Source organism: Columba livia, chromosome 12, assembly GCF_036013475.1.
Source record: "Columba livia isolate bColLiv1 breed racing homer chromosome 12, bColLiv1.pat.W.v2, whole genome shotgun sequence".
NCBI lineage: Eukaryota > Metazoa > Chordata > Aves > Columbiformes > Columbidae > Columba > Columba livia.
The window spans coordinates 20,127,150-20,188,097 of record NC_088613.1 but is presented as its reverse complement, the minus strand read 5'-3'; the positions used below and the strand labels follow the sequence as shown (position 1 = coordinate 20,188,097).

The following is a 60,948-nucleotide window of genomic DNA, read 5'->3' as shown; positions in this document are numbered from 1 at the left end:
TTAGCTCTTTTGTTTTTGTGAACATGTGTGTGTATCTAGAGAAACACTTTTGGAGGAGGGGAAAGAAGGCGTGTAGCTCCTCACCTTTTTTGAGGTGTTTGGGATGTGCAGGGGGAGTGGAAAGAGCAAAGCTGGGAGGAATTGCTGGTGACCTGTGGGGACTGCCAGGGGTGAGGGTCCCCCAAGGCAGAGATCCGCAACAGGCACTGAGAGCTCACTGAGAGGGCTCAGCTGGAGCTGGGAACATGGGGATGCACTGCTGCCATCTCAGTGTCTGCATGTCAGTGCTATCAGCTGTCCTGGGCAGGAGACATGCTGGCAGCATCTAAAATAAGGGCAAAGAATGGGACTCCTGGGAGCTGCCTCTTCCCCTGTCCCTTTGGACAGGACCCCAAGGGGTTAAAAGGTGGTGGATTCAAACTGGGAGGAGGAGTGCGATCAGTGCAAAAGGCCAGTTAAGAGGAGCTGGAATCAGCTGCAGGTAGTGGCTGGGAGGAAGCAGAGGCAGCGGTGGGTGTGTGAGGCACAGTGTGAGCTGTTACAGTGCTGGGGGCATGTGAAATCCCCCTGTCAGGGCAGCTGCTCACTCCCACAGACCCCGCACAGTGAGAGACTGTAATAAATCTGAGAGTCTCACACCTTCACACATGGCACATCATAGCTGTGCACTGTCAGGGGACCATATCCTTCTTCCGACAGTCAAAAAGCCTCTGACAACCTGCCGGAGGTTCTAACCCAGACCCTTTCCTTTGGGAGCAGCTCTGAACTTTTCTGCTTTGCGAACGCGTTTGTGTTCCCAGGACTCCTCTTTGGAGATGCTGCGGTCACTAACTCACCAGGAGGCTGCTATTCTCCCTCTGCTTCCCACCCTCCCACTTGTCTCAAGATCTGCATTCATGCCTTTTTGGCCCTCCCTCGGCAGCGGGCGAGGAATAAAGCAGCGCTGGCTGAGCACGACGCAGGCTGCTGCGCTGGGGATGCTGTGAGCCAGCGGAGGGAAGCCTGAATCACTGGCACCTCAAGGTGGGAGTGATAGATTTGGGCTGGGAGAAAGGGAGGACAGCACATGTGCTTTTAGGAGTCAGGTGCTCACAGTCAGCTGTCGGTCGCTGGGAATTGGGCAATTCAGATCCTTTCTGCGCCTTTAAAGAGGGAGCTGAGAGCGATGGGGAGAAGAGGAGGGGCTCGTGGGAGCACGGAGGGATGCAGCATTAAGGCTCTGAGCCATATCTGAGGCTGAAGAATGCTGTCAGGGACTCATTCCTCTTGGAGAAAGCCCTCTTGGAGGAACATCACTGGTGGGATTCTGTGGAGATGGAGAAACACTCAGCCTAGAAATGCCTAAGAACGAGCCTGGAAAGGCTCAGCTGGGATAGTAGGGTCACTGGCCCCTCCTGGGGAGGACTCCAGTGCTTCTGCTGGCATCAGCTGGGAGGGAGCCAATGAGGTCAGTGGGATCATCCTGGTTTATTCCCATCTGTTAGGGCAACAAGCGGCAGAGCTGGTTTTGTCACTTGTATTCAGGCTTCTTCTCTTCCTTCCCATTCCCCCCTCTGCCTGCTCTCAGACCCAGACCCTGCACTGCCCATTGGCAGAGAACACCGGCACAGCATGGCTGATCTGCAAGGGACTCAGCTGGGATGGTTGAGGGCTTGATCGCTTCAGCTTCACTTCTTCAAGACAGGTTCTTAGCCCTCCATGAGCTGGTAGTGTTGCTTTGCTCATCCAGCGAACACTACCAGAAAGGATGGATGACCAGCCTGGAAATGTTGAGGAATAAAGTGAGAGTGGGAGTTGTGGTGAGATCCATAGCCAATGTCCAGTGTCCCCAAGGAGAGGACTTGTGTCTTTGGGGCTGTAAAACCAGGTCCAGTTTATTTATAAATGAGGCCAAGGGGTATTACAAGGATCCTCAGTGCTCCTGAGAAGCAGTTATTGCCTTAAAGAAAGCAGCACAAGGCAGGAGCACACAGTGACTCAAGGAAATGCCTGGGTCAGAAGATCCAGGTCTTGTTTGGACCTCGAGCCTGAGGTTTTTGTTCTTGGGAAAATGGGATGTGTGTGGACTGGTTCTGTGGATCTCAGTACAGAAAAACCCCTTTCCAGCCTGTCTGCCCTGAGCTTCTTTTACAGGATCTAATTCGGGTATTAGTTTGGACTTTTTTGGTAGTATCAGGGGTGAACGACATCTGGGCTCCTACCAGTGCCTCCTGAGATGCCTGGGAGGCAGGGCAGAAGGTGACTGCATCCACTTCACACTGACTTACAGGTCAAGTGAGGCACCCAAGGTGACAGAGCCCAATAGTCCATATGGGCCCTTTGCAGCCAGACCCAGAACGCTCCTAACACAACCTGCCCACAGTGTCACGCTGAACTGAACCGAACCCATCCTACGAGTGATACAGCACGGACCCTGTGACTGAGGCCGGCAGGATGGCCACCACAGATGTCCCCATGGGGGATGATGGGCTGGGGGGCGGCGGGGCCTCAGGGTGGGCTGTCCCGGTGGGCGCAGGGGGGGAAGCGCAGCCTGAGGCAGACGGAAATGTTTAAGTAGTGCCTGCTGCATCCCGCAGCCCCGGCGCTGCTCTCGGCTCCGTTGCAGTCATTATCTGGGGAGCGGATGCTCAGGGCTCTATGGGGACCGCTAATGGGCCGATTCCATTGCAGCGGGATGACGCCACTGGGGTAAGCGTTAAGAGCTCCAGCTCCGGGAAGGCGAACGGCAGAGAGAGGGAGAGAGAGAGATGCGAATGGGCAGCGATAAATCCCTCCCTCCCTCCCATCCTCCACGCTGCCCCCATTCACAAGGAGCGCCGGGGACCAGCCTGCATTCACAAACCGGAGCCGGGCAGCCCTCCCGGGCTCTCCCTCGCTGCCCCCGCCGGCGGCCCGGCCCGGCCCCGCTCCCGCTCCCCGGGGCGCGGAGCACGGTCCGGCTGCGGGGCCGGGGGGGCGGGCGGTGCCCCGGGTCTATGCCTGCCGCCGGTCGCCTCTGAGCAGCCCCGCTCCGGGCCGCCCGGTGCCCCGGGGCTGGCCCCGGCCGGGCTCGGGGCTCCGCGGGCGGATGGACCGGCGGAGGCGGCGGCGGCGGGGTGAGTCCGCCCGGAGCGGTGGCGGGACGGGAAGGGGACGCGCGTGGGGTGTGCGCGGCGGGGCTGGGCAGGGGGGTCTGCGTGGGCAGCGCGGGGGGGACGGGTATAGACACGCGTGGGCTGTTTGCCGAGAGGACGGGGGTCCCTGGACGGGCTGTGAATGTGCGCTGAAGCTGGGGGTCCATGCTTGTGCGGTGGGGATGGGGTCCGGGACACGCGTCGAGTGGGGCTAGGGGCTGGGTGTGGGTCAGAGTCACGCGTGGGCTGTGTGCACAGCGGGGTTGGGGCGTCCGGAACACGAAGGGGCTGCATGCACGGCGGTGCTCAGAGATCCTGGAAATGCGTGGGCCGTGGGCACAGTGGGGCTGGGGGCTGCGGGCCAGATCCGGATCCGGATCCAAGCCACGCGTGGGCTGTGTTGCAGGGAGGGCTGGAGGAGCCAGCACACGGTGGGGCTGGGCATGGGGGGCTGCAGCCCGGCTCCGCGCCACGCGTGGGCTGCGGGTAGAGGGGCTGGGAATCAGCCTCCTGCCACTGACCCGCTCCACCCCGCAGCACCCGGGGCCAGGTGAGGGGGTCCCTCCAGAGGGAAAAAACCTTTTTCTCCCACCTGGGAGCCCTGTGCAGCTCATCTCCAGCTTGAAGCCACCTCCACACTGTAAATCATTTGCTTTTACGATCCCTCCTCTGGCCCATTATTACACGAACTTTATGTGTTTGGGGCTGCTGGCGGCCATAAAGCTCGCCCAGTTTCCGGGTGGCATGCCTGCCTGGCAGGCAGGATGTGAGGAGGAGGAGGAGGAGGCTGGGGACAGGCTGCCCTGGTCTCCCCCAGATGGGTAGGTAGGCAAGGAGGGTACGGCAGTGCCTTGGGGATGGTCAGACCCTTGGGGATATGCACTGGTTGCAGCCCTGGCATGGGGCTGGAGCAGGGAGGGCTGGGAGGGAATCAGGGACACTGGGCTCCCCCAGAGTCGGGGGAAGAAGCAAGAGCAGGGTCCCAGCTCTGGTCATTCAGTTCCTCATCTTCCCATCCCTCTGGACTGGAGGACCCTCAGATCCTCTAGCTCATGTACCCTTGGATCCCAGAGAGACATTTGCCTCCCCTTAGCCGGCAAATCTGGGTCCGTGTCTAAGCCCTGTGCCTGGGGGTTTCATAGGTCCAGGAGCATTCAGGTCCTGGTTCAGTGCTGGGGGTCCTCCCAGGACCTGTCTTGCCCAGGATGCTGTGTCAAACCAAACCCTGGACACAGATTCTAAGTGTCCAGGTTGCATTGCACTGCATGGCCTGATTGCCAGCTTCTCTCTCTGTCTGCTGTCCCCACGGCTCTGTTCGTCCTCGTGGTGTCCCCTGTGCATCTCCTCCTTCCTAAGCATGGCTCATAGGTCTCCTCGTGTCTTCTGAGCTGTATAGAGGACTGGGTGTAGCTGTACTGGGTCTGCCCTTTGGCTGCTCTTCATCTCCCACTTTCACTGCCTCCATCGCAGTGGGACCCTCTGCTGCCTCGGGTCACCCTCTTCTCCCTTTGGGTCCCGCCTTGGTTCAAGCCCCACATGGGAACATCACCAGAGACTCGCTGGCTAAGTCCTAATGCCCAAACACTGCCAAGTCCCAGCACAGAGGCTAGAGGGGATGGACACCCAGATGTGAGCAGCTCCTCCCTGGGTTTAAATCAGCATCGTCCCCTGAACAATCCCACCCCAAGGTGGGATCTGGGTCATGAGGGATGTGGGAACCTGCTGAGGCTGTTTTCTGCTCCCTCCTGCACGGTCCTAGCTGCAGGCTGAGATGTGTCCTTTCTCTTCAGGGGTCCAGGGGGCTTCAGGTCAACAGCCTGTGCTGTAGTAAGACCTTCCAAGGTGAGGAGCTCAGTGGAAGCAGGTAACAGATCACAAGAGGGTGTTTCGCCTCTGTGGCCCATTCTCATCCTGGCAGCATGCTCACAAAACCTTCCCTGGGTCAGCTGTGCCCTCCTAATTTACCTTGGTAGTTCTGTTAAAAAAATCGGTGTCCAAATCAACTATGGGTGTCCTGGGAGAGCCACTCACTCACCACCGCATCTCCCTGGGTGGGGTGAGCATCTCACTTGAGATCACATGGAAGGGATGGCAAGTGGGCTCCATGCACAGGAAAAACCCAAATCTAAGCAGATCAGTTGCCTTTTCTTTCCGGGGAAGGGGGATGGGAGAGACCAGATCTTGCTTGAACAGTCAAAGTAAGTTGCCTTTGCTTTCCCCTGCCCTTCAAGGTCAGCCTAGCTAATGAAAATCAATCTTCCCTCTGCCTTTCTCTGCTGCATGAGCAGATTCTACCTGTGGCCCCTCACCTACTTGAAAGCTGCTGCTGGCCGCCTGGCCTGCTGACCATGTGCAACGCCGGCGGGGAGCTTCCTATTGAAACAGAGTCTTCCTGCGGGCCCGGGCACCGTGACAATATCTGTGTCACTGAGGGATCACTCATTTGAGCTGCCAGAGGAGAATGGCTTTGTCCTGGGGAAGTTGGCTGCGCACGGAAAGCACGTATCTGATATTGAAAACTGGGCTGGAAGTGCAGGGGGGAAAGCTCTTTGCTGGGGTCTGGCATGCAACGAACGGCTTCTGTGCGCTGTTTTTCTCTCCCGCCCTCCCTCCTAAGGGCCAAGCCCCAGCTCCGTTGCAGACCCACTCCTGCCTGTCCCTTCGCCCAGCGCTGCGGAGGTTTCACCCAGACGCCAGCGGCAAAGTCTGGCAGCCCGAGGGTTTGGTGATGGTGCTAATGCCATGAGGTCAAACCTGCCTGGGGGTGGGGGGAAGCTGTGGGATACAGGGATCCTCCCTGCCCCATCCCACAGCCCTCAGACGGTCCTGACCTTCCCTCTGGACCAAGCAGGCGCCGCTGCCAGCGCCGCAGACTCGGAAGTGCCATTTCCTGAAAACAACAGCAAACAGCGCAGCAGCCTGGGTACGAGGAGCAAGATGGGGCTTGCCTGCTGCAGAGTCTGCTTTCCCTGCTTTGCCCTGTGTTTGTGCTGGGGCTGTAGAGAAACCTGCCCTTCTCAGTATTCGTGATGGGGGTAAACGGGTTCCTGGGCTGCTGCTGGGTTGCACATGGGAAAATGGGACACTGCAGTGGGAATCGCCGGGATTTAGGGAGTCTGTGGGCTTGGCCTGTTCCTGACTGAGCACATGTCTCATTAGTTGAGATTTGTTGCTGATACTGCCTGAAATTATATGTGTTCAGGTGCCCTCCAGCCCTGTGCCCCTGGTATGTACAGGGTAGGGTGCTGGGGTGTACTGGGAAGCCCCAAAACAGAGTCTGCTGCTCCAGAGGAGATGCTGTTCCCATTTCTGTCACTGGCTCTGGATAAGTCACGGCTTCACGTTTCCCCTCCTCTAGAGAGGGCCGTCACTTTCCCCTGGGGAAGGACAGGGAGGACAGATGGAGTGGCAAGGGGTAGGAAATCCTCTGGAAGGACGCAAAAAAGCTCAAAAGCACAGGTGGGTGCTGCGTCTACCTGTTTCAGGTGACAGATCTTACAGCCCTTGCTGTTTGGACATGTCCAGGCTAAGTCTCCCCAGGCACAGAAGTACTTCGAGTCTCATTATTGGAAACAACTTCATTAGGAGCTCTCAAGCCAGTGTTTGCTTCCTGGTTTGTGTGGATGGATCCATTATAAAATGTAACACAAATGTTTTCTGTCTTCCTGCCCCATCCTTTAGGATTTTTAGATGTGCCCTGATGCCGCAGGGTCTCCTCACTCCTGGAAATGCAGCTCTCTTCCAGTGTGGCTGAACTCAGTTGTGACGAGACGATGGACCCACCCGCTGAGGACTTCCAGCAGGTCCTGTCCATTGACCAAATCCGCTCCATCCGTGCCAGCAACAACTACGTGGAGAGACCAGCTGTCTGCTTCCAGCAAGCCCGCTCCAACCCATCCTTGTCCCAGCCACCACACAAGCAAGAGTGGTCCCAGGGCCGCCTGGTGTCTTCCACCTTCCAGGATCTGCACCGCAGCCACAGCCAACAGCACCAGATGCCACCTTTGCAGCAGCACATGAGCCATTCCAGCACAGCCAGCTCCGTCTCCCAAAGCACCACCGCCTCCGACCAGCGCCTCCTGAGCAGCCTCACGCCCTCCCACTCCGGGCACTCCCTCATCCGGACGCAGCCCCGGGCCGGCGAGCTGAAACCGGAGGAGTCACCGCTGAAGGGGGTGGCGGAGAAGCCCACGCTGCACACCGGCCACCTCTTCATCTGCGAGGAGTGCGGGCGATGCAAGTGTGCCCGCTGCACGGCCGCCCGCAGCCTGCCCTCCTGCTGGCTCTGCAACCAGCGCTGCCTCTGCTCCCCCGAGAGCCTCCTCGACTACGGGACTTGCCTCTGCTGTGTCAAGGGTCTCTTCTACCACTGCTCCACCGATGACGAGGACACCTGCGCTGACGACCCCTGCTCCTGCGGGCCGGGGTCCTGCTGTGCCCGCTGGGCTGCCATGAGCTTCCTCTCTCTCCTCATGCCCTGCCTCTGCTGCTACTTTCCTACCCTGGGGTGCCTCAAACTTTGTCAGCGGGGTTATGACAACCTGAAACGACCCGGCTGCCGCTGCCAGAGCCACACCAATACGGTCTGCAGAAAGATCTCCTCCTCCAGCGGCACACCTTTCCCCAAGACGCTGGATAAGCCGGTATGACCCTCCCGGGGAGGAGAAGCAGGCTCTACTCCTCTTCCTCCTCCTCCTCTCCCCTCCATCCCCCTCCTCTCTCAGCTCCCTCTGCTCTGCAGCGCTCTCCCCTAATCACCATCAGCTCCTGGGAATGACATGGGTGAACTGGTGGTCCCTCAGCCTCTGGGAGCAGGAAGGCAGCCGGATGGCCAGGGGAGCTGGCACCAAGCTGGTGGGAAATTATGGTTTTGCACATGTGGGTGGAGGGACCAGGAGAGGCAGAGGGAGCTGCGGGTGCCCTCCCTGGCCGTGGCCCACGGAAAAGGGCCACCCGGCGGGTCCTTGGGGCTCGCTGTCAGAGGGTTTTAGGAGCTGACGCTACCCCATGGTGTGGTCCTTTCCGATGAGGGGAAGAGGCAGGTCAACACATCCCCTCTGCAGGAGCCAGACCTCCTTCTCTCTCTCTTTATCTCTCTCCAGCACTTTTTGTGGGGGGCCTCTCTACTCTCACATGGCTGTAGGTCTGCTTTCCCCAAGGGGTCGGGGTGCGGCAGGGTCCCACTGGTGGCAGTGGCTTCCCTTTGGGCTTGGAAGCTGCTGGGAGAAGCAATCTAGCTTCAAAATGAGGTGGCATTGTATTTTTCTGTCTCAAAGAGGAAGGGAAGGTGTGGGAAGCTTTAGAAACCTTCTGGCAGAGGATGGAGCTATTGGAGGCAGCCTAGCCCACTCGCTTCTGCCCGACTGCAGTGAGGGAAAGGTCCCCTCTGGGATTTAGCTGAGAACAAGAAGCTGGTTTGAAACTGCCGTTCATTTCTCGATGCCTTGAAGGGCTACCTCCAGGCCACAAACCCTGGTGGGTGGGTGATGCCGCCCAGCTCCATCCCACCACAGAGGAGATGCCACGGGCACTGGCTCTGTGCTTGAGCTCCAAGAGCCCCAGTCTGGTACCTTCCACCAGCACTGAATTCACTTTAGAAAAAATACCCCAAACCCAACTGTCAGCATCTGCCTCTCACCCTGCTCTCCCTGTCACCTTGTGCCGGTCCTGGGCAACTCCCCAGCGGGGACTTCTGCAGCACCTGCTTTGGATTGGAGGGAAACAGAGAGCAGAAGGGGGTGTTGAAAGATGGGAGCCCCACCTTCCCTCCCTGCAGAAGTTGCCTGTGAGTCCTCACCTCGCTTTCCTTGGCCCACCTGTGTGTCACACCAACACCAGCGTCATGCCGGCAGGCAAACCTGCTGGCACTGCTGAAGGGTGTTCTGCACTGGTGGCTGCCTGCGGCAAACCGGAGATGGGTCTGAACCAAACCCCAGGGCTGGGCTATCTGCAGACCAGGAGGAAACACCAATCAGGGTCAGGGCTTCATGGTTTACTTGTTGGGATGATAAAAAGCCCAACTCATCGTTGTGGCTGGGGGAAGGTCCAGGACTCAGCCCCATTCCGCTTGCCAACACACGGCACCAGCTCTCAGTTGTGACTCTGCTGACATTGGCCAATTGGTCAGGGAAGCTTGGGGCTGGGATGATGTCTCGGTGCTCAGCTCTGCCTGCCTGTCCCCACTCCGAAGTGTGTGTGTTCAGAGGGAAGCAAATGGTTCCCCTGGAGAAATATATGCAACATGTCCATTGGTGTCCTCCACAGCCCTGCCATCCAGGGCTCATCCATCACCTTCCTTCAGCCACCTCTTTATGTAGAGTTCTGTGGATCTATTTTTGTATATATAAATATAACGTTAGGATGGCTAGGTCTATTACTAATAATATTCATGATACTGCTGTGAATGGTGCCAGATGCAAGGTTTGGCTTCCTGGTACACTTGCACATGCTGGAAGGTGACTTCCCAGTCTGTTAATTGCTAATCCTAGACCTATAGTTCCTGGGTAGTTGGGAGAGGGGTTTACAGGTTGCTCTGGCGGCCTCTGCTTGGCAGAGAGAAGGTCAGGATTGGTGCGGCCTGTGGGGTGAGGCAGGACATAGACTCTCACGATGGGATTCCTCTTTCCATACATTTCCTATCTGAAAATTGCAGCTGATCCAAGCTCCCTCTGTTGCTGAGAAAAGCGGTTCCAGTGGGTGATTCATCCCACCTTGAAAACATTATTCATTAAATTATAGTCTGGTGGTGCCTGTCTCCCCTTGACACAAATGGGGCTCAAACACTGAACTCCCAGTTCCTCATGGAAGGGAAGATGAATCCCATCCCTGGTGCGAAGTTTGTGCCTGGGCCACGTAACAGTCATGACCGAAATCCTCAGCCCGATTTCACCTAGAGCCTGAGCAGGGATGTAGAAAGATGGTTCCTCTGACCAAGGGTGGAGAACCCATTTCTGTAAGCTGTGGGGAATTCAGGACGATGCTCTGGGTTACAGTGAGGATCTCCTGGCATTGAAAAGGGAGAGGACCATGTCTGTGTGGTTTGCACATCCTTTGAGGCCAGCTCTGGACCCTGAAATCGTTTGGGTTTTAAGGCAATGACTTTCTCGGAGGATGCCCTGTAGGTGTGTGTACCCCCATAAGATCAGTCCGTGTCTTTGTGGCAGCAGTTACGAAATACATTGCAAACATATTTATCCACATGCCAATAATTGCTTGGCTCCCTACTTCTGAGTGATATTTGGGGGAGAGACTTCCACCAAGAGGCAACTCTTCCTTTTGGACACTTGGTTCACTTTTCTATTGGTGCTGATTAAACTCCTTCTTCCCAAAAAATAGAAAACTTTTTTTTAGGGAAAAAAGGTCTCATTTTCACTGAAGGTTTGAGGAACTGTCTCACTTGAATGAGAATGTGAAATAGTTCATTGAAACTTTTTAAAGAAAACTAATGAACAGAATTTTCCAACTTGCTCTACTTAGATTTTTTTTTCTCCTCCTTTTTAAATGAATCCTCCTTGTAAATTTAGTTACCACCTCTGTATCTTTGCAACTCATTGCTTCCTCTCCTGATGGTGGAATGACTCAACACGAGGAGCTTCATCATTTTCACAGCCTCCGAAGTCATGCAGGCACGGAGTGACCTCCCCCAGGTGTGGGACCTGTAGGATGAGAAGATGGTTGTCCACATATCAGCTCCCCAGAGCCAGTTTTGCTTGGCGCTAGCAGAGCGAGGCGGAGCCCTGCGCTACTATTGCAGCGTATTTACCTTTGGTAATTGGTAGGAGGCCAGGACGCCTGCCAGTAGCCTTCTACCTAATGGGATTTTTCTGGGTCGGTGCGGAAGTCCCATTTCGACCAGGGAATCTTGCCATAGCCTGGGTGCGGGGCTGAGGAGTCCAGCCAGGTCTCTTGAACGTCTTATCTCCAAGAAATGAAAGACCTGCGAGATATCTTTTATGAAATATGGAACATTTAAAAGGGAACTTGAGAGCAGGGGAGCCCCAGATGGGCACTGAGGGGTGTCAGACCAGCGCAAGGCTTTGGTTTGATTGTGTTAAGGGCAAAAGGCAAAGCCACATCCTTGCAGTTGTGTGGACTAGAGAAGTGTAGAGCTGTTGGCCCCTACACGGCTTGCAGGGGCAGGTGGCTTCACGTTGATCCCCACTCCGTCTGGGGGGGACTCGGTGAGCTCCAATTCCTTGCTCTCCGCAGAAGGGACAGGTTAGGATTTGCCGAAAGCTGTCCAAAGAGGCCAGCTCTGGTTCGCTGATCTCAGGTGTCAGGAAGGCTGTGGCCAGCCTCTGATCATGTTTTTTTCTCACATCTTCAAACCAGATCCATCCTGCTCCTTCCCTGTCTCTGGCTGCCAGATAGTTTGGTTTCCCTGCAGAGAGGACTCCAATTTTGGTTGGGGTTGTGAGCCCCTTTCCTGCCCCACCCTGTAATGAGTCAGATAACATCTGCTCCAGATGTTTGTTTGCAGCTGCTTGTCCTGGCAGTTTGGGTTTCTCTCTGTCCTGACGTGTCTTTTTTGGTTTTCTTTTGGGAGAGTCACGTGTTGAGTCCTCTGTTTTCCCTGTGCCCCTGTGACATGACAAGGATGGAGCCACTTTGCAAGGGAACATTTCTCTGTGTTGTGTCCCTACCGGTTGTGGGCTCCTTTGCCAGGAAATTTGCAGGGCCAAAGGAGGAGGAGGCAGGAGCTACTGAGCAGGACCTGAGCTCCCCCTGCTCTGCTCCCCATGCAGGCACCTCTTCTTCCCACCCAGACCAACAAAGCTCCATCCACACTAGAGCTCCTGCTGGTATTTGCTTTCTCCAAGGCCTCCCTTGGTCCAAATCCTCTCCTTGCTGACTGGCAAACAAGATCAGTCCCAGCACTGGTAAGGAGGGGTCACTGAGGACAAAGGTGGAGTTTCCCTCCCATCCCACCCTCCTTGTGGAAGGGCAGAAGTGGTCCTTGGGCTGCTGTCCACGCATCCCTGAGAAACATCAGTGCCAACCAAGTACCTCAAAGAATAGGGGGGAAACTCTCTGGGTCTCTACTCTCAGATTCCCATAGAATCCCATTCAGTTAACTCTTCCTCATTCCCATGTGTGAACCCAATGGCTGGTGGTCAAGTGTCATCGACCAAAAGCTGTCAAAGCACAGAATAACAGTTTATAAACAGGTGCTTTAGTGCAATAAGGAGGGATGAGCAGGGCGGTGAGAGGAACTGCTGCAAGGTTTGCACAGGGAAAGAACACACCATGCCCTGAACTTGCTGTTTCCACCACCCGCTTTGTTAGTTTTCTATCTCTGGCCCTTGGGTGTTTCAAGGCTGGAGAAAGCTGGGAGGTCTTCAGATATTGGAAGGTCTAATTTTTGTGATCAGCATGTGAGGAAAGTAGATAAGGGATGCGCCTCCACCCCAAAGCCCATTCTTGGTCTTTAATGGGATGCAGTTCAGGCTTGTCCCCTTCAAGGAGGCAGCAGAACCCAGACCTGCGGGATGCTTGCAGCAGCTGGAAGCTGCTGGTTGGCATCTAGTCCATGTGGCCAAACCAGAGATGTGATGTCTTTGGGCTTAGTCTGCTTCAGGGTATTTCTCAGTGAGCATTGGGATCTCTTGCAAATTCTTTCTCCCAGAGTGCAGGTAGGGAGCTTGCGCAGATGAGATCTGTTGTCCTGCTTGGGGTGATGTTGCGGAAGAATCCCCTGGGGACATAAGCCAGGGAGGCTGAATGGTCCTTTTGCAGGGGGACTGCAGGCAAGAGGGATGTTGGATGGGTGGGAAGGGATCACAAGCCTCCGTGGGAGTGCCGGCAAGGGGAAGCCATGCGAGGTCTCTTGCTGGGTCTCTCTCCTGCTGCACCTTCCTGCAGCTCCTGAAAGGGCTTCAGCATGAGCAGAACCAAACCCACCCTGTTGAGCTGGCCTGGGCTTTGGGAGAGAAGGTTTCTCACACCCTCTGTCCCAACAGCACCAGCCGAGAGGTGTGTGGTTGTCCTGGAGCCGTCACAGACCCAACAGAGCCCCTTTCCCCCCTCCCCGTCCCCTCTGCCCATCCTTTCCCAGCGGTTCCCTCAGCCCTTTGCGATGCTCTGCAGACAGGCGGTGGCTCCACAGCCTCCTGCCTCCCCAGGTGTCCTCAGCACAAAGTTCTCCTTAGAAGACGGATCACCCTTGGCTTCGAAGGAGAGTCTCGTACCAAGAACCGAACCCTCTAATTCTCCATTTAATTGGTACAAAGGCATTCTGTACAGTGTATAAAGAGACCCCTCCCCTGGCTGTCTTTATTCGGGTTCCTTTCTATAAGGTATAATATATGTTTGTAACCTGATGGCTGTTTTTTGACAATAGTCTTGTACCTTTTAAGGGAAAAAAATAAAAAACCAAAGTATTTATTTGAAAAGTTTATTTTAAAGATAAGAAAAAAAATAACCTATTTATTTTAATGCACCCTCTTCTGTTCGGTTTTCTTCTCTTGCAAAGCTGATAACTGTTACTGAACCACTGCTGAGGTGAAAGAAGTAATTCTATGAGTGGCTTCACAAGCCCACTTAGAGCAACTATTCAATAAAAATATATATTAATTTTGAATGTGATCTCATTCTTGTCTTTGTGATGGCCAGGGTATGACTCAGAGTCCTGCTTCGGCGGGGCTTTTACCGGCTGCGGGGTGCTGGGCGGCTGGGCTTGCGCTGACATAGGCTGAGTGTTGGGGGGTTGCTCTTCACTCCATGAGATCTCCCCTGGTAGCCGTCTCCTGACGCTGAAAAAAACCTCAAAAATCTCAGCGTGTGCTTCCCCGCTGCGGCTGTCCCAGATTCTTGAGGAAGATTAGGCTCCTGTAGCAAAGGGCAGGAGCAAATAGGGAGGGACCGAGGTGAGAAGTCCCTGAGATGTGGGGGATTTCAGTCACCCTCAGACTTTCCAACACATTCCCCAAGATCCTTCCACGGCCAGAAGAGATGGGGTGATGCCGCAGGGCAATGGACATCTTCCACAGGAGGAGCTGCAGTTTGGACTTGGCTGTCTCTCCCCACCAGCTGCAGAAGGCACCTCAGTGACGTGTTTAGCCCCAAAAGGATCAATCTGGGCCATAGCACCAGCAGTTGCTGAACCAGGCTGGTGCCTCTGATCTCTCTGTACATATTACAAGCCAGTGTTTCATGTGCTTCTGCATGTACAGAAGCCAGTAGCTTCTTGGCTTCTGCTCGTCTAAAGCTCTTCTTTCACAAAGACGGTGGATCTTCGTTCAAGCACTTCCAGAGTGTGAAGATCTTTCACGTAGATTCAATGACTAATGAATCCCATGGTTGTGGCACCCCTCCTATTCCCATTTGAACCTGTTTGCTTCAGCTTCTAGCACTTGACTCTGGCTGAACATGTTTCCTCCAGCTGCAAGAGTCCTTTCCTTTTGTAGGATGGTTTTGCTAGGTTAGACCTGTGCTCAAGAGCCCTCTCAAGCTTTGTGCTTAATTCAAACCATGCATCCTATGTGTCTCTCACCATAAAGCCTTTCCTCAGGCTGTTTTACTGGTTTTGGGGTCCTGTTTGTACCATTGCTGGTATCAGAGCATGCTCTCCAAAAAATGTTCCAATGCCCCAGCCACAGTGTTCAGTATCCGCCTCAGGCCTGTGGAGTACAGATGTGAGTCCAATCCCTGCTGTGACTCACTCTTCACAGAAGATGACTTCAGGCCTTTTGTCACACTTGGATCTTTTTAGTGCCAAAGTCCCGTTTTCTTGGACACAGCCAACCAGTTTCATTCCTAGAAGCACAGCCTTCTTCAACTATGTTAGAGACCTTTTGGTTTGTATAGTACCACCTTCCCAAGCCTTCCCTGTCCTCATCAATTCATGCCAACAAATCTTGCTGTCATCTGTAGATATTTATCAGCTGTGGTCTTGTAGAGGAAGACTAAAGGAGAGCTCAGGAGCTAGATTGTAATGTCAGATTAGCAGACAAGCAGGAGTAGGTGGCCTACAGACCATGATGATCTGAGAAAGATGTTAATTGCTTGCTTAGATATTTTTCTTCTCCTCTGTAAAAAAAGTCATTATGGTCCCAGGAATCACAAAAAGTGACAGTAGCTGGGCTTTCTCCAAAGATTAGAGTGATTCTTAAAATTGCACAATCTTTCCTGGTTTGCATCCTTGTGAAGATCAAGTAGAAATTCCACTGGCTCAAGCGTATCATGGCACAGGGCACAATGGCCCCAGACAAGCTGATGGTAGCACCAGGTCACAGTCACATAGCTGCATCAGCTGGGTAGTTTAGTCACTCTTGCTGGTTTAGCCTAAAATAACAAGCCGCTTTTTCTTGGCTAACACAGCTAGATGTTGTTCAGAGCCTAAATGGCCTATAGCATGCTGTCCTGGGACCAACATGGCCAGAGCAAGCTCAGCTCCATGAAACTCTCCCTTAGAGGCAGACAAGGTTGTCCAGAAGTGGATTTCCATCCTTTTGGTGTCGAAAACTTGCCTTGTTTTCAGACCAAACAAAGTTAGGCCAAGCTCAAATCCCTCTGATGATGTCCAGGTGTGAACCAACCATCCGTCTGTGCTGGAAAGCCACAAGAAGCTGTGTCCCTCACCAGCCTGGGAAGGGTGCCTGGTGTGTTCCAGGAGAGCAAGGGTAGGTGTTTGCAGCCGAGAGGTTGGCTGTCTAGACAGTGGAAAGAAACAAGCTCTCTTAAGCACTCATTCATCTCTTCCTAAGATGGCTAAATAGGTCAGATGACTCATGCCCTAAAAGTGCCTATTTCTCTTAGCTGACTACAAAGGAGGAAGGAGCTCTCGACAGCCCTCCACGCTGAAGACATCTGAAGGTAACGGATCTGAACCCAGCTGCTGTGGAGGTTTTAGCAGGTCAGCAGGGGAATTCAGCCTACCCGGAGCATCCACAGTGTTGCTTCGTCAGTGACTTCATCAGTGATGGTGATGAGCAGATGAAGGAATAATTAAATGCCAGCTGGTTTTTAACTCACACTGAAGGTGCATATAGGAATCTGGGCATAGAGAGCTGGATAGGACCAGACAGAAGATCAAATCTAGTTCCCTGCTGTCACCATAGGTTGTAGGGACCACAGAGCAGGAGTTTAGGCTGGAGGAATTTGGGGAATGGCTTTTCCCCAACCATAAACACTTCTTCCCTTGGCCACAGTCATCCTCCATGTAGTGCTGAGAACAGCTTATTGCTCTGCAGATATCTGACCACTGCTCTGGCCTGAAAAAGCAAATCCTGCCCTGGTCTGGGCAGATTCAAGAACACAGTCTGATGTTGCTCATTGGATCTGCCTTGCCTACCACTGTTCAGAGCTGCTCAGTGATGTTTGGGGTGCTGGAGGGATCATGGGCCTGGGGTTCACCTGGAGCAGTGAAGGGGTAGGTGCGAGGGCCACTGGGAGCTCTTGAAATAGCCCAAATAAGAAATGACACCTGCAAAAGATTCACCCATGCTGTGACTGCAGCCCTGAGGGCGCAGGGGGACAAGAGGGTCTCTGTGACCCCGGTGAGGACAAAGTGCCACAGTCCTTTTGCAAAATAGACAATTTGCTTGCAAGCACCAGAAACACCTGCAATTTATGGAGCTGTCCTGATATGACAGACCCATGCTTTGGCCCTGCAAAACATCACAAGATTGGCTTAAAAATCAAGATGCAGCTCACAGCAGATCCTTGTTTTTCGCTGCTTCTTTTGGAGGCTGACTGAGTCATGCTCACAAGCCTCTTTTGCCAGACACCAGGGCTAGCAGCTTTGCTGAAATAATTAAATGAGCATGGAGATTCTCATGTGAGCCCAGCAGCTAGCAGTTGAACTGGTGCCACAGACGTCGCAGCCTGGGGATCAAGAGTCAGGCTGGACACCCCAGGCACATGTCAAAGAGCACAGAAAACTGCAATGTGAAGGAAGGATCTTAAACTGGGGGTGAGGCACAAAAGGCAGGAGGGACAGGAGGACCATCTTGCAATTCTAGTGGAGTCACTGACATGCTCTTTCCTCTGGACACCCCACCCCTTCCCCAGACTTTGCCCTTGGCAGCTACTGAAAGCTGATGCACCAACCTGTAGAGCTGCTTCCTGGGGTTACTACCAGACCCCTACAAGCACAACCAGCCATGTCTCAGCCCCTGGCTCTGCAACCAACCGCATTTTAAAGGTCTCCACTTGTGTCAGAAGAAGTAATGCTTTCCCCTGGCTGAAGAGCTCCTCACCTTGGTACTCCCGTGCATCCTTCATCTCCGTGTTTCTGGTGCTTGGGATGTGACTGAGGTTGAGGATATTTCTTCCAGGCATTTTCTGAGCAAAATCTTTTCCTGAAATGAAAGTCAAACTCCAAATTCTGCCGTGTAGCTTCTAAAGGATTTGTTTCCTGTATCCACTTCCCCTGTGCCTTGCTGTTATTCGTAAGGACATTTGCATGAAACAGTAGGATCTCAGTCTTTTGGTGTGCAATTATCATCTGCAGAAATGACTAATCAATTAAGGACAGTCACTACCAGGCTTTCTATTTATTTCTTTCTCATTGAAACCAGAGCAAATGTGCCCTTTTTCACAGGAAAATGCTGGTTTTTTTTCCAGCCGTCGCTGCTGAAAACTTCCCGATGGATCCGAAAATTACGTCATGCCCTTCTTGGTCCCTGCTGTTGTCAACATAAGCACCGACCTGGCTGTGCTGCTAACAGTGAGCAGGCAGACAAGCAAGCCTGTGTCACTAGCCCTGCCAGCTCAGTGGTGCCAGCGGGAGTGGGGACATGCCAGGAATGACTCGGATCACACTTGGAGAGCAGCTCAGGCAGGTAAAAAGGTGCCCGGAAGTATAAGCAAGCATGAAGATACATGATCCAAAAGGTGGTGCACCACGAGAGGGTTCATCTAGGGTTCAGCCTAGACTTAAATTGCAGGTCTGGACTTCCCCTAAGCACAGGAGAATTTAGATTTGAAGGGTTCAGCCCATCTTTAATCACAAAGCACTGCAGGGGATTCTCTGGCAAGAGGCAGGAGGGCTGGGTTGTCTCTCCCAGACACATCTGGTGACATGGGTGTCTCCTCCTGTCCGAAGTGTCCCCATTTCTCTGCATGGTGCTGTCTGTCTCAGCAGTTATTCACGCTCTGTTGTAGGGAGCCAGGATCGGGGTGGGCACAGACAGGTGGGCAGGAGCCAGCAGCCAGCTCTGGCTGGGCTGCAGAGGGAGCAGGCGCTGGGCAGTGGGGAGGAGCTGCTGGGGGGGCACAGCTCGGTGCTGGTGTCACTGGAAAGGAGAAAAAGAGCAAAAGCAGAGTGCACAGAGGGAATGAGATGAGCCCTGAGACCGCCAGCACAAACCCCCTACCCTAATGCTCGTCAAGACAGGACTCCTGTGCTCTGATGACTTTAGGGTGTTGCTGTTCTACACCTATGGGTGCACCTCCGCGGGGACAATGCTGTCCCAGATGAAAGGGTGACCATGGGTCTTGACCAGGAGGGGCAGGTTCTGCAGTAGGGGACTGAGGCATCTCTGTGTGTGTATGTGTGCATGTAGCACGGGACAAGTGAAATGAGGGTCCAGGAGGTCCTGAATTCCATCCCGACTGGTCTGCCTGAGAGAGTTCTACACAAAAGGAGAGAAACGTTCCCTCTGGCCAGGAACGCCCCTGGTCTACTTCACTCTATGAACATGGACACCCAAACTGGCCTGTTAGTCAGCAGCTGAGGAGGAAAATGGACTTCATTCAGTGCAATGACCCAAGGGACAGAGGAGGTCCAGGGGCCTTACACTTGCCACCTAGTAAATAATGACAGCAAGATGCACTTGAGAAGGAGGATGCAGGAAACCTTTGCAGCTGTGCACTGCTGCTGCCCAAGCTTATCACTGTCACGAGCATCCTGAGGAGCAGAGGGGAGGCTCCCACCCTAAAGATGGGGTTTCTCTCCCTGCTTACACCATTACTGCTCCCACAACCTCTGTGTGACCCTGGCAGGGGTCACAAAGTTGGGGGTGGCCCGGAAGATGAAAATGAGATGAAACTGAAAGAGAAGCCGAGTTGTTTTGTAACAGCCTGTCCCTGGGGAGGGATCACGCCACACCGGAGAAGTGGCTCCGGAGAGGTGCGGCAGGCACGGAGGTGACCAAATGAATTGACACCAGGCAATTCTCACTGGAGCTAAAGAGACAAAGTAATTGAAAATAAATGAAGGAACATGACACCTGGCTGGCAGATCAGTTATCTATAGCGTACCTTTCCTGAAATAACTGCCTCCTGAACATCATACGCTGAGGCAAAACCAAGGAGATGCACACATAAAATAGGCCACTCCAGCAGGGAACTGAAGGCCCCTTTATTTTTAATCGAAGCTGTCAGAAGGGTTAATTAGATGGTGCAAAGCAGTGCCCTCTGTCTGGGGTATCATCTCCCCTTGCCACCAAGCGGTACTGCGCGCTAAGTATAAGATGCCCCACCGTTCTTGTCCTTGAGCAAACACTTGGGTCATAGACCAATGCAAGTGGGACCTTTCCTGGCTCTCCAGACTCCGAGAGAAACCCAGACACCCTGGGCAGAACCAGGATGGGATGCTCTCACCCCACAGGGCTTTGGATAGTTAGGGTAAGGGGGGAGTCATCAACTCGTCTAAGCCCAAATATGCCCCCAGAAGTCCTCTCAGAGGGTCATATACAAGCCACTGACTCCAAAATGGCAGTCTGCAAGCATCATCCAAAAGTGTTTTCATTCCTGACGGAACAAAGCTTTTGTCCTGCAGATTCTGGCATGGACTGTGCGTCTCTCTGCAGAGGGGTGGAAGCACAGGTGAGGAGAAGGGAAAGTATGGGTGGGACTGGTTTGTGCAGTTGTGCTAAGACTGGGAATTGAAGTCTTCAATCAGCAGCCAAACCCACACCAATCAAATCACCCCACCGGCCCTTTCTAATAGTGGTAGTTGCTTGATGTCAAGGGTGCAGGTTGATCATATCACAGAATCACAGAATCACAGAATCCCAGAATATCAGGGGTTGGAAGGGCCCTGGAAAGCTCATCCAGTGCAATCCCCCCATGGAGCAGGAACACCCAGATGAGGTTACACAGGAAGGTGTCCAGGCGGGTTGCAATGTCTGCAGAGAAGGAGACTCCACAACCTCCCTGGGCAGCCTGGGCCAGTGTTCTCACTGAAAAGAAGTTTCTTCTCAAATTTAAGCAGAACCTCTTGTTGGAATATCTTCCCCCTGCAGACACCTGGGAAACAGGAGATGCTTGGCACCTTGGGGAACCAGGAGGTTTAACAGGATTTGGCTACTGAGATCAGAACTTGGTGGCCCAGGCAATATATGGCTTGCATAGTGGTGGCCAATGGCATGGCCACGGTCTGTCCTGCATCCCTTGGGGTCTGGTGCTTGTGTTGGGGAGTAGCTTTTTCCCAGCTATGGTTGTGGCACTGGGTGTGACCTCTGCCCAAGCGAAACAGCCTCTTCATGTGTCGTATATGGGGTGACAGCACCATCAGCCTGGCCCTGCCACATGGTCCCTGGCAGCCTTGCTCTGCCAGGGCGCAGCACCAAACGCCAAAGGGACAGCGGACACGGCGGCAAATGGAGAAGATCCCACAGGTAGCTGCCCATTCCCAGTTGAACAGTTTTGTCTTAGATTTAACTGCTGGGTTTTCCTCCCTGATGAAGGGAAGCTGGGTTAAACCTCCCTTTGGAAGCAGTGCCATCAAAACCCTCCTGTCCCAAGGAGACACCACGAGCTTTTCCCTTCTCATCTGTTCTTCTCCGTGTTCAAAAAATGAAATAAACCTGGTGCCTGTAAGTTTTGCACAAAGGAGGGAGACTACAAGGGAGACTGAGACTGCACCCACAAAGTACCCGACCTGTCTGAAAGGGACAGGCATGAACAATTCCTTATACTGAGATGTGCTGCTGTTCTTTCTAGTTTACCTTTTCAGGGATCCTGATTTTGAGTGGTTATCTTACTCACTTTCATTAAATGAGACAGAGGACTCGACAGGCAGCCAGGAGCTCTGGTGTCCCAGCTGGACTAAATTTCATGAAAAGAAAGCAAGAAAGAAAGCAGGAAAGAAAGGCTCTCCCTCCCCCTCCAACAAATGCAGCTGAAATCTTGTAATGAAAACATGGCCAACACTCTGCTCTGCCCTCTGCCCTTTACGGTGCGGGTTGCAAGGTCACAGAGATGTGGTCCCCTGGTATTGATCAGGACTCTTTTGGGCTGGCATATGGCACCAGGTTTCAAAGGCCGAGCAGCTAAAAAAGAATTAAGTGGGGGCAAAGAGTGGAACATACCAGATTGAACTCCTGACACTCAAGGGTCAAAGATCACTGGAGATAAAGAGGGTGCTGGAACAGCCTGTGCAATGTCAAAAATAAATAAGCATTAAAAATCTAACACCCCCCCAATGCTTGAGCTAAAAACCCACCGTCTTTCAGAGGGAAAGAAATGGGCTGGATGAGTCTGGCATACTAGAGAATAACTAAGAGGGAAAATGCCCTTGTTTGTACCTAGGGGATGAGTGCAAGTGCACCTTACCTGAAGAGTGCACCTATGGACTTGCTACCTGGTATTCTGTGTGGTTTTGCTGCCCTTTTGAATATTCCTCAGCTCCTCAAGGACAGGAAGACCAAATTCAGAAAGAAATGGAGGGAGGGAGGTATCTAGAAGATAAACAGAACATCCAGCACCTCTGCCTGTGCAGGAGCATCGCTTCTTAGCTGGCAAAGTGACTGGAAGCAGCAGCTTCAGCAGTCCATGCTCCAGAACAGGAAGACATGGAAGAAGTGTAAGAGTCCAAAGAGGACTGGAAATTCACGCTTGTATGTAAGGTTTTTTCCTCTACTATCAGCCACTGTGTTCAAAGGGTCAAGCCAATAGGCAGTGTATATGGCAAGGGGCATGTAGGGAACTCCTGAGGACAAAGAGCCAGATTCTGCTCCCTTCTGTCAGTGGGTCCTTGTGTTTGCAGGCACCAGACATGAAATGTGGTGCAAAAGTGACTATTGTGGCAAGTAAATCAGCAGCTCATGGGACACTGTCTGTGTTATATCCCAGTGAAGACTGTGGCTTTGGTACAACATCGAGGGTCTCTTCCTAGAATCAGCTGGTTGCTTTTCTCCTCACCTTACAATGCATTGCAAATATCAGCTCCCGAGCTACCTTCAAAGCAGAAAACTCCATTGTGGCTCTTTCTTCAGGTCCCCAAAGAGGGACAAACTCCTGAGAGAAGGAGAGGGTGTGAGTCCCAGTCACTTTCCTCTTCTGTAGCAGTGTTTCCTGGTTTTCATGCCCTTACCTCTGCTGACTCCTTGTAGTGTCTGGTAGAACATGAGTCCTCAGCTCTAGACACATGCTAAAGGAGTAATTAGGTGTTTGGTCTCAGAGTAACAGGAGACTGCCAGAAATCCAGCAAAAGTCAAGGGAATCTGTGGAGCATTTCTGTGCTGGGTGGAGGCTGGTTTAGAGTTCATTGGCACCTCTTTCCAAGTGTGTTTCAGACCTTGCACAGGAGCAGGGGGACTTTGTAGGATCTGCCATGCTTCGGGCAGCTCCACTAGCAGTGCAGACCTCATGTGAGGGATCTCATCAGCGTGTAGCTGTATGGCCCGTCAGGAAGGATGAATCTCCTCTCTGAAGCCAAGACTCAGTGAAAGACTAAACAAAGAGAGGATGTGTGAGGTCGTAGGAATTTCTGCAGCTACCACAGGACCTTCCCAGGCACATCCATGCTGCCTATTTTGAGTCTACATTTGTCTTCCAGACCAGGCTCACCACAGCCTTCACTGGAGCCCTCAGCCCCATGCTGGGGGCTCTGGGGAGGGATCGACCCAGAGTGCATTCAGTATGTTATGGGAACCCAAGCTTCCTGCAGTCTAGTAGGCAGGGCTGGGAAGGCAGCAGACAACTCAAGTTTTGTCTTCCTGCATGTGTTGTGGATGCTTTAAGTCCAAGCCACAGCAGGTTGAAGAACTTAAACCTGATTTTCAAGTTCCTTCATCATCTCTGCCTGCAATGCCAACCTCTATGGTCTCCAGAGTTGTACTGAGGATGGAAGGTACACAGCCTGGAGGAAAAAGGCATGAAAAGGAAGAAAACTCTCAGTTAATGGACTTACTCAGGGCATCCCACGGTTGTTGCAGTTCTTCCCGGTGTTGTGATGTGCCATGGGAAGCCGCATGGTAGAGCGGCATCTTTGTCCCTCGCTTCTGTCAGGGCCATCTAAGAGATTAATGAACCACATGGCTCCCTCATCTCCGTCTTTACTAAATCCCCCCCCCAAATCTCTGGTGTTCAGTGCTGAGAGTCTGTGGCTCTTTGAACAAATTAGTGAGCTTGTTTTCCCGTCTGATTTTCATTGCCTCCTTCTCTTCTTTTGTTCTCCTGGAGCCTTTCATATCTAGCCAAGGTGCTCTATCTTCTTCCCCAGCCCTGCCTGCAGGGACACGCTTTGCTCTGTTATTTAATATGTCTCCTCTGTTTGGTTCCTGATAAAATTAATTGCTTGGTGTGGTATGCAGCAGGGCTGGGTGTGCTTCCAAACACAGACTATGCATTCAGAGTCTGGTCGCCATGTAGTTCCACCAAAACACTCCCATCATGGACACTAAAGCACCTGGCCGTGAATATCCGTGAACAATTTCTCAAAATCTCCTCTCTGAGCATTTCTAGTTTTGTACTGAGAACAAAGACCTGCCATGATGCTGATCACCTTACAAATATTTTCATTTCCCTGGCTGTCAGGGTTAAAACCCTTCAAAATTTGAGTGGGCTGAGAAGTAGCTCAGCAGCTGAAGAGAGTAGCTCAGTACTTGGAGGAATGTGAAAGTGCCTGGCTGTGGAGCCCAGTAGCTCATCTAGAAGCTTATGCTATGTCATCTACCCTCTCTACTGACCTCTCAGGTTTACCAGATGGGGTAGGCAGAATGGGATTTTGTGGCCTCAAATATTTCTTCCACATCTGTGTAGGTGGAATACTCTAAATGGCATATTATCCCTTCTACACTGTACTTCCCACTGGATTTGTACTTTTCATGAATGCTAGAAAATGTGTTCTAGAACTGCTGTATGATGAGCAGTCAATCCTTAAAAATGCTGCCTTCTTTTTTTCATTTTTCTTGGTGAATTTAGTACCAGATGGCAGCCTTACAGCCCAGAGAATGAAGTGCTCCATAATTGACAGCATAACATGACTAGCAGCAGTGAAATCTTCCTCCCCTCTCTTCCACCGCCGAGGCTCCGATGGTGCAGAGTGAATAATTTAGCATCCATCTCTCATTCAGCAAACGCTGCCGGTGAGCTGTGTGTGGATAATTTTTATTAACTGGACGGCTGGATGCAATTTTCCAGCAAACCCTGTGTGCAAACAAATTGTAGCTGACTGCTGGGTAAGTGCCAGTGCTTATGACTGTCTACCGGTAGGGAGAGATGAGATGCCCACATCCTGTTACACCATCTCCTCTGCTCGTGAGCTGTTTCCCAAGCCTGCAAGGAACTTCGCTGGTGAACAATCATGGTTTCATATCAGAGAGACTGTTTTCAGCAAGACACATGTTTATGACTTTTTTTTTTTTTAATTCCCTGGGAACACTTGAACAAAATCACACATGCCCAGCCTGGTCTGTAAAAGCCATTGCGGATATTGCTGATTGGACTCATGGGATCTGACCAAGAAAAACATTTATGAACCCTTTTATTTTTGCACCATTTGTCAGTTTCTGCCTCATTCCAGCATCAGGGAGACTGTGTTAGGAGGTGAGAGGGGCATCTGGTCTTGTTGGGACCCTTAAGTTGTCATCTGCCGTCAGCAGAAGTTGTGGCCATGTGGGGACCACACTGGAGTTGCAGTAGTGGTCGAAGCCAACCAGGTGCTGCTAGCCAGAGACAGACTGGTTTGGTTGCAGGTGAATTGCTGGTTTTGACGTTGCCTCCTGCACACCAGTTGTTGCCTTGCAACCTACTGCAGATCCCAGCAGATGACTGCTAGTAGGGATGAAAGGTCCTACTAGCTGCTGTCCCCACTTGCAGACAGATGTAGCAACTAGTCTGAGGTCTTCCTTGCTCTTTTGTGATGGCACATCTAGATGTCTCTTGGGAAGTGTGATGGGTATGAATCCTGCAGTGGGCAGGTAAGAAAATTCTGAGCTTGTTGGACAGGTGCCTGGAACATTAGGCTGTTATTGGAACAAGAGGCTTTTATGGTAAGTAATTGTAATGTTACTGGGCGTTTTCCTTAAATAGTCTGCCACACTCCCATATGCTGGCAGCTGATGCTGAAGGGAGAGAGGTGTGTGTGAGTCCAAAAAAAAAGGAAGGCGAAGTGCTTTTGTTCGGATGTGATGTAAAATGGAGATCTGGGGCAGCCGTGGTGATGAAAGGCTCCTTGGCTCTTTTCCTGAGCAGGGAGTGTGCGTCCATGCTGCCCAGGACCCTGTCCAGCTTGGATAGTTCTTTTCCAACCCTCTACAAGTTCCCATGTGCTCGCAGATGGATGTGGCATTCTCCTCCTCTTCCTGCCCTCTGTCAGACCAGGGCAGCACTTGAAGAGATGCAGGAGATTGCAGTCCCTTCAGCAGTGAAGACGTGTTGAGAGCAGAGAGCTTGTTTTTAGCAGGAGCTGAAGATGCCACAGCATTAAGTCAGGTCTGGAATATGCCATTGCTCATCCTCATGGATGGCTGCACAGATCCAAAAAGCCCATGCTTGAGAAGCCCTCGTGGTGCTCGGAGACCACCAGTGCTTGGTCATTCCTGGCAGCTTTGTAAGTGTGGAGTTTTATATAGATGCAAGACCCCATGTCTCTCACACTTTGAAATGCCTGCTTTACCCTGCTGTATCATCCCAATGATGTGGGGTATGCACCTTCTACAGAGAAAATGGAAACCAACACATCAGATATGCATGCAAGAGCCCTGATTCACCTCTCCTTCTCCATGAAGCAATGTAATCCCAAAATACCCAAATACTGAGTCTTTCTCAGTGCCCCTGGACGTGATGGTCACCATGAAAAGACAAAGCTCTAGAAAGCTCTAGTCTGAAGCCCCTGTTGATTTCTTCCCTCAGCCTGGCCAGACTTCACATCTAGATGGCCAAGTTCAGGAAACCATGCTCTGTCCCTCCACCATGATGTTGGGTCAGAGCTTGCCTGTGGTTGGTAGCCCATCTGGTCACCATCGCAGCTGTTGGCATCTTTGGAAAAGGTCAGCCCAGCTGCACGCCAGTGTATATGTAAGAAGTGACCCTTTTGGCTCTTAGTGATGCAGCGCTGGATGCTATTGTCCCAAGTCCCAGCCAGGGGAAGCCTTTTTGCAGGCTGGGAGCTGGATATGGCCATATGAGGGGTTTGTGGCACTACACGTCGTGGAGGCATCCAGGTCAGAACAGGCAGGGCTTTGAGATCAGCAATGATGTTGTGCCAATGTGATATTCATTGTCTCCAGAGCACCTAAGGAAGAATAAGAGTATCCCCAGAGCTAGAACCAGCGAGAACAGCTACAGCAGCTAGGCCACCCTCACTTGAAATAGCCCATGGGGCAGGATTAGCATCATTTCCCCTGAGGAGCATCCCAAGGGTTAAGAGATCTCTCTGGCAAATTTGATATTTTTCTTTTTTCTCATATCCAGTCTAAAGGAGCATCGCTTTGCTCTTCACCACCCACCATTTCTGACTCTCTCTTGTATACAGGGCTGTAAGACATACCCTGTCACTCCTCAGGCTCGCGGCTGATCCTGGAGTTACTCACAAGCAGTGAGCCATTTCCATGCGCACATTGTCACCATGAAAGCTGGGCTGCCAACATCTGACAGCTATAAATAGCCCAGAGCTTGTAGGCGGCAGGAAAGCACCTTTGAACTCCCCTGAAATCCGATGGAACTGGAGAGCTGCAAAGGGACAAACCATAAATATTTGGCTAAAAATACACCTGAGCTCTGTCTGCCAGGTGGGATGGGTGGGGGAGGTTGGAGGCAGCGTGAGCTAGCAATTACAGTGGGCAAGTAGCCATTGGGACTGACTAATCCCAAGCTCAACTGGTGGCACCCTCTGTTTGCTGGAGGGAGCTGGAGAAGGTTTGATTTGAGACTAAGAGATGGGAGAAGAAGGGACCCCACCATGCTCAACGTGGGATACAGCCACGTCAGGCTCATGGGCCACATCCTGACTCCTCCTTATCCTGCACCCAGCATGGGCTTGGCTGCAGTTCAGGGCTCAGCTTTGGCATCTCCCCTTCCAGCAAGACAGCGTCTTGAAGAAACCACCGAGCCACTTTTTGGGACTCACTTTTGCCTGCACTGTCCAAACCGTCCTGCTGCTGTCTCTCACCTTCCTCCCAATCAGCCCCCTCTCCACCTCCTCCTCCCGTTGTCCTGGAAACCAGAGGCCGGGATGGCTGGGCCCCGGGTGACAGCCCCGGGTGACAGCCCCTCACAAAGGCAGTTTTCACAGTGCCGGCGGGAGGGCTCGTCCCCAGCGCCCCTTTCTCCGTGAACAATGCGGGGTAGCGAGTGCTGGGGGTGGCCTGAAGCCCGGGGGATGCCCAGTGCTGGTCATCGTTGGCGGGTCCTGGCTTCCCCCCTCGCTGCCTCCTCCCTTTCACATTCTGCAGGTCAGGGGACGGGGTTCCAGGGTTCATGGGCTCCTCTTGGCAGCGGGGCGAAGGTGGATTAAGGAGGGGGCAAAGGCTCATTCTTGTCACTGTTGCAGGGTGAAGACCGGGTCAGCTGTCCTCAAAACCCCTCACACACCCTGGTGGGTCCCCAAGTGTCACTCAGCGTGAAGGAAGTTGTCCATCAAAGCTGGGGGACGACTGTGGGAATACCTGCAGGCAGTTTGCGGGCCGGAAGACAGGGACCGTCTGAGGGAGCTGAGCAGAGGAACAGCAAAGCAAACTGCTTTTCTCTTTTCCCTCTTCTCCAACAAATAAGCTGCGCTTTTCCAGGCCCATCAGACCCAAGGAACTCACTGGTGCAAGCCTGGAAATACTTTGCATTTGCTTGGGTAAAGCATGGGGGCTGGAAAGATACTTCAGGGAAAAATCTAGTCTTCACATAAAGATTGGTCTACCAGGTCTTCTTTCCTAAAAAAAATATATATACAAGTATATGTATATATATATATATATATATATATCTACCTTAAAATCCCAGAAATGTCAGTTACGTAGCAAGGATAGGCACATAGTTTTGGAGGCAGACAGACCACTGAGGCAAATAGGTTTTCCCCAAAATACGAGGCAAGAAAGAAGAAACCAACCCTCAAATACACACAAAACCTACCAGACAAAATGCGGAGTGGATCAGTGCAGAATACTTTATGAAATACATCCCAGCAGATTTGCCCCTAATTGTCACATATGCTTTATGTGCATAGAGACTGATTGATGAGGGAATGTGCTGCCCACAATTTGCAAGCAGGGAGGCAGGGGCTCTGCCATGTCTCTTGTTGCTGCTGCTCTGACTGGGGGCATCACCTCACTGGCATAAGGCAAATGGGGGTGCAGGTGACATGCTGAGATTAGACAGTCCCTCAATTTGAGGGTTTGCCTTAAAGCCTGAGAACTACTGTTTCAGCCTGTTCTTTTTCTTTTCATTCCTCATCTATCGTGTTTCCCAGGTGAAGCAGCCTGTCCTCCAGCACCACGCTGATGCTGCCCAGGCACCAGAGGAGCTGAAAGCTCTCAGTCTTATCCCGTGAGCCTGCAGGGGACCCAGCAGCTTGGGACAGCAGCCCTTGCTGGACACCCCAGAGGTACCAGGGTGCTGCTGGGGCGGCAGTTTCAGGGCTGCAGGCACACAGAGAGGAAGGAAACCTCAGGACTCCCTCCAGCACTGTGGAGGGAGCATTTTCTGCCCTCTACACATGGATTCAAACACCTTCAGCCTGCTGATGTACCCTGCTCGCGCATACTTGCAGGCTTCTAACTCATGTCTGTTTACTGGGTTGCAGTGGTGCAGCTCTCAGAGTCCCCTAATCCCCTCCTTGCAACACCTTCCCCATGTGCTGCAGCATCGCAGCCCCTCGCCAAGCCGATCTGCCTCCCTCCGCAGCTCTGTCCTCCCACTGCTCCCACCAGCAGTGGACAGGAACAAAAGCCAGTGACTGGTGTGACCTCTGCAGGGGACAACCCCCCCAGGCTGGGGTCTCATGGGATGCTCTTGGAAGCTCCTCTCCTCCCACTGCCACCTCTGCCCTCTCCTGTCCTGTCCCCAGCTCAGCACCAGGCCCCTCCACCATCCTTGCGTGCACGGGCAGGCGAGCGAGTGTCTTCCCCTTGGGCGGCTGTTTCTGGGAAGCCAGTGATGTGTGACAGAGGAAGGAGCCGCGGTGGCTGCAGGCAGGGAGTGCTCCTTGTATCCACCCTCCAGCTCCTTCCTGCCTTGCTAAGCTCTGCTTTCCTGCAGCCTGGTCCAAGCTCTTCTTGGCCCCTGCCTCCCACCTGCTGTGCCTAAAAATAACTCCCCTGTACAGGTCTGGGGAAGAGCTTCTGGGCTGGTGTTTAGCCCTGGAAGAAAAATGGAATAAAGAAGAGGCAGTCAGTGCCCCCCGGACAAGCTGACCCACAGTGTGATGGGGCTTGGAGCTGCTGAGCTGTGCTGCTCCAGCCCTTGAGGGCAAATGTTACCTTCTCACCCAGGGATGGGGTGACCTCAGGGCTTTGGAGAGCCACCCACAGCGTGCAGCCTCCATGTGCAGAGTGGGCTGTGTGGGATTGGGTGATCATGACCAGCTGAGCTGTCCAGGGTTCAGCCCCTTGTACATCACTGCTAGACACAGCACAGGGGGATGTTCAGGTCGGTGGTAGGGACCCATCCCTGGAAAATTTCTGGAGCCATTTGTGCCCCATGGGATCTCACAGGGCACTCCTGCCCTCCTCAGCTGTTGGGTGTCAGCCCTGCCTTTGTGTGTCTGTGTGTTCTGTTTGTGTTTCTGCAGAGGGATGGGGTCCAGGAAGAAGATCCACTTGTATTCTAATGGGGTGATTAGTTTTCTGAAGGGATTCACTCTCTGCCCGAGCTCACAGCACATGGTGCCATGGGGGTACCACCTCTGCTTTCCCTTCAGCCGTCCCTCCTTCCCCCTCTCCCTCTCTGCCCCCAGGAACCTTGTGTCTTCCAGGAAATAGAGTATTAAATGGTATTAATGAGTGTCTCTGGCAAAGGTTTCAACAAATGGCTCTTGCCCAGCCTGCTGAATGGGGACAGATGGGTTCAGGTGAGAAGAAGGCAAGGAGGCATGTCTGAGGCTGATGGACCTCCTTCCTCTGTGCATCAATCAGCTGTCAGGCCATTGGAGTCTCAGAATACTAATTCCCTGGTGACGGCCCAGCTTTGGGGTGGGGAGGTGTCCTGGATGGGATGCAACCTGCTGGCTCTGCCAAGCTGTGTGGGGTAGAGGAGAAATGGCCTCTGGCTGCTGGATGGCTTTATTGTCTTGAAACTTGCTGCATTGCTGTTTATGCACACTCAGCATTGCATCTGGCTGCTGAGTGGAGGGTGCCCAGAGCATTTCTGGGGAGGGAAGCAGACAATATAGGGGTTGTTTTAACTTGTGGGTGAAGGTTTATGGGATGTGTCTGCAGAGTGGACAGCAATTTGACCTGGATAATATTTCCTGGGCCATAAGTTGTTGTTAGGTGTCCCCTGAGACTCCCTGGAAGATGGGAAACTACAAAGCTTTGTGGCAGAGCCCTCCAGGCCATGGGGGCCCACAACACCTTGGCTCCATCCCTCCTCTCCTGCCAGCTGCTGGAGCCCCTCTGCTGCCACCAGGTTACCCAAAATACCAGGTCGCTCCATGTTCCAGGACACAGAGGCTGTCCCGTTTCTTCCTCCCCATCAAAATGACACCCTTGGCTGGGGTGTCAGATTCAGCAGTGGATCTGAAGTTTATGTCTTTCCCTAGGGGTGAACTTTGAGTCCTGTTGGGTTGATGATCCAGATTCTGTTGGGATGATGTGAGATCGATGGCAATTGGGGTGCTGAGACTCTAGCAAACCCTTACTGCTCTCCCACCACCCCCTGTTTTTGCTGCAGGGATTTTTCTCTGCTGAGCTATGGCCTGGACATGCAACCCTGCCCACTGCCTGGCTCTATCCACTGTATTGTGGAAAATAAAATGTTTGAAGTCTCTTTCTTTCAGAAGCAGCCCCTCTACTTCATTTTCCTGGGCTTTATCTCACTGAGGCTGAGGATGCAAGCATACATCTTTCTTGTGGCTGGCTTACGCCAGCTGCACGGTCATAGGAAAGGCTGGATGGCGTCAGAGCTGCCCTGCTCTGCGTAGGCTGGCCCAGCCGACGTGCCGCTCTTCAGGTGGGCTGGTGGTCCAGGTGGATGTCACAGGGCCCCAGCGCGTCCTGCGTCCTGCCCCTCCGCCTCTGACACAGTCCCCATCTTCATACAGCCAATTCTTCCTGTTTGTGGGGTGTGCGGGGAGGCTTCTCGCTCCCTCGCTCGCTCTTTTCCCTCTTGGCCGGGGGCAGGAGGGAGCTGGAGTCCTGGGAAAAGTAAAACTTGAAAGCAAAGCTGGAATCTTATTGTCAGGAGGCTCTTTTTTTTTTTTTTTTATGCATTTCCTCTGGGTCGTTTCCTTTTCATTCGAGTGCAGGTTAAAAATATGTTTCCGCTGACATCACCCCGCTGTCCCTTTTCGGAGGAGATCTGGTGCTGGTCTCCATGAACACCCCAGGGCTTTGCATTCCTCCCACGGCCATGAGAAACATGCCTGGAATGAGCAGCCAGGCCAGCCTGGGGCAGCTGGCGGGGATGGGGGAAGGACCAGCCAGGGAGATGGGAACTCTTGGACTTTCTGTGTGTTGTCAAAGGGGCTTGTTGGTGTTGCTCTTTGCACAGGGGAAATTCAGCCTCATTTGCCACCCGACAGGTGAGGAGAGCTTGGGAAAATTCAGCTCTTCTCTCATTCCAAGCAGCAGCTCTCACGGAGGGAGAGGATGACAGACCATGTACTGCCCTGCTGCTGCTTGTGATTTTTGTCTGGTCTCTGCTGGAGAAACCCATCACTGGTCCAGATCTACTCAGTCCTATGAAAGTGTCATGAGACGAGCAGACCCTGAGAAGCAATACGCACGTTTTGTGCCCCCGTCTCTGCCCAGGCCCCGTCAGCCATCAGCACAGGACTCAGTGGGCTGGGACTGAGGGGGTTGACCCACAAATGCACATTAGCTCAAACAAAGTGGCCACAGGCTCTCTCCTTCCAGAGCCAGCAAGCTCTGTGGGGCCAGCACCTTGCTGTCTCATGTGGATCCAACCCAGGCCCCCTTCCCATCTCTCCAGCTTCATGGGACTCCCCCTACAGATCCATGGCAGCTACGCTGGTCATGAGATCACCTGGCACCTTCCCCACCCATCTACCCTGTGGTGGTGAGACCTCAATTATTGCTCCCTGTGGAAAGGCTGGAGCTGTTGGCAGCAGGTTGGTGGCTCAGGGATGTGTGGAGGGATGAACACAAGGGTTGCCTGAAAAACCAAGACCTCTGCTGCACCCCAGCTGCAGCTCCATGGGAGAGAAGCTGGAGCTGCTCCCTCTCCAGAGCCCACTGGGAATGGGGCTGAGGCTCAAGCATTTCTCCCTTGGTTGCTGCACACATGCTGAGAGGTCCCAGGGATCCTGGAGGAAGGGTTATGGCCACCGACCCCCAGATATTTATACAGCTGTGGCTTCGTGCTGTTTCCTTTCTGCTGGGTGGCCCTGAACATCCACAAAATATTTGGTGTGTGAGGCAAAGGGTCCGTGCAGCCATGCCTTGTGCTGCTGCCTTGGAAGGGGAATAAGGAAAGTAGTTGGCCTGGCCTCTGATGGCTGAAGTTGCTGAGAAAGGATTTCTCCCCAGGCTCTTGCAGTTTTTCCATCCTGATGAAAGCTTTTGGGAAGTAAGAGGCCAAATGACTATTTTGGAGCTGCTCGCTCCAAACAGGCCATTCTGTTGTGCCAATCAACTTTCAGAGTGAGTTTCAGGAGGGAAAAACTGTCCTAAGAAAAATGTGTCTGGAAAAATGGGACATTTCGACTACTTCCAAAGGTGTTTTTAATGATGAGAGATGTGGAGGAGTGGAACAGCTCCAGTTCCAGTAAGCCATCATTTTCTGGTGAAAGGGGTTTGCTTGGGAGGTTCCTGGCTGGAATGAGCTGCAGTAAGTCCCTTGGAACTTTTCTCCCTGGCTGTTTCCTCCCTGCCGTGGTGCTTGCAGGCAGTCCATCAAACAGTCCTGCCATCCCCTGAGCTCCATTGGGACAGTTCCACTGTCCACAATGCTCCTGGGGAGTTGTGAGATGCAGCCACATCCCAAAATACCAGGCTGTGACTTGTGTGGTTCCCAAGGGGAGTTTTTCATCCTAGATGGCATCTCAGATGCCTGCTGAATCTTGAGGGTACTTGGGAGTGAAGATCTGAGGGGTGACCTCATTACTATTTATAAATATGGAAAGGGTGAGTGTCAGGAGGATGGAGCCAGGCTCTTCTGGGTGACAACCAGGCATAGGACAAGGGGCAATGGGTACAAACTGGAACACAGGAGGTTCCATTTAAATCTGAGAAAAAACTTGTTCCTGGTGAGGGTGGCAGAGCCTGGCCCAGGCTGCCCAGGGAGGTTGTGGAGTCTCCTTCTCTGCAGACATTCCAACCCGCCTGGACACCTTCCTGTGTAACCTCATCTGGGTGTTCCTGCTCCATGGGGGGATTGCACTGGATGGGCTTTCCAGGTCCCTTCCAACCCCTGACATTCTGTGATTCTATGATCTGAACCCATGCTGCACTGTCAAAGGCATCTTCATCTCCCAGTAGATTTGAGGAGACCTGAAATCTGGGGATAGAGACATTTTTGGGTGCTACTCTGAGCACCCACCTCCTAGATGCAGAGAGCCCAGTGGTGGGACAGACCATGGGGCAAAGGTGCAACAGCTGGTGTGGATGGTCTGAATGGGCCTTTAGCTGGGCACCCTGTGCCAGTTGTTTGTGCAGGGAATGTGGTCCTGCAGGGTGAATTTGAGGAACAGGGTTGTCCAGGCTTGGGTATTTCCTGGGGCAGGGACTTGGGACCTGAGCAAAAGAAAAACCCACTGATCCAGGCTGCAAAAAATCGCCGCCGCTCCCCAAACACACAGAGGACAGCCGAGTGGTTTCCAGCCAGGAATGACAAATAGGGCAATTGCTCCATCTTGCGACCCAAACTGCAAATGCAGCAAAACTGTCGGAAATGATAATGGGAATTAAGGTTGAGGCTTCTCCTAGCTCGGCCTCTCCATCCCCAAGTGCATCAGAGAGCTCCATGTCCCATTGCTCAGGCAATGAGCTGGTGAAGAGGCGCGATCCAGCAGCAAACTGTATTTTTGTTTGTTCAGTGTTAACTAGATCTGGTTCCTGATCTGTCTCACTGTATCATAGAAACCACTGAAAAATCTGTGCAGGGCAGGAACTCCGCAAGCCTGAGGGCCACCCTCTTGCTTTCCCTTATTTGACTGGAGCTTTTTGGCCACGGACCCTTTGCAGTGCATATTTAGGAGTCTGGTTCCATCCTATCTGTGATGACCTATTAGGCAGCTGAAGGCAGCTGTTAGATTTCCCCCTCTGGACTTTTCTCTGGGGTAAGAAAACCTGTTTCCTGAGCATGTCCTTGTGTACCATCTACTTCAACCCACCAACTTTCTCGATGGTTCTTCAAACACCAGTAGCCCCAGGAGAAGGAGAAAGGGAGGGACAGATGAACAATTGCAGTTTTTAGGAGCAGTTTGGGCTCAGGTTGAGACAAAGTGGTGTGTGGCCCGTGGGTGAGGGTAATAGCCAAGGTGTGCCCTGTGCCAGCTGGTGAGCTGGCAGGACTGACACAGCCGGTGAGTAGCAACATGATGAGAGACAGTGCAGAGGAATTAGAGAGGTGCAGACCTTGCAAAAGGACAGGATTAGGAGAAAATGCATTGCCACTGGTAATGAAAATGGTGAAAATGGTAAAAATGGTAATGGTAGTGGTGATGGTAATAGTGATAAACTGGGACAGTGGAACAGGAGGAACCGGCCTACCTTGGTCCAACTCCAAGGGCCTGAAGCTCAACGTTGCTGTTAGAAGTGAGATGACTGATTCCTGGCAAGGGATGAGGTGGGCTCTTTTATGGGTACAGAAACCTTCCATGGGTACAGAAACCTTCCATGGGTACAGAAACCTGTATGCCTCCCAGGGTGTTCCTCCCACAGGGCTGGTCTTGTTCAGCAGGGCTGACTTTGGGGGTGGTTAAGCTCCAGAGAAGGCCAGGAAGCAGCATCCCAGGCAGGGTGAAGCTTTTTGCAGCTTCTCTGCTTTTCTCTGCACCTCCACAATGTCAATGGAGAAGGGGCCGATGTGCTCACCCACTGCTGCTCTGCTCAGCACTGGGACCTCAGGCTGCTCGGAGTGATGCGTGGGACAGGGATGTGCAGGCAGCAGAGGCAGCTCAGGTTGCAGGAGTGTTGGAGGCACTGGTAGGGACATGGACCAAGGTCTGGTGGCATGATTAGCCTTTCTGGGTCTGCCTGGCCAGCCTGTAAGATCCTGTTTGTGGTAGGGATGCATGGAAATGTGCAATGAATGTGCAGGGCAAAGGTTTGAAGCTGATTTTAAAGCTCTCTGAGAGTTGACCCCATCTGAACAAGCTAAAGCTCTTGGATGCAGATGTGGTGCGTCCTTTGGACACATCTTCCCCTTGTCCTGGACTGTTAATTTGCAGTTGGGGTTTAGCAGTGTTGGAGATCATACTTGTGCTGCTCAGCAGTAGAACACACCTCTGCTCTCTCTAGCACCCGTGTTTCAGATTCCTCTGATTTCATGGCATGGTTTTGGCAGTTCCTGTGATGTTTGGGCTGGTAACAGCATTCTGGATCAAATCCAGCCTTGCCTTGGCTAGCTCCAACTAAATTCATGCTGCTAGGTTGCACTTGGCTCCCCTCAGGCTTGTGACCCACCAGCCTGGTTCTGCATCCTGCACAGGCAGCATGAATCTCTCACTCTGTCTGTATCAGATGTTTTGAGATGATTGTCACTGTCCCTCGAGGGTGCAGAAGCCATGGCACCACAGCTGGGAATGCAGTAAATAAGACACTGGAAGGACTCTTGGTCCCATATCCCAAAAAACCCTCCCCACCTGCAGACTTTCTGTCCTTCCCCTCCCAGAGGCCGACCAGCCTTTCCTTGTCTCAGAAAGGCACAATACATTGGTTTCTGCTCAAAATCCACCTCTGCAGGGATGCTGTCCATGCATGCCTGAGCACAAAGCCTCTCTTGCAAGAAGGTGCTGGAACACAGCCACCCCCATAAATTAGGGATGCCCCAGCATGAGCAGCAACACCTCCCTTTAAGACTTCACTACCTCCTTCCTCCTGTCAGTGAGAAATGACGATGAGGAAGAGGCAATTATTGGGCACCAACTGCATCTGTCCTTCTGCGGTTCGGGCCTGGGAATGATCTTGACTGACAATGAGCCACCTCAGCTTTGCTTTAGGGCTGCCCATTAATGGGTAAGCAGAAGGAAAAAAAGGAAGTCTGAGAGAAGCCCAAGATCTCTGTGGGAGAACCAGCAGAAGTATGTTGTGCTATAGATCATGCCGTTCCCTCTCCAAACATAAAAACAAAAATTAAAACCATTTACGAGAAAAGTCACTTCAAGGTAATTTATAGCCCTTGGCTCCAGAGCAGCTGGGCAAAGGAGTTCAGGGCTGCAGCACGGGGGATGCTGCTCTCTCCACATTTTCTCCTGCCTGTAGTATTTCACTTTGGGAAAGGCGCTGCTGTTCGTATCAGCCCCCAAATTCCCATGACTCCCACTATTCAGAGGAAACCTTCCTGCTGTAAAGCTTCACAAGAGTAATTTTAAAGTAATTTGAATCTGTATGGTTGCAGCTTGATGCAAGGACTCTGCTTGCTCTGACAGCAGGGAAAAGCTTGAATTAAATCTGTTCCAAATTCCTCTGAATGGTTTCAGGTTGCTGGGGTGCATCTCTCGGTGACCCATCGAGAGCGAGAGGCTGTTGCTGGTTTACTGGTGAGTCTCCAATCTGAGAGTGGGGATATCTCTAACAAAAAAGCAGATATTAAGCAAAACATCTTTAATCTGCCCCTCTCTGAGAGTCCAGGACTGTTGCTCTGCCACCCAGGGGGTCTTCTGAAAAACCTGAGTCTGTTTTTGACATTGTTTGGAAAATTTGCTGAGCACAAGGGTGGGGAAGAGGCACTGAATATCATCAGGACATTTTGCTGAGGCATAGGATAGTATTTTTCTTAGTTTCATGCATAAAGCACTGGTCTGAGCCTTGGAACATCTGGCTTCAGCCCTATGCCCATCCCAAAGTTCCTGCATGGGGCCACCTGTCCCTGAGCCCTGAGTGCCACTGCTGTGACATGTGAGGAGTCAGGAGACCTTTGGCGGGGCTGCTCCACACCCCAGAACAGTCATGATATTAGAAGGGGGGTGGTCAGTAGGTCAGAGAGGTTCTCCTGCCCCTCTGCTCTGCCCTGGGGAGACCACACCTGGAATATTGTGTCCAGTTGTGGCCCCTCAGTTCCAGCAGGACAGGGAACTGCTGGAGAGAGTCCAGCGCAGCCACCAAGATGCTGAAGGGAGTGGAGCATCTCCCGTGTGAGGAAAGGCTGAGGGAGCTGGGGCTCTGGAGCTGGACAAGAGGAGACTGAGGGGTGACTCATTCATGGGGATCAATATGGAAAGGGGGAGTGTCAGGAGGATGGAGCCAGGCTCTTCTGGGTGACAACCAGTGACAGGACAAGGGGCAATGGGTGCAAACTGGAACACAGGAGGTTCCACTTAAATATGAGAAGAAACTTGTTCGGGGTGAGGGTGGCAGAGCCTGGCCCAGGCTGCCCAGGGGGTTGTGGAGTCTCCTTCTGTGCAGACATTCCAACCCGCCTGGACACCTTCCTGTGTAACCTCATCTGGGTGTTCCTGCTCCATGGGGTATTGCACTGGATGAGCTTTCCAGGGCCCTTCAACCCCTGACACTCTGGGATTCTGTGATTCTGTGATAACTCTTCCTCCTCCCCACAGGTCGTTTTGGGGGCTGGGAAGCACTGTTGGCTAGGGAATTAGTACAGACAGCCCACAGAGGAGCGAACCAGAAAGCTCAAAAGCAGCCATTGGCAATTCAGAACTGTCCATGGATTTTTATTATATATATATATGTTTTTTTTTTTGTTTGTTTTTTTTTTTTTTTTTATAAAAGTGCAAATAATGTGTTTTCTTCTAGGACATATAGCTGCCCGCTGGACCGAGTGCCGAAGCCGTCACCCCCAGCAGTGACGGGCATCCCGTGGGAGAGGCAGCAAAGCAGAAAACCCTGAGATGTCACAGTGCAGAGGAAGGTGGCATGCCTCATGCATCACAGTCCAGGATGTCACTGGTCTCATTGAGATAAATGAGGAGGTGGCTCCAGGAGAACCTTGAAGTCACTTCCATTTAGCAGCTTTCAGGAGCCAGCCTGAGACAGGTTAGCAGGAGACAAATCGCTCCATGGTGGTGGCATCTCAGCTCATCCTGGAAGAGTGGACCTGTCCCAGCCCATAACCTGGCTGTGCAGGCAGGGAAAGGGCTTGGGGTGTCCTTGCGAGCAGACACATGAGCCCAACATCCCTGTGGTGCTGTGCTGGAAGGGCAGCGTGTGTGCCTGGGGACAGTGCCGCGGGTGACAAGATTGAGGATGGAGATGTGTCGTGAACAGGAGATGACACGTGTGAGCTGTGATGTGGTGACATAGCAGAGCATCTTTGGGTGCTCTGGGCACGGCAGGTAGAAGACAGCCTGGCTCAGCTCCAGGAAGACCCTCTTGATGTGACCTCTGGACACTTCATGGAGCTCTCAGGCTTCAAGGTATGGGATGTGTCTAAACTTCTAATGCAGCAGCATAAAAATCAAGACAGACCAGGGAAAGATGATGGGCAGGGTGAAAGGGCCAGGTATGCAGTGCTCCAAATGGATGATACGTCAATTTAATTTTTTCCCAGCAAAATGGGTATGCAGGGAGGGAGAGGACATGTCAAGGCACAAAGGGAATGCAACAAAGAAGAATGGGGCTTTTAATTTAAAATGAAATGCCCAGGGAAACTTCTTGACAGAGAAATGTGTCAGGCATGGTAGATTACCCAGGAAAGCACTGGAGATCCCATGGGAGACACTCAAAAGCAGATGAGAGAAAAATGCTCTGGTCATGGTGAGGAATCCAGCAGGGCTGGGAGCAGGGGTGGGTAGGAGAGCTTGGCCCCTTCCAGCCTCAGTCCAGTTGGGAGTGGGGTTTTCTATTTGAGCAGTTTCATCACTATTTTAGGTTGTGAAAAACAAATCTCTTTCATCTTTGGACTGAGTCAGAGATTCTCCACTTCACAGGGAAACTCATGAACTTAGGAGCTGCCAGTTCCCCATGGAGGTGGTTTCCTGAACATGAAGGAAAGTCCAGCCTGGTGGAGGATCCCCATGGAAAGGAAGATGTCACTTCCGGAGACTCTGGGGAATTGATCCATCCAGATCCTGCCAACATGTGGACCTGGGCTCTGTTTAAGACCTGCATTTCTATGTGCCTCCTTTGATTCAACTAATTGGTCAGCGAGCTGCAGAGAGACCCAAGTGCCGTGTGAAAAGGCTGAGATGAAATAAGAGTGCAGAATAAATCATGAGCCAATTTCCAGCATTTTCTTGGCTGAAATGGAATGGCTAATCATTTTGATGGCAGAATTAACATAATTACTCCACCCACTGGCCCAGGCCAGGCTGAGCAGTGAGAAAAACAGGCTGCTGTTTCAAAGGGAGATGTTTATGGAAGTGATTGAGTGAGTCGTGGGACTCGGATCTGGGAAGAGACTGGCTCTGTTATGAGGAGTCACGACTGCAGTGCTGGACCTGAGCGTTCCATTTGCTCTGTGCAGCTGTTGCATCTTAGACAGAGCCACATAAGCAGCATTTCCCATTCAATATTTCCACCTCTCATGTACAAGATTGAGTGGGTGATGGTTGAAACTGGAAGGAATTTGAAAAGCAGAAGAAAAATAGAAGAAAATCGACAATGTTGTGTTACATGGTTAGTGTAACAGACCTTTGCTTACATCCTGAACAGCCAAAGAAATTGAACCCAGAAAACTTTCTTGAAGGACTCAATCTTATAAGCTAATTTACACCTACATCTCCTGTTTTCAGTAATGTTTAACTTGATTTTACTGCAAGCAGGTGCTATCTTTGTTTTCCTCTCTTTTCTGGTGTCATACTCCTATTTTTTCCATATTTTTATGCAAGACCATCATTGACACCATAAAGACAATATAGCAATTATCATTACTTTTGGCAAATACGACATTTGTAGGACTTAGACTTACCTGAATTGGGAAGGTTTCTATTGCACGAGACTTCTGTTTTTAATTAGGCCACATCTTCAGATCAGCAGCTAAAAGCTGACCACAACAAGTCTCACACGTCTTCTCACCCAGGCGTTTTAGGTTGGATGCTTTATAATGAAATCTTAATCTGCATCTTGTGTCTTTCCTGATGTCCCATTTGAGCATCCCCTGCAAGCAGCTAAGCTGGGTAAGAACTTTACAGAGCTGCAAACTCCTTTAGCTCAAGCAGTAGAAAACCATGTGAACAAATGCAGGGTCTCCTGGTTTTATCTCCCTTCCCAACAAGAGATGTCAGGACATTTTTCATGATGGTTTCACACCCTTCTGCTGTTTGTTTCCTTGCTACAGTAAGACTATTGAAGACAGCTTGGTTTCTTGAGTCTATAGCCTAGGTGCTGAAATATAGTCTTAGGGCTGAAAATGTCCCTAGACCCTTGGGAGTATTTGGGGGTTTCTAGGACAACTCCCCAGGTGCTGGGAATTGATCCAGTTAAGCCATGAGGTCCTGTGCAGCCCTGTGTTTCTCTGATCTTACTGTAATATTTGAAAGAAATTCTCATATTGTTTGGGGGAAAACAAAAAATCTTATCAGCAAAGCAGAAACCTTTTAATGACAATCTGAGTTAATGTAGTAATGGAGCCTCCAGCCACCCGAGCTTCCTATGAGGTTATCGATTGTAGAACAACACTTGTATATTGTGTTAACATCATTCATAAGGAGGACAATCCTTGTTTACTTGTTTTGTTAACATTGGAAGACTCCAGGGCCTTCCCACACACATTCATTTGCATGTTTCTTCCAATGTAAAGTAATAAAATATTAATATGATTAAAGGAAGGGGGGAAAGAAAGAGGCCTTGGACTGCTTCTCTGATTGAATGAGTGGGTGAGCTGCGTGTTCTCCAGCAGAAGAGCAAAGGAGGATGGAGGATAGAGGGTGCACACGAATTTTAACCCAGTGACCTGGCCCTGGTGAGTGTGACGGTGGAAAGACTTGTGCAGCGTCCTGCAGTGTCTCACCCACCGTGCCACAGGGTTGAGCTCCAGCAGACCTGGATAAACCAGGGTGATGCTCTGCAAAGATTCCCCTTCCCTGAGCCCCATGTCAAGACTGTCACTGTCAGAGACAGAAGGAAACACCTGAAAGTGGGTCTTCAGGGACTTTCTGGTCCTGCTGATTTCTCCTCTTTTATTCTGTTTCTCACCCAGAACGAATGGGTTGGACCCGTTTTGCACTCTGCAGCAAGACACCAGCTGATGCCTGTGTCTGCTGTGCCATATTATCAGAAAGAAGGTCCATAGGGCTCCGGGGGTCGTGATTGCTCCGTGCCAATGCACAGGGCCCTGGCTGGCCACTCTGGCCACTGTGATGGACCACCTGCTTTTATCTCCTTGGTGAGGAACAGAAACACCCTGGACTGCAGGAGCTGAAGTCATGGGCTAATCAGGATGTATAGCCAGCCACTGAGGCCATGTATATTTAATGAGCCCTGTTAAAGGATTTTTAGAAGTGCTCTCCCCATGGACATGACGATGACTTCTTTGTTTATAATTTTTCCCCCCTTTTCTGTTGCCACTAATCACTAACTCTCTGCTCCTTAATGGCACCTTTGGGGAGCTCTGGGGATGACTTATTTATTTATTTATATACTTCCTCCAGACTGGAGAAAAGCTCTCCCCTTCTCTGCCACTGTCACGGGTGGTCGCAGATCTCAGGGTCCATCTACACAGGAGCGTTCTCCAGGGCAGTGACTCCAGGCTGTGGTGGGCTGACAGAAGTAGGATCTGGATCCATCCCCTCCTTGGTTGACAACTGAGAGAGGCTGAAGCAAAGAGCAGAGAGGAAGAGGAAGGGAGAGCTCCTGCACTGGAAGGTGGGTGCAGAAAAAGAGGCTACTTCCTCCTGGGCACCTGTGCTGGGAGGTGAGTGCTGTGAAGAGCTGTCTGAGAGCCCAGGTGATGGCTCCAAAACACAGGTAGATGTTTAAAGTTTGTATTTTGTGGCTGTAACACAGCACTTTAAATGCTAAGCACTGCTAGTGCAGCAGAGTTGGTCCATCAGCCTCCCCCTGCCTGTGCCTGCCCACTAGCTGGGGTACCCAGTCCAGGGGAGGGGGTGTTCCTTAGCCCCACTGTCCCAAGGTTTAGGAGCCTTCCTCTAGGACTCTGGCACCTGCTTCCTCCTGCTCGTGTCTCCCACAGCTAACACCAGTGAAGCTCCATCCCCTTTCGCAGGCAGCAGGCTCCATCTCCAGGAAATGCCCCCCTCTCTGCACATCATGAGGGTCAGACTCTCTGCATCTCTTCCCAGGGCCTTTCTCCTTCTTCAGGACTTTGAAAATGAGAGGAAGGAGCAGTCTGGTCCAGAGGGACCCCAAGGGAGGAACAAGTGACTCGTAATCGTAATGTTAATGCAACACCAGAGCATCCCGTTTCACTCAGCCAACCTCTTGTTGATGTGACCTACTTTGCTAGAGACAGACTCATGCATTTAGTACTGCGTGAGCGTGTCAGCTCATATCCTCTTTGACCATGTCCTTCTCTCTTGTGAGGTTCTCTTTGAGCCCATGGGTCCATGCTCTGTCCCTCACCTTGGTGCGATGCAGCTGGATTACGCTTTGATGCTCTGAGCTTCAGGGTGGCATGAACCCAAGGCTGTGTCACAGGGCACCACCATTCTGAAGCCACCCAGGAAGCTCACAGGAAGCTGCTGTCCACGTCCCAGTGCAGAGATCATTGTAACCTGAAGTGGGGACCCCGTCAGTGCCACTGCTGGGGTACTGGAAGATGTCACTGCTGGCTATTCTAAGGCTTCTTCAAGCTGAAAGTCCCAGGGAGAGTCTTCCTTATCCTGAATCTGAAGGTTTGAGGAAAAGCTGGAATTCAAAGACTTCAAGTGAGGTTTTGCTTTAGCGCAGATCAGGCTGGCAAGAAACACCTGGGAGGACTGAGAGTTATGCAGGACTTGGGTAGTGGTGGTTATTCTTTGTTAATTTATATGGGGATGTTGTGTCATCTAAGCTCACCTGCAGGCAGCAGGAGGAAGGGAGGCTCTCTAGCTTTTGGGAGTCAGCACTTTCAAGCCATCTCTGAGTATTTCTCTTCCTCTTGGGCTTGTATTTCATTGCTACAGTTACCAGAGCTGAGACAGGGATGTATCCTGCACAGGAGGGAGGAGCCAGGGCATACCTCAGTTCTTGGCCCAAAGATGCAGGTGACAGCCCTGATGCCCTTTGTGACCCTAGATGGATACTTGTCTGTGATATTTAGCTTGGTGGCCTTTTTCTGAAGTGTATGGAATTGCCTTCTGCTTCTCACAGCCTTGAACATTGCCAGCTGGACTAGGAAATTTGTTCCAGGAGAAAAATTGCCTTTTTTAAAAAAAATAGTATTATTTTTTTGTAGATGGAAGGCAGAAAATTCTGTCTGCTTTCAGAGGAAAGTGTTACATCTCTAATTTTGTGAAAAAAGGAAAAGAGCCAAGAGCTGAAACTTGCTGATGCAGGTTCCCAGGCTTCTACCACTGACACAGAGCCCCAGTGTCACTCAAAATCTTCCTTCTTGCAGGGTCACACGTGCCAATTTGCTCTGGAAGGCAGGGGGTCTGGACCTCCCTCTGGCCCCCAGCTGACGGCAGTCTCCCTCAGTCTCATGTAATGTAATGCAATTAGAGAAAAGCAGAGCAGGTCCAGCCCCATGCTTTTCCCAGCTGAAGTTGCTTCATGTTGAGGTTGCTCAGGCTGCTGAGTGGCAGAAAACTCTCCTTCCTCCGTGTATTAATTTGCACTTGGTTCTGTTGCTGGCTCTTCTTCCAAGCCAACTGATAGTGCTTTTAAATTGGCTGGAGGAGTCAGCTGAGCTGATGAAGGGCTCTCCAGAGCCTGAGTCTTTTGCCTCTGTAGTCTTCTCAGCCACCGGTAGGTAGAGCAGCAGGAAACCAAGATGAGGAATCAGTCTGGTGCTTCTCTGTGAATGCTCTGTGAATATGGATGGAAACTGGTTTTCCAGGCCATGACTTCATCCCTCTAACTGGAAGGGACTCCTCCTTCCCCAGTGCTGCTGTGACACTTGTCACAAGGCAACCAGGTACTATTCCCAGTTGTCCTACTGCTTCCACACTTTGACAAGGAGTGATGGTCAGCGCAGGACAACCTGTTACCATAAGCTGAGCCAGATCTTTCAGCATTCCTGAACTCACACTGAACCTCCACATCTGTCTCTGACTCCAAACTTGTCCCTGGCCATGGATAGCTACACATAGAAGCCAGGAGACGTGGTGCAGGGTCCTGCCATGCACCCAGCCCTCAAGACCCCCAGGGAGCTCACCCATGATCCTCAGTCCTTGGTTTAGCTTGTGGACCCCTTTCATGCTCTCTCCCAGCCGCTGCCTTGGGCAGCTGAGGTGGTCCCACTGCCTGGAGGAGATGCATGAGAGTTTCTTGTACTGGGGTCAAGACCAAAGACATGGTGGCAGATGCCACAACACAGCCTGGGTCTTGTGCATTCAAATCCCATTCTCTATGTGACCTGCCTCACCCAGTCTGATTTCTGTGCACTTGGTGCTTGAGCCATATGCCAATCTACCAAGGGTGACAAACTATGTCTTGTTCCATGTGTGACCCTGCTGGCACTGAAGCAAAGGACTGTAGAGAATTGGCCCATCCTTTTTCTCTGCTCCCAAACTGGCACAGAGTCACTGCATCCTGAAAATAATAAAGGCAAAAAGATTCCAAACACTGGCCAGGATTTCTGTATGTGTGTCACCCTCCAGGCTGCATTCCTGACCCAAGGAGGCTGGAGAAATGGCTGCACTTGAGCCCTGACACCCGAGGCCCTGCCTGTGTGCATCTGTGTGCACATGCCATGCACGGAAAGTTCTGCAGCAATGCTAATGGCATGGAGCAAAGCCATTAAAGAAGGAAGAGTTGAGGTTACAATATTGTACTGAAAAGTTTATTGCTGCCTGTAGAGACATCAGGTCTGTGCTTCCAGGATTACTCAGATCTTAATGCCGAGCGGCTGCACATTAGTTTTGCCGGGAAGCCCATTTGGGGTTCTTCCAAAACGGAAAAATTAAAGGGCTTCCCTAATAAATGTGCCCTCCAGAAAAAAAAAAAAAAAAGCCTCCAAAACCAGCCCAGGAACCCAAATCGAAGCAACCAACATGGGAGAAAGGGATCGGTCTGGAGCCTGGGTGGGCAGTGCTGCTGTCTGAGCTGTGGATGAAGCAGTGTTTATATCTGGGAAGTAACATTTATACCTGCTCCCTTTCTCTGGCAGGGTCTCCTGGATTCGGCTGCATAGGGATAAATGGCAAATTTACACAAGTGTTTGGGTGCACAGCAGGTAGATTTGCTTGGGGAATTCTTTCTTCTGCCTGTTTTACTGCCAAAAGGAAACTCAGCTCCAAAGAGACTTGCTCATAGCCTTGCTCTCCATCTATTCTCTGCACACAAGGATAAAAAGCCAGGTCCTTCAAGTCCCAGTCTTACATCCAGGTTGTTGGGCCACTCTTTTCCCAGCATTCAATGTACATTTGGGAACACAAATTGTGCCTGAAATAGATGCAGACTGGATGGTGTGGCAGCAATGATCTGGGGAAGCGGTAGTATTTCAGCCCTATGTCAGGTGGTTCGACTCACTTCTTACTCCTGTTCTGGCACCTAGCTCCTATCTGAAATCAATGGGAGTAAGACGCCAAGATGCAAGTTAGACTCTGTGTCTCTTTGCAACTAGTGGATACTATAACTCCACACAGGCACTTGCCTGGAAAGCAAGTTGAGTGTGGACCAGCAGTTTTGTGCTGTTCTCAGTAGGTCCTTAAACTGCCCGTGTCAACAGAAAAGCCTCAAGACTTTACCTTGTATAGGTTAGGGATGATTTGTCTGCTCTTTCCTTCTCCAGGAGTGATGGGGTGGGGGAGTGCAGGGATGTACATTTATTCCTAGATGGGGGTTTGCTTTGGTTGGCCATGCCGACGTGCTCTGGGGAGTGGCACTGTGGTTCAGCTTGCCTGGGGAGTTAATGGTTTGCCTCATTTGGTGAGCTCTTGGCTGGGCCAGGCTGACCTGGCTGGTCGGTGGGACTTGTTTGGTACTGGTATGTGCTGCCTTTAGCTGCAGAGCTGGGAAGACAGCCATAGCCCAGCTGTGCACTGCACTGCAGCTGTTGTTAGCATTGGTTAAGTAGTGCTGATTTTCAGGCTTAAGAAAGAAGCTTGAGGCTGTTCTTATTTTCCATCAGGTCACAAGATATCCAGAGAATTTTCTTCCATTTCAATATCATTTTTTCCTCCAAATAAACCCTATTATCCTTGTTTCTGCTTCAAGCACTTTTTAGCAAGTCAATGCCTAGAAGTGGATTTGCATGTGTTCCATCACCTGCTTTTGCCAACCTACCTTTCCAGGGCTCTGGAGAGCTATCAGAATACTTCTCATGTCTCTCTACTTGAGAAAAAGCAGTCAGTGTCATGCAGACTTGTTGCTTGAGAGTTCTTTGGCTGCACATGTGCAACACAGTGTCCCATAGCCTCAGCAAGATGCCTCAGACTGATTGCACTCCTTCGGTTTCCCTTGCAGAAGGTGTTTATTTCCCATGGTACTTTCACTCCTTGCTGATATCTCCCATCCTTGCCCTCCTCTCTCACAAGGCAGTGAGCTCCTGGTGGGGATGGCACGGGACGCTGGGGTCAGGCAGGCATTACAGCCTGTCCTGGTCTTCAGTGAGTCCTCTGGGAAGCTGCTCTTCCGTAGTCCTTATGAAAGCTCTGGGTTTTCCCACCTTCCAGCATGGCTCCTCTAAGGCTTGCTGGGTTTTAACCGTTGCTCTTCCAAAAGACCTGGTTGGTCTGCTTGTTCCAGACCTCTCCATCCATCCCCACTAACAGATATGAGTAGAAATTGTTTTGGTGAGCTGTAGAAGCTGAAGTGATCTATTTGAGGTCACGCACTCCCTGAGCTACACCCTTCGGCCTGCTGTCCTGGTCAGCTGATGGTCTCATACTTTTATTGGAGATTGCACATACTCAGAAAGGTTTTGTGGTCTCCAGAACCAGAGAAGTAGATGTCTGCTCTCCTTTCTCATAGCCGTCTGGCCATTCCTGAGGATAGACCCTCAACCAACACCTGGGAAGCCCCAGCTCTCTGTAGCAACCAGGAATGAGTCTTTCTGGTTCAGTTTTTGGCATAATTACTGAGCTGGGGACATCGTCTGCAGTGCGACTGAAAAGATTGCATGATAGATAAGTCAAGTGTGAGGATATTTTGGGAAGAGCAAGGAAAAGCAAAAGAAGAAGAAGAAAGAGCAGAACAGCACAGGCAAGGAAACCCCAGCCAGCAGCAAGGTACTGAGTGCTCTCTAGTGCAGAGACGAGGGCAGTGTGGGGCAATGCTGATTTCCATCACTTGGGCCAGCTCCACTGCTTGGAGGTTACTTGGACCACTGCTCACAAGTTCATGCCTGAGACTGTGCAGAATGCCCAGGCGCCCTTGGGTGGCCTGTGGGAGCACAGACAGAGCTCAGCGCTGCCGCTCACCTGCAGAGCAGCCCACAAGTCTCCTGCTCCAGCGACTGAGGGGTTCCCGGCTGTCAGTCCTGCCTGAAAGAGGGAGTTCAAAACTTCCCCTGTCATCTGCTTCCTTGGCTTCCCCCTTGTTGACCTGTCTCAATCATGGAATAATTTTGGTTGGGAAAGACCATTGAGATCAAGTCCAACGTTTAACCCGACACTGCCAAGTCCACCACTAAACCACGTCCCTAAGAACCTCATCTCAGCGTCTTTTGAACAAATCCAGGGATGGTGACTCCAGCACTGCCCTGGGCAGCCTGCTCCAATGCCTGACAACCCTTTCTGGGGAGGAATTGTTCCCAAGATCCAACATAAATGTCCCCTGGCGCAACTTGACGGCGCTTCCTCTTGTCCTATAGCTTATTCCTGGGGAGCAGAGCCCGACCCCCCCTGGCTCCAAGCTCCTTTCAGGCAGTTCAGAGATCAGAAGGTCTCCCCTCAGCTCCTGTTCTCCAGCTGAACCCCCAGGTCCCTCAGCCGCTCCATCACACTTGTGCTCCAACCCCTCACCAGCTCCATTCCCTTCTCTCCACTTGCTCCAGCACCTCAAGGGCTTTCTTGTCATGGGGGCCCAAAACTGATCCCAGATCCCAGGATTTGAGGTTTGGCCTCACCTGTACCCAGTAGAGGGTGACAGTCACTGCCCTGGTCCTGCTGGCCACACCAGTGCTGATACAAGCCAGGATGCTGGGGCCTTTCTTGGTCACCTGGGCACTCTGCTGACTCATGTTCAGCTGCTGTCAACCAAATGTACGCCCAAAGGGCTGTCCTGAATTCACTCTAGAGGTCTTTTGGGGGCACCAACCCCAGATAAACCACCATCAGCATGGGAAGAGCTCTCATTCAAAGCCAGGCCAGGCATGGTAGGTGCTCACCTGAAGCTGAGTCTGAATGTCTCCATGAGATGTATTCAGCATCGTTAGATGAAATTAGAAGAGAGTCAAACCTACTGTGACCAAAGTTAGTAAAAAGAGGTGGCAGTAGAAGAAGGGCAGGTAGGATTGCAGGTTGCAGAGAAGCAAAGGAGCTTGGGGAGATGGCAAAAGAGTATTTCAGGTTCAGGGAGCTGTGAATTTCCTTGCAAAGACAGATCATTTTGGAAAGTCAGTATGTCCAGGTTTCAGTCTTCCAGAGTCTGGGTGCTCTGCCCACCGAGGGATCTTGAAGCTCTTTCAGTGTCTCCCTTTTTAATGCCTGAGGTTGCATTATTCTCCATTTACAAATCCTGCTGGGGAGAGCCGGGCGAGCAGACACTTCACACTCCCCCAGGCAGAGTCTTGGCACACAAATCCATCTGCATGGGGGCAATGCCAGCTTTTCTCCTCACCACAAATCCCTCTTCTGCTTTCCCGGGAGAGCAGCTCAGATCATTCTCTGAGCCCCTTGGGTAGCAGGTTCATTAGTGCACATTAGACAGGTCTCTTCCAGAGCTCACAGCAGGAGACAAGGAGTTGTGAACTCTGGGGAATATGTTCCGGTTTCTCCACTCTTTCCTTCTCTGCAGCTCCTTCCCAGGGCCTCAGTTTCCCAACCTGTGCCAAAGAGAAACTGTCAAACCTCAGTGCTCCTGGCTGCTATTTAAATGCATGACTTCTCATCCTGTCCACCAAGGACTGTTGCCTCTCTCCTTGCAGGAAGACCTTAATATTTAAGTGTACAGATGTGTCTCTTCTCCGGTCTTGTCTTTTGTGTCATTGTCTTTTTTTTTGTAGATCTATATTTCTGGACTTTTTCCAGTTTATATTTCTTACTAGAGACAATCCTGTTTCTACCCCCTAGGTTGGTTGTTCTTCAAGACTGGTGACAGCTATAGGCAGAGCTAGAGAGCAAGAATGGAGGAAAGGTCAGGATCTTAGTTTATTAGGCTATATTCTGCCTAGGGAGGAACTATCATGGTTAATATCCCTGTGACTGCTATGAGGAGTTATTGTGGTGGAGCTTATGGGTCAGGAGATGGAGTTAAATTCTGCTTTGAGAAATGAGAGAGAACATGGACCTGAAAGAGAAGCTCCAGCAGAAGTCACAGCCTTGGACAGTTAGGGTATGAAGACAGCGTGTGAGCCATGGGACAGGGACACCTTCTCCTTTTTGCCATCCAAGGGAAACCTTTCCAGAATTAGTGATGAGCACTTTCACCACTTCCTGTGCAGGTGATGTGGTCTGTTAAAACCCGAGGAGATGAGTTAGAGAAGGTTCAGATACAACAGCCCATCTCTGCTGAAGAGGGTCTCTGCGTCGCTTCCCACTGTCATCTGCTCCCTGGATTAGCTTCTCTATGGGAAAAGCTGGAAGGTTCAAATTGCAGATGAGCTCAAGCCCAGAAGCAGGAAGCTGCAGTGGAGAATTCCCTTCTATGCAAAGGCTTGACTCCATCCTTGCTCCTTTCCTCTCCATACCTGGTGGCCCTGGAATAGAGTAGGGACTGTGTCTGTCGACAGCTCATAGCCCTCCAGGAACTGCTATGTTGTGTGTCATATACTCCACGAGGGAAGATAATGTTGTTTATCACAACTCTTGTGTCAGCTTTGCCTTCAAGCCAGTTCTCTGATTAGACCTATGCAAATGAGCTTTTAGCGTTGACACAGAGTCTGAGAGTCAGGAGAACAGGATGAAGTGTCTAGCACAGAGCTCAACAGCTAAATTGCTTTCTGGCCTCATGGCAGTCAACGCATCACCCTGAGAGATTGAGGCAGGACTTGGGCTTGTCTTTTCTGCTGTCTCTCCATCTTTCTTGCTTAAAAAACTCCCTTGCCTTTGGGGAAGAAGGTCTGTTGCTGCTCTACTGGCTTCTTTCTGGGTCCTGCTCTGCTGACCACTGCAAAGGGCCCGCAGACTGCCAAGGCTGAGTAACTCTGATCTATTCATCCATGGCTATTTTCCAGTCTCTTGCAGCTGGTGCTGCTGTGGGACAAGTTCCTGGTGGACTCGTGGAGACTGGCTTCTCGAAAACAGCTCTTTGTATCTGCAAACCAAGGGCCCCATGATACAGAACTCATCCACAGAGGGGAAAAATATGAGGAACATCCAGTCTTGTACCACTGCTTTTCTAACCAGAACTGCACTTTAAAACCAGGCATTTCCTTTCTCAAGTCAAACACCTGTTTCTGCTAAATAGCCACCCACCACTAGTCTCTCTGACTTGAGAGGCTAGTATTTTATTTAGGGCTGATCCATTTTTTCTTTTAATTCAGATCAATGCAGGTTAATTGAGAGCAGCTTATTTTTACTTCTGCTGGTATCTGCCTGCCAAGATCAATACCAGTCATTTCCACTTAAACCATTGTACCTTTACTGGAACTACTAGAGCACCCATCTCTCCACACAGCAGCATATTACGGACCAGCCCTGTACATGTGGTTCCTCGTGTTATAATTGAAACCAGTCTCTCGTCAGTCTGGCTGCAGCGGCATCCTCGTAATGCTGGAAGGAAATGGAGATATGCTCAGCCTCAACCAGAGGATATATATTACAGCATGAAACATTTGCACACTAAAAATACTCAGCGAGGGGCAACCATTCATTGATCTCTCCAGCATTAATGGGGCCGCAAAGATCCCTCCAGCCACAGTTTGCCACTAGATGGGGCGATGCATCAGCAGCTGCAGCCCCAGAGCCATGGCCTCCGAAAGTGGCTTCCCCTTCCCTGTCCCCAAGACACCGAAGGGCAGAATAAGGAGCCCTGCTTGGACCCAAAGGCTGTCTGGGTGCAGAAATCCACATGGTGTCCCCAGACATCTGAGGATGGTAGAGGTGGCATGGGTGCTCTGTTACTCTCTGTGTTTTTGTATCTCCAGAGGCAAATCTTCATGGAAGGACTGATGGGGTGTGGGTTTAGGACCACTCCATTGCATCCCAGGAGTTTCGCTTGCCCAGTGGAAGAAGTCTTCATCAGTGGAGATCACTGGGGAAGGCTCAGCTTTCCCAGCAAGAGCAAGAGGCTGTGGCCGAAGTTGTGAATGCTGAGTTGTGTGACAGGGGAGGGACAAGTGCAGAGCGAGTGAAATGTTCTGCATCTTGTCATTTCTGCCAAGCTGGACCAGTCAGACAGCAGCGTTGGAGGGGCAGAGTGTGACATGAGGGTTTTCCTCACTTCTCCAGCTGCACAGGGACGGTGGCAATAGGATGCATGGCCACAGCCAGGTGACACAGGGAGGACCCGATTCAGAGCACAGCTGAGCTTGACATGGGCTGAGTCTAACATAGGGTTGCAGGGCACTTGGAGCAAACGTCAAGGGGAGAAAACAGAAAATGTATAATTCAAATGGGAGTCTTGGAAACTGCATCCAGCCTGAATTCAGGCCGAACCACTGTCTCCTGTCTCTGTATCATTGTAGCATCTCCATTCCACTTTGTGCTACTCCACAGAGCGCTGAATAACCACAGGTTCATTATGTCCCCTCACCCTAATAAAGTTGGATGTGGGGAACATCACCAGCGGATGGTGGGACAGGAGCGTACCTCATCTACGTGGAGCCAAACCCAGGCAGGCTGCAGGATTTTGTGGCATACAGGGTACATATTTATAACAAGCTGCACAACTTATGATTTTCATCAAACCCCACAAACAGCATGGTGGCCAAAATGCAATGGTCTCCACATTTTCCTGCCACAGCCCCCCTAGTCTGCCTGCTCCCACCTTCCCTCTTGCCCTGCCTGGCCACCATCCCTGTGTCACTCAGCTCACCGGTCACAGTTCTCGCAGTGCCTGAGCACCTGCTCCTGTTGCATCAGTTGCTCTGGAGGAGTCCATGGAAGCATTTAAATAATTATTCTTGACATTTCATTAGCTGACACATTAATGGAGAGCAAAATCAGATGGACACAGGGGAGGCAGAAGATCCTCTGTGATGCATCAGCTCAGTGTTTAAAGGAACTTTACCTGCTTATTGAGGCTTGCTTTAGCCAGTGCGTTGCTGGAGCAGCTTTCTGCTCTGATGACAGTCTGTTAATCTGTATGGATGAGGACCAGCTCTGAAGACTGCTGGGTCTTGTCTGCGTGGAGCGGAGGCAGGTGAAGCAAAGGGAGAAGAAACCACCAAAGAGATGGGAAAATCATTCCCTCCATCTCCTTTCTTCACAGTGGTCCCTGCTTTTTGCTACTGTTTCCAGACTGGGCAGGTTGAGATCTCCCAGCCCAACTGCAGTGGCTGGTGTTTGGGGAAGAGAAGAATTACCAGTTTCCTGATGGGTAAAACCAGGAGTCGTGCAGAAGCCATAGGGACAGAGCAGTCAGCGAATCCTAGTCATAAATGTCAGAGGATAATGGCTTTGGCCCATACCCCTCAAGCAGAACTGATTTAAAGAGTCATTAAAAACTGTTGGTGTCCACAAGGGTGGGACACAGGGGCTCCAGCCCAGGTCTTTTATTCCCTCCGGCTGTATCAGTCAAGGCGATGGACTTGGAGAAGCCATATGTCAGATAAATGTGTCTCTAATTGATCTGTGTAAACATTTTACCAGTCAGAGAGCAGCTGATCAGGAGGGGAGGAAAGAGAGGAAAGGGGTGTGTGAGGGGAAAGGACAGGTGAAAGTCTGTTAGGGAAGTCTTGGAAAATGACTTTTGTCTGGTCCCATCAAACCCTAATTTACCCCTGCCCCTCCATGGGGTTCCCTGATAATGGAGTCACTCTCAGGGCAAAAGTTAACTCCAATTCAAGGGTTTGAAGGGAGGGTTTTCAATCCCACATCTTCCCACAGGAGCTGTGTCAGCTCACGTTATGGAGATGGGCTGGTGGTGGGTAGGGGAGCAGCTGGGAGCAGCGTGTGGACAATGAAGGGTGTCCTGGGAATCCTCCCCATGAGAGGACACAGCCCTGTTCCCCCCTCCTCATCCTCCTCTCTCCCAGCGATGGACAACTGGCTACGGCCTTGCTCGCACTTGGGTTGTCACTTCTCACCTTCGGGGAGCCCAGTGGCGGTGGGAACCCAGGGGACACATCGTGCAGCCTGTGTGCACCCAACCCACAGACCTCTGCAAGGCTGTGACCTCCCCCACCACCAAATTGTACCTTCAGTACAAATTTTGTATTTCCAAACTAGCAGACACCTCATGAGCCATGCCTATTTGCTCAGCTTTCTTCCCAGCCCCTATTTAACCCCTTCTTTGCTACATCTGATTGCTCACAGGTGACCCCCACTTTCCAGCCCTGTGTGTGACCAGCCACCCTGATGACACTGGATGAAGCCTGATGGGACCAGAGGTAAATCAATGAAAAGGCTGATGTTGCCCTGCAAAGCCGATGGGCAAGAAGCAGAAAACAGGCACAGACAGCTAGGGACAGCACATAGTAAAGGGCAGGTGAGCGTGGGAACAGTATTAACCTGTTGGGTCACTGGGAGAAGTGGCCATGAGGCAGGGAGGAGAACCAAAGCCACCGTGTGACCCCACGTCAGTGCCCCAGTGGCATCTGAGACCCCTTGGGAGAATCTCCCCCCAAGATCACCAGCTCCACCACGGTGGTCCACAGGATGCCGTTCTGTGTGTATTTGCTTTCTCACCTCCCCTCTTAGCTGCCACCTGCCTGAAGATGGGCTGTTCAGATGGCAAACAGAGATGGAAAACCAGATCTTTAATCCCTTAGGCTACCTAGATTCAGCTTTCAAGATTTCATTCCAGAGCCACAAAGAGTAAGGAGGTTTTGGGGGTTTTCTTTCTGAGCACGAAAAATGAGGTCTAAGAGAAATTTCCTACTTCAGCTCAAGAAATAATCAACTTAAATGAGCCTTTTGATAAAAATGCAAAACCAAACATATCTACGTCTTTTACAGAATATTTTGGAATTTTTTATTGGAATAAACCACAATGAATCGCGCTTCAAAACGCGTTTTCCTTTCTTTTTCGTCTCCAAGCCTGTGCTATGCAAAGCTTTGGCTTTCCTTAATGTGTTTACCTGAAAATAACTGAAGCTCATTCATGAAACACAAGTCAAAATTAAAGAAAAGGAAAAAGTAGGGAAACTACCTGAAACTGTTAAGCAGCATTGATTTGGGGGGGGCAGGGGGGAGAGATTTGTTGTTGTTGTTTTCGGTTTGTTGGTTGTGTTTTTGTTAGTCTGCTTCTTTGGTGAGCTGGTTCTTAAATAGTCCTAAACTGGGAAAGGACAAGCTGAAAACAGGTTAAAGATTAAGTCCAAATAACTGCCCAATGGAATATGTTTTGTTCAGAAATGGCACAAGGCACTTTTGTAATAGGAGTATATATACATTTTTTTCCCCAGGTGACAGAAAAAAAAAAACATTTAAATCCAGCCATCTTATGTATCCAAACTGAATTTTTCCTGATGTGACTCAGTGGGTTTCTCTGTACCTGTTCACACAGGCTGGGGCAGGAGCTGCATTTTCAGCACGAGCAGGAGCTGGGCAATGCCTCCCCATCGCAACAACCCACCAAAAAACCTTGAGCTCCAGCTACGCTTTCACCCCTTGCATTCCCCCAGCCCCATTTCATCCCCATCCCCATCCCCGCCGTCTGTGTGTGCCCTCCGGCCACGAGCAGCCCGGGTGGGTAATTGCAGCGGGTGGCTCTGCCTGACAGCTGACGCCGGCTCCAGTGACCCCACGGGCCCCACGCCGCGGCGGTGCCCCACACGCCGCATCCCGCCCCGCATCTGGCGCTGGACTGTGTTGCCTGCAGCCGGGGCTGGGACGGGTGTTGCGTGTGTGCTGGGAGCGGCGCCCGTCACCGCCTGCAGCAAACCTGCCTCGCCAAGGCTTTTCAAGCTGTGGCTGAGGCGTGCAAGCTGCCGGCTGTCAGGCTTGGGGATGGGAGAATAGCTCTACACGGTGATTACTCCCAGCTGGAAATTGCCAGCAATATGGTGAGCATGGCAGGTAGGGGTACAGCCCCCGAGCGAGGCGGCAGATGGAAATCCGTGTGGTTGAGGCAGGCAGGAGTGCAGCAGCTTCCAGTGTGTGTCGGGTCCAGGTGTAGCTTTCCCTGCAATGGGCTTGCAACAGGCTTCTGAGTTAAAGTGCTGGCAGGAAGGACTCAGGGCTGGGTTGGGATTTAGCGAGACAAACCACAGACAGGAGCAGTGACTGCTGTCATTGAACACCCTTGCTGGCTCTCCCCCCATCTCCTGGGGGAGATGACCCCTCTCTTCCCCTCCCAGCCACCCACACTGATTTTTATTCCAACCTCACTAAACCACCCTCCCTCTGGGTTTGAAGGTGAGCATCTCCTGCTCTGGAAGCCGCTCTTGCAGCAGCTGCTGGCTGTGAGCAGCATGCAGTGCAAGACATGGGCATGCATGGCCACCCATGGCCCAGTCACCCCACTGCCCACAGGCGGGGTCACCACTGCAGTGGGGACAGGACAGCATCCCTTGGCAGGTTGCTCCATCCGTCCTTGCTGTGCTGCTATAACTCCCATTGCTGTTATGTTTGAGAGCATCCCAGTCTTGCATGGATCCCTTGCAGCATGTGTTGCTTTTTGCAGAGGGTGCAATACCCACAGTCATGCCATGACCGTGCAGTGGTGGTGCAGAACCACAAAGAAAACAAGATGTCTGCAACAAGGGAAAAGACAAAGGTGGAGCCAAAAGGACTAGGAGATGTCTGTATGGAGGATGAGATTACCAAAGAAATGGAAACTCCAAGGCTGTTTTTGCCCCCCTGGGATTTGCAGCCTGGCAGAGTCCCATATGGGCTATGTAGAGCTGCTCCTGCGAGTGTTTTCTCTTCCCATTGCACAGCTGGTGGACGAGAACACATTGTAGTGGGGTGGGAATGGGATGTTCAGCCCCATGACCTGAGGAGCTTAAGAGTTAGCAGGTACCAGTAGGGCTGGGACATGCGACCCCTTCCACTGGATGCTCAGCTGGGCTCTTTCACCCTCTGGCAGCCAGCAGACTCAGCTTGCCAAGGGTCTGATGATCCTTGGCTTTTCCCAGCTGTCTGCAACCTTTGGCAGTGCCTGGGCACCTGGGGAGAGGAACAGGGACCTTCTGCAACTGCAGTTCTTGGGAACGAGCCTTTTCTGAACCTCTCATTCTTCTTCCCAGGGGACCTGGACTGCAGGGTGCAGGGAGCAGGTTTGCGGTAGCATGGAGAGTGCTGTGTCACACACACATCTGCGTCTGTCTGTGCGGGGAGGAAGGAGAAGAGCTTGCTTGGGAGTTTGGGGTCTACTAAAAGAGCAAAGCAGCACCAGTGAATTCCTTGCTGCTAAGAGCTGGCTGCAGAGCACCTGTGCCTGGTTTTATTAGGCAGTACAAAGCCGAAATGATATAGCTGTCTTTCTGCAAGCTTTGGAAAGGAGGTGTTTTGTTTTTTTTTTTTTTTGTAGCAAGCTTCCCTGTGTCCTCTCCTTGGAAAAGACTGGACACAGGGATGCTAAGCAGGCAAAGGTCAGTGAAACGCTCCAGCAGGAGCAAGACCACTCTGGATATGGTCACAGCTGCTCCGTGGAGGTTTGGATGCCTAATTCCCCAGAAGGATGCCGAGGACAGTAGGATGGGCCACGCTGCTGTGAGGAAGCCCATCGCCTTCCAGCTGGAGAGCATGGGGACCACTGCTGGGGGGGGCAGGAAGGGCAGGGTGCAAGCGGGTCCTTGCTGCAGCATCTGCCCATCGCCTATTGCGCTTTCAGAGCTGGAGGGGGGAGGCGAGTGTCAGCCGGTCCCTAAGAAACCAGGCTCTCATTTCCTCCCCAATAGACATCTATTGGCCGGGCACCAGATCGTGCTCGAGGGATGTGTATCGGGTGGCCGCGGCTTACATTATCAGGCGGCTTCCCCGTTCCATTTCTGTCCATGTGTCCCTGCAATGGAGATCAGGTTACAGGACCTTCACAAAGCACCAGCCATCTATTATTCAGCCACTGCACGCTACTGTATATGTCGGCGTGTGGAGTTGAACCGACGCGGCCTCGCGCCTGCTCGGGCAATGTGGGCCCCAGTAAGTGCCTGTGCAGGGGGATGATGCTGTAAATCACCCGCTGGAGTTATCAGGATGCGAACAGAAGGCTGGCGGAAACCACCCAGAGGTACCTGGCTCCAGCAATGCTTTATATAGCCTGAGCAAAACCCATCCCACGAATTCCCGTCAGAGGGATGGGCAGGCGAGACCAGCCTCTTCCCGCGCACGTCGCCGAAACGAGGGGAACCTCTCACCGGGTCAGATCATGGGAGACGGGTCTGACCTCCCAGACCGCCCAGGAGATGAGGGGCAAAAAGTCGATCAGCGGAATAAACCTCAGTCTCGAGAGGCTCTGGGTCTGGGAGAGCCAGGAGGAGGGAGCAGCGAGCGGGCTCTTGGCCGTGGCTCTTTGTTCAGGGTGTCATTCGCATCTCCTGGCTGTCAGCATCAAGGACCCGGAGACATTCAGTGAATGAGAAATGCTCAGGATAGAGCGAAAGGAAATATTTCTGCACTGTTCCTTGGGGAAAAATAAGCCCCCTGGGTTGTGTCTTTTGTGGGGAACTGTTGTTTTGTTGACACTGAAACTGAATTCAGGATTGGTGGGATAAATCTGTTTGGATTAAATTTCAGTTTGGAAACAAACAGACAAATGAAAATGATCAGAGCTGATGGCAATGAACTTCTGTTTTATTACAGTTAGAATATAATATTTTTATTTTGTTTCCGCATCAACTTTGTTCCAATTCATTAAACTTACTTTGCTTTTAAATTTTTCTTCCGTTTTTAAAAAGCCCAGTAAAACCACATCCTTTATAGTGCTATCAAATTGGAATATCCCACTCAACCCAAATGTCAAGCCGGTCTCTCCCTTTCTCCAAATACCATCTTTTACCAGAAACCCCAGTCTTAGCCTTTTCCATCAAACAGAAATTCAAGTTCCTGCATGGCTGTGTTTCTCACCAATGCACCTGTAGGATTGACTGTCCTAAGTGGCAAAGACATAAGAAAGCATCAGACCTCTGTGCAGGAGGCAGCCCTGCCAGTGGAATAACATCTCATCGCTTCCCAGTTTATGCCATCCAAGCTTTGGGACTGATCGGCGCATATTTCACCTTCCAGTTTCCCCCCTCTCTCTTTCCGCTGGATGCTGGGATGTGGAGCAGGAGAAGATGGAAACACCAGCAAAATATCCACCTTTGCAAGATTTAAGTGCCTCTGGAGATCCAAAATTCTGGGGAGATCAACAGTCTCTAGATCAACAAGTCTATGGAGAAATGCCCACTTTTAACCACTGGTTGATCCCCAAGGATCTAACAAAAATAGACCTCTTGCTCTTCTCTCCCTGTTCCCAGGGGAGTCTGGTGGGGCTCGTAGGCTCCATCACCACCCAACTGTCCTCTCCCATCTTCTGACTCCACCTCCAAGAACTCTTTTCCATGTGGCCCTGTGCTTGCAGAAGGACTGAATTGTCCACACTACACTATTCAGCTTCCCTGCTCAAGTCTCGCTTGCCCTGCATTTGATTTCTCAATGGACAAGCTTAACAGAGATGTCTTGGGTTTTTAAAAATAGTTAATATTTAAATATTAATTGAGCCATTAATTACATCTGAGCCCCAGAACAAAACAGCTGTGAATAATTAATGAGAGGGCCTATAGTAAATGCCTCCAATAATTCACAAAGCAACAGAACCAGGTATTTTCAGAGCATTCGATGAGAGGGGAAACAGAGAAGAGGGGAGGCAAGCAAATGCAACATGGAGAGAAGGGACTAAGAGGAGAGATGAGTTATTATGGGCTGTTCAGTGATGTTCTTCTGAGGCTTTCTCAGCATTATTCATCTCCATAACATCCAGCTACTGAGGACGGGATTTCCTCTGTGATTTGTAGTGGGGAAACTGAGTCACAGGGAGGCTGAGTCTACCCCAAAAGCAGGAAGGCAACCAAGACTCCTAGCACACACTCCCACAGCTACATCTCAGGTGTTTCAGACTGTGGCGCTCTGAAAAAACATCTCTGGCAGAGCTTTTGTATTGCAGAGAGGAGGGTTCTGTCTGAACAACCTGCATGGCAAAATAAACCAGTCCATAAGCAGGAGGGAGGTTTTTATTCATGCCCTCTTTTCTCCCCTCCTCCAAGATGTTGCAAATACTCTGGAGGCTGCAGTGAGGAAGATGATGCTCTGTAAATACATGTGCATACTTTGCAGGGCCTCGCAATGGACCAACATAGGATATTTGCATTTAATAACTGTAATTCTTAATTACAGGTGGTTTGAGCCTCAAGTAAGGCTGATGTGTTCAGCACAGAAGACACAGGGCCAGATGACGGAGATCCCCTCTCTGCCTCCTGGTTCTGGGCATCTTAATGGCCTCTTTGTGCTCCAGTTTGTTTGTGCAGGAGAGTGTGACTAATGGCCCCATTCATGAACCAGCTTCTCGCTGTAGCTGGCGAGGTCTTCGAGGCTGAGATATTTCACCTCCTGTAACTGACTCCAAGCCCCGTGTCTTGGAGGCAATAGCTGGGTTTCCTTCCATGGCTGCTGGAGACAGGATTTGTCATTGCTTTCAGTCGCAGGAAGTAATAATTACATCACCAGCAGAGAGCAGACCCTTATGTATGTTTTACAATCCCATTTTCCAGTGCGCCAGTCTCTGCTGTTGAGCAATAGCTCCATCCATGCTATGTGGTTGATTGACAACCACTAAATGAGTGCGGGTTGCCATCCTCCTTGATAGCCCTATAGATACATGACACACACCCCACTGTTAGTAAAGCAGCTTCTCTTTGCAAGGGGTGAAAGTGATACAACTCACCATGTGCTTGAAAACTGTGACCCTCTCAACCATATTAACAACCGTGTAATCAGCAAGCATCAGGACCTTTCTAATGAAGTGGTGCCATTCTCTCCAAGCCACATAAAGTGTTCACTAAATGTGTCTTTGTTCTTTTTAACAGATGAAAAATTCAGTCATCTTCCTTAGCTTATTGACCTCCTACAATACAGTAGAGAAGGAAATGGATCCCTTTCTGCCTCTAATAGCATGATATTCACAACTTCGAGTTATATAGA

The 60,948-nt window shown here is 51.4% G+C and overlaps 1 protein-coding gene across 4 annotated transcripts; it reads left to right on the top strand.

The window, feature by feature from the left end:
* The first annotated feature begins 829 nt into the window (after positions 1 to 829).
* On the top strand, positions 830 to 13,692 carry SPRY3 (sprouty RTK signaling antagonist 3). 4 transcript variants are annotated; one of them, XM_065028108.1, is made up of 3 exons: positions 2,706 to 3,095; positions 4,904 to 4,955; positions 6,795 to 13,692. In XM_065028108.1, exon 3 carries the CDS (start codon positions 6,842 to 6,844, stop codon positions 7,760 to 7,762), a length of 921 nt encoding a protein of 306 aa, XP_064884180.1. In that variant the 5' UTR covers positions 2,706 to 3,095; positions 4,904 to 4,955; positions 6,795 to 6,841; the 3' UTR covers positions 7,763 to 13,692. The 4 variants fall into 4 exon arrangements, with proteins under 4 accessions (XP_005498102.1, XP_005498101.1, XP_064884180.1 ...); XM_005498045.4 differs by lacking the exons at positions 2,706 to 3,095; positions 4,904 to 4,955 and adding an exon at positions 830 to 1,023; XM_005498044.3 differs by lacking the exons at positions 2,706 to 3,095; positions 4,904 to 4,955 and adding an exon at positions 2,539 to 2,688.
* Positions 13,693 to 60,948: the final 47,256 nt, after the last annotated feature.

Excerpts from the sequence above, each read along its gene's own strand:
- SPRY3 (XM_005498045.4), top strand. The coding sequence starts at position 6,842 with ATGCAGCTCTCTTCCAGTGTGGCTGAACTCAGTTGTGACGAGACGATG.